This window comes from Narcine bancroftii, chromosome 6 (genome assembly GCF_036971445.1).
Source record: "Narcine bancroftii isolate sNarBan1 chromosome 6, sNarBan1.hap1, whole genome shotgun sequence".
NCBI classification, from domain to species: domain Eukaryota; kingdom Metazoa; phylum Chordata; class Chondrichthyes; order Torpediniformes; family Narcinidae; genus Narcine; species Narcine bancroftii.
Genome location: NC_091474.1, coordinates 241,197,812 through 241,269,900, shown reverse-complemented (window position 1 = coordinate 241,269,900; position 72,089 = coordinate 241,197,812). Strand labels below are relative to the sequence as shown.

Sequence of the window (72,089 nt, the reverse complement as noted above, 5' to 3'; positions counted from 1 at the left end):
CTAGAGGTGTATGTGTCACAAGACTCACATCACCAGGTTCAGGAATGACTTCTACTCCTCCACCATCAGACTCCTCAATGATGAGCTCAGTCAGGGAGATATTTAAGGACTCGTGCACTTTATTGATTTTTTTTCTCTTTGTAATGCATGGTCAGTTCTTTATTTGTTTGCATGTGTAGGTTGAGTACAGTTTTTGTTTTGCACAATCAATAAGCCGTAATTCTGCCTCCCCTGAAGGGAAAAGAATTTCAGGGTTGTATGTGATGTCTTGCGTGTACTCTGACAAGAAACCTGAAATCTGTTCTCTTTGAATAGTATGGGCTTGTGCACTGGGAGGGCCTGTTACTATACGGCAACTCTAAAGAGAAATTAGGGGATATGGGGAGAAGGCAGGTAGGTGGAGCTAGGTCATAAATTAGATCAGCCATGATCGTATTGAATGGCGGAGCAGGCTCGATGGGCCATTTTTGGCCTACTCCTGTTCCTACTTCCTATGTTCCTAATTATGCTTTTAAAAATGTCACGGGGCCTGTCGAGCCCCATAATTGGGATAAAAGCATGGCAGATGGAATGCGGTGTGCAAAATTGTGAGGCCAACCATCAACTTTTATGGATAAAGGAGAAAGGTATTCATGTTTAAATTGTGAATTTCAAGGTGTAAGTGTCCAGAGGGAGCTGGGTATTCTTGTACACATATCACGGAAACCTACCCTGCAGGTAAGAGGGAAGCAAATGGGATGCTGGCCTTTCTTGCAAGTAGGTTAGACCACGTGTGGAAAAATATATTTACATAGAGCCCTGGTGAGACTACATTTGAATATTGAGAACATATCTGGTTTCTATCAAACAGAAGGGAGAAGGATGGCAAGTAAAAGTCACCAGGTGGACACCTGGGAGGGCAGGTTGTCCCATGAGAAGTGGTTAAGCAGACTTGGCCTAATTCTGATGATCTCACCGAAATGCAGGACGTTCTTCTAGTGCTTGACAAGTCTAACAATCCCCTCTGCATGGTACCGGAGTCCCAAAATAAGGAGTTGGCGACTTACGGCAGAGGGGAGAATTTCTTCTTCATGCAGTGGCGATGGGGGAGCCTTTGGAATCCTTTTCCAGAGACAGTGAAGGATCAGTCACAGAGACTGTTCCATGGGAAGCCGAGGGGTTGACCTTTATAAAGGTTTGAAAAGTTGTGAAGGACAGAGGTCATCGGTGGCAGTCATTTCCCCGCAGGGCAGGGGAGTATAGAATGAGAGATTGGGTTTGAGGAATGTGATTCAAAGGGGAGCTGAGGTATACCCTTTTCATGCAGTAGGCGATCGGTATATGGAATGAGGTGGACTTATTGAAGAGACATCTAGACCAGCCATTCTCAACAGGGGCCCTGCGGGAACCCCCTGGAGGCCACAACACATTAAAGTAAAACCCGTACATAATTTTTTAAAATATATAGTTGGTAAGAGAAGTACAGAAGAAAGTCAAATTCGACGGCTTTACAGGGAAGGGACCAGACTATTTTGACCCCGAGGCAAGGCCAACTACATGCACTCCCCCACCATCACCAAAAAAAATTGGCAACTTCGATTTTCAAAAACAGATGTTTTGTAGAAAAAACTGAAAAGCACAAAACTTGAAACTGCAAAATTGACTTTAAATTGCAAGAAAGCTTAAGGCAAAATTACAGACCTAAAAGATTTTCATTGAAACTACTCCCAGGCCTGACTACTCAAAGTGATAGCATTTATCTGCTGTCAAAATCAAGTTTGCTGAAATTTAGTAAAGAGAAATGTCATGTTGAGAGCGAGTGTGTGGGTTCCGTTCAGGCTCAATGCAGAGATCTATTTATAAACCAATTATGTAACACAACAAATATATGAGCAGGAAAAAACTGATGGGGGGAGACGGGCTCTATCGAGCGGTAGCTCGATAGCAAGGCAAACACGATCATTCGTTCCCACGTGCTGCACATGCTTGGCAAACGTTGTGGCGGTCGGGAATAGAGTGGGAAAAGATACCATACATTTTTATCTGTGTGAATGGTCACCACAACAAGATACATATATCAAATACTAGTTGGTTTCAGTAACCTGCTTTCATGAATCTATATTTTATCTGATTAATCTTTTATAAATCTTTAAAATATTAATATTTTGTGTCAAAGGATCCCTCCTTGACTCTCTTTGCAATATCAATATCCTTTACCAAGGCAAATGCCTTGGTGGAGTAGGCCCCCTCAAAATCATAGGTTCATGCCAACTGGCCCACCTGCCCCCCCTGTTCTGACCTCCCACTCCCCTCTGTTCTGACCTCGCCCCTTCCCCTCTGTTCTGACCTCCCACATCCTCTCTGTAATGGGTCTCCACTCCCCTCTGTTCTGGCTTCCCACCCTCCTCTGTTCTGACCTCCCCTCTCCTCCCTGTTCTGACCTACCTACCTTCAAATCCTGCCACCGTCACACTGAACTCCACTTGACGCCAACTGAAGAACTGCAGTCCCCAGTGTTCACACCAGAACTACACGCCTGCGCATAGCTGCGCTAAACATTTTCCCATCTGCAGGCCCACCTTGCATGTGTCTATCGTGTCCGGCACTCAAATCCATTGTGCATGCGTTGAAGAATAAAGATGTCCGCGCCCAGCCAGCCAACGGAGTACGGGATGCCAACTCATAATGTGAGTACACATTGACTTTTCACATTTCGCCCCAACACACAGGTCGTCTGGGCATCTGTGATCTGTGCCCTAGGCAGCTGCCTAGTTCACTTAGTGGTAGCGTTGACCCTGGGACGCCATAGCCACAAAAAAAAATGGTTGTGAATGGCTGACCTAGACAGATACATGGAGAGGGATTTATCAGAGAAGCAGTATGGTCGACATGGACGAGTTGGGGAGGGGTGAAGGGCCTGTTTGTTTTAAGATGTATATCACGTTAACAAGCCCTACCGGCCCACGAGTCTTTACCTCCCCCCCTCCAAGTACACCAATTAACCGACAATTAACCTAAAGCCCCCATACATTTTGGAGGGTGGGGTGTAACTGCAGCACCTAGAAGAAACCAACGCGGACACAGGGACAATCTACAAACTCCTTACGGACAGTGCGGAATTTGAACCGGTGTAATAGCACTGCACTAACCACTGCACTAACCATGCTGAATGGTTGTTACCACATGTTACTTCATGCTTCTGTGAAAAATCCAGTCTGAAATTGCTAGATTTTGAAATATTAATGAAACAAAGTGAGTGCAGGTGAGTACACTGAGGTAACAGATCAACCGTGATTCAGTGCAGGACCATGCACTCGGGGTCAAGTGGCCTTCTCCTGCTTCCATCACTTTTGCTCCTCCGTATTCTTTAGGACCACAAAGCATGACGGCACAGAAACAGGCCCTTCAACCCTTCTAGCCTGTGCTGAACTATTATTCTATCTAGTTCTACTGACCTACAACCAGACCATATCCCTCCGTATCTCTCGGTGTTGTTCTTTTAAAAATATTTTTATTGATGTTAATAAAGAACTTGTACAAACAAAAAAGGGTACAATTCAATAAGATGATATGGACAGTTACACAAGCTAAATAAGGCATTCCGTATATCGCTAACATACATGAATCATATCTACATATTCTAAATAATTTATACCTTTTTTGGAAAAGAAAACTCTAATAATATAAAAAAAGGAAAGGAGAAAATAGTAGAGGAGATTTAATTTAAATTTAAAATGGAGCCCACATTCATCACCACAGCCGGCAGCTCGTTCTACAATCTTACCCCTCTCTGTGTGAAAAAATCCCCCCCTAATATTTCTCCCAAACTTTTCCCCTTTCACGCTTAACCCATGTGTCTGGTTTGCATCTCACCTATCCTCCATGGAAAAAGCCTACCTACATTTACTCTGTCTGTCCCCCTCATAATTTTAAATACCTCTATTAAATCTCCCCTCATTCTTCTATACTCCAGGGAATAAAGTCCAACCTGTATAATCTTTCCCTCATTTCCTGGCAACATCCTAGTAAATTTTCTCTGCACTCTTTCCATCTTATTGACATCCTTCCTGTAGTTAGGTGTCCAAATCTCTCCTCATTCTTCTATGCTCCAGGGAATAAAGTCCCAACCTTTTTAACCTTTCCCTCATTTCCTGGCAACATCCTAGTAAATTTTCTCTGCACTCTTTCCATCTTATTGATATCCTTCCTGTAGTTAGGTGTCCAAAACAATACCCCAAAGTTGGCCTCGCCAATGTCTTGCCAGGCGATTCATGATCATGAACCTGTCATGTGCAAGGTGGGGGGGGGGGGTTGAGGGTGGGGTGGAGGGTGGTACGATAGACTCAGTTCGTGAGTCTGGTATCTGTAAAATAGGTCATGCTGTGGCAGCTCCAGGATTATTGTCCTGTTGCTTCCCGGAGTTGCTCAGTGGGGGAGACGATTCAGAGTGAAGGGCCGTAAGCCAGCTTTCAACGAAAAGGATGAACTCGTCACAGAGTTCTGCAGCGTTTGACCCAACTTGTCAGTGCCGGTCTAGCTAGTCCCATCTGCCTACAATTGGCCCATGTCCATAAGATATAGGAGCATAGTTCATTCGTCCCTTCAAGTATGCTCCAACATTCAAATCACGCCCGATGTATTTTTCCTCTCAACCCCATTCTTTTCCCCACAGACTTTGGCATCAAAAACCCACAAAACTCCACTTTAAATTTACCCAATGATAGCCTCCACAGCCATCTGTGGCATCAAATTCCCTCTGGCAGAAGAACTCTCTCCTCATATCTGTTCTAGAGGGATGTCCTTTCATCCTGAGGCTGTGCCTTCTGGTCCCAGACTCTCCCACGACCAAAACATAGAATATAGATCATTGCAGCACTGTACAGGCCCTTCACCCACAATTTAAAAATTTTAAAATTAAATTTAAACATCGAGCACGGTAACAGGTCATTTCGGCCCACGAGTCCGTGCTGCCCAATTTACACTCAATTAACCTTCAACCCCTGGTATGTTTCGAAAGGTGGGTGGAAACCGGAGCCCCCGGGGGAAACCCACACAGACACAAGGAAAACGTACAAACTCTGTACGGTGTAAAGGCATTGCGCTAACTGCTACACCAACCATGCTGCCCTTTGGGAAATTCCCCATAATTCAAACTTTCCAGTCTATGGGAAATCTTTTATTAAAATCACACCATTTTTGTGACATGCATGTCAATTCTCAACATGCAAACCCAAATTTTGGTTGGTGATTTGGACAGTTCATGGTTCAAGGTTCTTTTTATTGTCACAATGTAGTGAAATATTCTGTACTGAGCTACTATAGACGTTGTGGAATCGCTGTACATGTCATCGAGTGTATGTATACGCGGGGAAGCCATCGTACACACTGTGGAGTCCAGTGCAAGACTGGCACCTCTGGGCTTGCGAGCTGGGCTTATATACATCTCCGCTTCTGTCACATGGACAGGAAGTGACATCATCAGCCCAGATTTTAAAAAAAACCTGTGTTGAATGCAGGTCAATTCCCTACGTTTTCCACAGCATGGCTGCCATTCTGGGAGCCAGTTCACTTGGACACCACAACATAATAATTTATAATTTTAAAATTTAAATTTAGACATACAGCGCAGTAACAGGCTGCTTCGGCCCATGAGTCCATGCCACCCAGTTAACTTACTTCCCCAGTACGTTTCAAATGGTGGGTGGAGCCCCCAGGGTAAACCCACCCAGACACGGGGAGAACGTACACACTCCTTACAAACCACATGGGATTCGAACCCCAGTCCCGATCGCTGGTACTGTAAAGGCGTTGCACAAGCTGCTATGCCAACTGTGCCGTCCTATTAAAAATCTAAAATACATGATATACTTCAACTTTAACCTGCCGTAAGGCAAAGATTCACCAAGTTGTCCCTAACAATAGAAGAAAGAGAAACAAAAGAAAGTCACTTCAGAGACACCGAGTGCCCGCGGATCCGCCTCAGTGCCCCCCACAGAGTCTGCGGCTGCACAGACTCCTATTCAAGTCAACAGCAACCCGAGATTCAGATCCCTACCTCTGACGCAATCAGGGACCCTTCAGCACCTAAGGCCCTCAGAGTCCTCCCGAATCCCAGTTCCAAAACCTGGTTCCTGTGTGGGTCCTTCTACCGCAAGTCGCCAGTAGCCTCCAGCTGTTGAGCCCCTTGCTGGTCCGCTGCCGTGAGGTGCTTCTCCTTCTCAATGGGAGGTGTTCGCCTCATTTCTGGTGCCCTTCTCCAGTCTGCTTCTCACCTGGAGACTGCAGCTCTCGAAGTTGGTGGGGGGGGGGGGGGTGGGTCCACAGCGTCACCATCACCTCGCAGGTGGGGGTGACTGGGCCTGCGGGGTCTCTACATCTCTACTGCTCTGAGGGAATCTTTAACAACTTCTGAATTCCATCTCCACCTTTTTAACTCTTAACCTCAGCAGTCAGTCAATTCTAGAGTCCGTTAGGATATTAGGTCAGTATAACACTGTGCACTGAGGCCTGGCCAACTTGGTTAACCCTGGGTCCAGGCAGCGGGCCTCTGAGGGTTCGGCCCAGGTTGACTGCCTACCCCATTTCCAGGGTTACATTTTGTGCCAATGTGTCCCTGGAGAAGGAGCGCACGGGGTCCTCAAGTACAATGGGGGATTTTGGGACCGATGGGCGCCATAAGGGCTTTTAGTGATAACCGTGTTATAATTAGGGTGGAATCTCAAATACTGCAATACAGGACTAATGTGATATCTTATAATCACTAAATACCTTTGTGAAAGAAATATGTGGGCCAAGGGTCTTGTACTCTGCTCCATGTTCTGTGTTTGATAAGACTTCTTCCAGTAAATGCCATGAGATGATAGCATTTCCACCATTGTCTCTGGGAAATCAACTTTGGAATCTCATTCCTTCACATTTCCATTGGAGATATCTTTGGAAAAAGAATAATGGCCATCTTAGCACCTTCCCCTGTAATATTCCATCTGGGCACTCTCCAACCCGAAGGCATTGACACCGACTTCTCTGGTTTCTGCTTGACCACTCCCCTCTCTCCCTCTCTTTCCCATCCCTCTGTTTCTTTTCCTCCAGCTACCCACCCCCTTCCCTCTCCATTCACTGAGCCCCACCCTCCCCCTGCTTGTTGGTGTGCCCTCCCGCCCTTATCCACCTATTACCTCCTCTCCCTGCCCTTCACCCCCCTCCTTCACCATTTTGTTCAGGCCCCTGCCAACATTTTGTTCATACCTTGATGAAGGGCCAAAATATTGGTTATGCATCTTCATCTTTGGTGTATAAAGTATGCTCTTTGAACTGCTGAGTTTCTCCAGCTTTGTGTTTCTACTTTTTAAAAAATCTCTAATTTTTGCATTCCCCACTTTCTCCAAAGTGGCAACTCTCTTCCTGCCTTACGGTAGATGAAAGTTAAAGAATATCATGTATGTTACATTGTAAATGTAGTATTACTTGACAATAATGGAACCTGTACCTTTAATCAATCACATTCTGTTGTCCCATTCTCTGTTACTTTCTGTGTATGGGTTTACCATTAGATTACCAACTGCGCTGGGTGGGTCACGTCTCCAGAATGGAGGACCATTGCCTTCCCAAGATCGTGTTATATGGCGAGCTCTCCACTGGCCACCAAGACAGAGGTGCACCAAAGAAGAGGTACAAGGACTGCTTAAAGAAATCTCTTGGTGCCTGCCACATTGACCACTGCCAGTGGGCTGATATCGCATCCAACCGAGTATCTTGGCGCCTCACAGTTCGGCGGGCAGCACCTCCTTTGAAGAAGACCACAGAGCCCACCTCACTGAGGAAAGGAGGAAAAACCCAACACCCAACCCCAACCAAGCTATTTTCCCTCGCAACCGCTGCAACCATGCCTGCCTGTCCCGCATCGGACTTGTCAGTCACCAATGAGCCTGCAGCAGACGTGGACATTTACCCCCTCCATAAATCTTCGTCCGCGAAGCCAAGCCAAAGAAGAAGATAGGTATACACACACACACACACACACACACACACACACACACACACACACACACACACACACACACACACACACACACACACACACACACACACACACACACACACACACACTCACATATATAATATATATATATGTGTGTATATACAGCTGTTTATATATACCAGTTTTATATATTTTTATTTATATGGTTTTTTAAAGCATACACACAAGGGTATATATACTGTTGTGTTTGTGTAAATATAATATATGTGTGTGTGTGTGTGTGTGTGTGTGTGTGTGTGTGTGTGTGTGTGTGTGTGTGGGTGAGTCCAGAGGACCCCAAAACCCAGCAGCAATAGAAATTCACCAAGACAAATGGTTACTTAAACAAAAGTTGCTTTTAATTTTCTATAAACATGAAAACAGGATCAAACTTCAACTTATTACAATTAAGTTATTACTATTGACTTAACTAACTTAACTTAACCCCCTTCTAATTCTAAGTGCATGTGTGTGTAATGTGTGTATATGTTCAGGAAAGTTATTTGATTCACAGTCCAATCTCACTTCTCACTCCTTCAAATTCACCAGTATCAAGCAATTCTTATACTGTGCACAGAATTTAACATTTATGAATTTTTGCCAGGGTCTGTTGCTTAAAGGTAAAAGGTTACCTCTCAGGAAGGTTCTAGTTAGTTTCAGAGAGAGATTTTTTGCTCGTTGGACACTCACCAACTGATTTCTTCCAATCAGCCACTTCAGTGTCTTGCCAAAGAAACTTGCCCCATCATGGGTTTTCTAAATGTTAACCTCTTCTTCCAGGTCACCAAAGAGTTCCTCTTGTTTCCCTTATTTCAGGAGACATACTCTAGCCAACCTTTTCATCTTGTAAGGACCACAAAGATTTTGAACAGGCTGAACTCAGAACTCACAACCCGTCTTCAAAATGGGGTTTTCAACAAGCCTGCCAGCTTGCCATGCTGCAGTCTCCAAAAGCTACTCCAGGAGACTCAGTCCTCTCTCTTTTTCTCCCTCTCTTTATGTTTGCAAAACCACATGTCCCCTCCAAGAAGAGCAAACAGCAGTTACAGAGACAAACCTAGAGATGTGACTGTTTCACAAGAGTCTCTACAGAGTGTATCATTCATTAATAAATACTACATGAGCCATTCTCTGCAACGTGCACAGAATGAGTGTTCACCATGCTGACATGAGAATCAGTTTCTTGAACCTGGCCATTGATTCATTTGCAGCTGCTTCTGAAGTTCCTTCCAAAGTAGTTTCATTGTCTTTGCAAAGGCACTGGTGCCTCAATGTCTCACTTTCTGCAAAGCGCTTGCATTTTAAAAGAGATCCCTTTTGTGAAGTGTTACTGTCTGTTTGTGAAGTGACCTACACACTAAACCCCCACAATCTATCTCTTTTAAAGACATATTAATATACAATATAATATATAATATACACCATACCCCATGTGTAGGTGTGTGGGTGTGAATGTGAATGTGTGTGTGTGTGTGTGTGTGTGTGTGTGTGTGTGCGTGCGCGGGCTCGTGTGCACACACGTGCACAACAGTCAAATGTACAATAATCTATAGAATAATCATATAGAAAGGACAGAAACACAAAAGGCTGCAGAAACCGTGGAGAAACCGAGCTAGTCAAACAGTGGACTTTATACAGCAAAGATAAAGAGACATAAATACTGTTTCAGGCTTCAGCCCTTCATCAGGGTATGAGCATCATGTAGGGAGGTGCCAGGAGACAATGGTGGGGGGAGGGGCAGGGTGAGGAGCACAGTCCCACAGGTAAGAGGTAATAGGTGGATAAAGGAGAAACGGCACAAGAGAAAACAGGGGTGGGGGGGAGGGGAGTGCCCAGACAGAATATTAGGTGTTACACCTCCAATATGCCGGTGGCCTTGGTTTGGCAGTGCATGATGCCATGGACAGACGGTCAGTGCGGGAGTGAGATGCAGAATTGAAATGATTGGCCACTGGGAGACCGCTGGCATTGATGTAGACAGAGCAAAGGTGCTCAGCGAAGCAATCTCCCGGTCTGTGTCCAGTCTCTCCAATGTGGAGGAGGCTAATCTGCGAGCACCTTATGCAGCAGATTGCTCTCACCTATACACAAGTGAGGGGTTGCTGCACTTGGATGGTCTGCTTAGCGCCCCGAATTGTGATGTGGGAGGAGATACGGGCACAAGCGTGGCACTAGAGAAAGGACGATATGCATGGAATTTTTAAAAATTGAGACATACAGCAGGGCAACAGTCCCTTTGGCCCCATGAGCCCTTGTTGCCCAATGAACCTACAACTCCTGGTACGTTTTTATCTTTGAACGGTGGGAGGAAACCAGAGCCCCTGGTGGAAAGTGTATGCAGATAGCGCGGGACTTGAACCCCCCCCCCCCCGCCACCCCCGTCCTGAATGCTGGTGCAGCCACTGCATTGCGCTAACTGCTGCGCTAACTGTGCCGTCCGATGTTTTATCAAGAGAAGATCTCTTGCTCTTCACAAAATTACAGAATGAAACGGAACATCAGTTGGCCCTTGTTTGAAAGCAGCAGAACTTTGTGCACAATTAGATGACCATTAGGCAGAGGTGAGGTGGCCAGGAGACTGGAGCATTGCATTCCACTTTGATCGCCATGATGAACCTGAGGAATTAATTGCCGTGGACGGCTGTGGTGGCCAAGTCATCGGGGATGTTTAAGAAGGCAGCAGATTGTTTCTTGATTAGACAGGCGATCAAGGGTTAGGGGAAGAAGACAGGAAAATGGGTTTGAAAGGGATAGGAAATCAACCATGATGGAATGGTGGGGCTGACCTGATGGGCCAAATACTCCCATATCTTATGGCCTCCCATTCCCCCCATCCCATCGTGTAGAAGATACATGAGTTTGAAAAGGCGACTCTCCAGATTCGATAGTTTCTTCCTCTCTGTCAGACTCCAGAACGAACGGGGGGGGGGGGGGGGGGGGGCGTGGCAATATGGCGGAGAAGAAAGACATGTATTCCACCTTTCCCCAGCTGGATTACTAAATACATGGTTTTAAAAAAGCATAAAAGTGGTTAAAAATAATATTTACAGTTGTTTAAATAACAGTGATTTATGATAGCATCTAATGTGAAAAAATTTAAACTTCAACTTCAGAAAAAAGTGCAGAAGAATTGAGGCCTACCTGCATAGCTGAATCCACGGAATCGTCGTTGGGAGTCTCCAAGCCTCAAAGGACTCCAGCCCGTTCAAGTTTGACTTCAGCGCCGATCCTGCCTCCGCAAGATGGCGCCGACACTTTGGTGAGCTCGGCCGTTGCAGACCCGCGTTCATGTGAAGCCATGTGCACGGGCGGCACGGCTGACAAGGGGACCCGCGAACCCACGACCTCGCTGGGCGGCCCGGGGCCTGCAGTATAGCTTTAGAGGACGCTCCTGCGCATCCGGTGACTTTGCCTGGCTTGTGTGGGGCATCCTGGGTCCAAGAATTGCTGGAAAAATTATGGGCTGGGGGGGAGCCCGAAAGCCGACGTCCCAAAGATGTCGGGGTGCCGGTGTCGGGTGTCCGGACCCGCAGCCATTCAACTAAAGGATGACTGAGGAAGAAGAGGAACTTGCCTTATTGGAATCTGTCCAGGAGGAGGAGCCTTTAATTAAAGGAGGCTGACATCAAAAAGTTGAGGTGGAATCTGGAATGGATTCAGTGTTCACTGTTTTTGGAAGGGATTATTTGTCAAATGGACAATAGATCAAAACAAATATCAACTCAGATGAATCAAGGATTTTTGGAGATGAAAATAAAAATGAATACTTTGTGTGATGAAATGTCAACTATGAAACAGGAAATGACTGTAGTTAAAAGTGATATTAAAATCAGTTGATACTGTGCAAGATAATTTTGAGTGTCAAAATCAGGTGGAACGTAATAGAGAAAAAATGGAAAAAGTGGAAGGTTCTTTTGTAGATTGTGGGATTCAAAGAAGGGATTTATTGACGAAGATTGATTTGTAGGAAAATCAAAGCTGAAGGAATAATGTGAAAATATTGGTCTTCCAGAGGACATTGAAGGTTCTGATCCTATAAACTTTTTTAAGCATTGGATCCCAGAGGTGCTGGGTAAAGAGATTTTTCCTGAAGGCTTGGAATTGGATCGGGTTCATAGAGCTCTGAGAAGAAAACCACTTCCAGGACAAATACCGAGGGCAATCTTGGTTCATTGTTTAAAATACCAAGACAGAGAAACTACGTATGGGGGTACAGAAAGCACGGCAGAATCGATCTCCATTAATGGTTCAAAATAACAGAGAGTTTTTTATGCTGATTTGAGCCAAGAGGTTATTAGAAGACGACGAGAATTTAATACGGCTAAAGATGTTTTGTGGCGAAAGGGCTACAAGTTTGCTTTTCGTTATCCTGCAATTTTGAAGGTTTTTTATGGAAATTTTCAATCTCAATTCTTTGAGAATGATCGTGATGCTTTGGTTTTTGCTAATTCTTTGCCGGAACTGCAAAGAAATGGGCATTTTCCCCGTTGTCTCCTAAGAGGAGGGTAAATGGAAATGGAAATGGGTATGGAAAGTATGGAAAGAAAGAAGAGTTGACACAAAGTCTTCTTGATGTTGAAGATCCAGAGCAGTCGTTGGGCTTGGAATCATTGGGTTGAATATATGGACTATATTTCATTGTGTTTAATTAAATAATAAATATGTTTCTGGCTGGGGGGGGGGAGTGACACTGAAAACTTTGATAGTCATCTGCCGCTAGTGGGTTTACCACACCCAGATTTTTAGGCTATTACTACCTTTGGGTGGTTTATTTTTGTGTTTCTGTGTTTTTTTTTGAGGCATTTTTTTTGAAGAGTTGTAGAGGGGAGCATTATTTTATAGTGTGTAAATATATTAGTAGTTAAAAAGGATGTCTCAATTGAATTTTGCAACTTTTAATGTTCAGGCATTAAATAATCCAATTAAGAGAAAGAGAATATTGGCTTATATTAAAAAAATGAAAATTGACATTGCTTTTGTACAAGAAACACATTTGACTGAAAAAGAACATTTGAAATTGAAAAGAGATTGGTTTGGTGTGCCGAAAAAGGGTTATATTTCAGTTATGTATAACAAGATAGTATGGATAAGACAGATTGGGAGAAATCTAAACTTAAATGGGAGAATGATTTAGTATTTATTTTCCCCGAAGATGATTGGGTCAATATGTGTCAGGACAATGTAATTAAATTGACTAATGTAAGATATGGAATGGTTAATTATAATTTTTTACATCAATTATATTTGACCTCGGAAAAGCTAAAAAAAAAAATATGGGTTTAGTAATTCGGATTCTTGTTTTAGATGTGGCTCATGTATTGGAACTTTTCTACAGGCCACTTGGACTTGTGTTAAAGTTCAATCATTTTGGCAAGGAATTAAAGTCGTTTTGGAAAAAATATATAATTTTATATTACCGTTAGATCCAACGATTTTTTTGTTGGGAAATTTGTATTCGTTAAGGAGAATGGGATTGGACAAAATTCAAATTGCTTTTGTATGTTTGGTGTTATCAGTAGCGTGTAAATGTGTTGCTAGTATCTGGGAAGATGATACTGAGATTAATATATTACGCTGGCACAATGAATTGAAAGCATGTATTGTTATGGAAAAAATCATTTATAATTTACATGATAATTCTTCTTTTGTTAGTAAGTGGCCTTCATATTTGAAATATATACATTTAGATATACTTTGAAATGTCGTTAACATTTAAAAAAATTATATATATTTTTTTGCTCCCCTTAAGGGAGTTGGCTGAAGGGGTAGGAGGGTGGGGTGGGTGTTAATGTAAAATCTTTTTTTTGATTATTTCTATACTGTATGTTATGTTTTTTATCTATCTTTTAAATAAAGTTTGACTGGCTGATGGAGGACCTCCATCAGCCAGCTCCCCACCATGACTACCAGCCCCCCCACATCTCCATCGGGCACACAAAACTCAAAACGGTCAACCAGTTTACCTATCTCGGCTGCACCATTTCATCAGATGCAAGGATCGACAATGAGATAGACAACAGACTCGCCAAGGCAAATAGCGCCTTTGGAAGACTACACAAAAGAGTCTGGAAAAACAACCAACTGAAAAACCTCACAAAGATAAGCGTATACAGAGCCGTTGTCATACCCACACTCCTGTTCGGCTCCGAATCATGGGTCCTCTACCGGCACCACCTACGGCTCCTAGAACGCTTCCACCAGCGTTGTCTCCGCTCCATCCTCAACATCCATTGGAGCGCTCACACCCCTAACGTCGAGGTACTCGAGATGGCAGAGGTCGACAGCATCGAGTCCACGCTGCTGAAGATCCAGCTGCGCTGGATGGGTCACGTCTCCAGAATGGAGGACCATCGCCTTCCCAAGATCGTATTATATGGCGAGCTCTCCACTGGCCACCGTGACAGAGGTGCACCAAAGAAAAGGTACAAGGACTGCCTAAAGAAATCTCTTGGTGCCTGCCACATTGACCACCGCCAGTGGGCTGATAACGCCTCAAACCGTGCATCTTGGCGCCTCACAGTTTGGCGGGCAGCAGCCTCCTTTGAAGAAGACCGCAGAGCCCACCTCACTGACAAAAGGCAAAGGAGGAAAAACCCAACACCCAACCCCAACCAACCAATTTTCCCTTGCAACCGCTGCAATCGTGTCTGCCTGTCCCGCATCGGACTGGTCAGCCACAAACGAGCCTGCAGCTGACGTGGACTTTTTACCCCCTCCATAAATCTTCGTCCGCGAAGCCAAGCCAAAGAAGAAATAAAGTTTGAAAAAAAGAAGACTCCAGAGTGAACCTCTCATTACTGAAATGATGCTGCCATGGTGCTGTTTCAGATGAACGTTTCCTCTGCAGTGCCACGCTCCCCCTATATTTGTTTTATTTTTACATCGCCTGCTTCACTTACGCATGGGTTGGCTTGCCTGGATAGCACACAATACAATGTTTTTCGCTGTATCTCGATACACGTGAGGACTGGTCTTGTTAACCAGGGGCCTCGAGTTTGTTGCTCGCTGAGGCCTCTTTTCTAACATAACATAACATAACAATTACAGCACGGAAACAGGCCATTAGGCCCTTCTAGTCCGCACCGAACCAAACACCCCTCTCTAGTCCCACCTCCCTGCACAATGCCCATAACCCTCCATCTTCTTCTCATCCATATACCTGTCCAACCTTTTCTTAAATAATACAATTGACTCCGCCGCCACTATTTCTCCCAGAAGCTCATTCCACATGGCTACCACTCTCTGAGTAAAGAAGTTCCCCCTCATGTTACCTCTAAACCTCTGCCCCTTAATTCTTAACTCATGTCCTCTTGTTTTAATCTTTCCTCCTCTTAACGGAAATAGTCTATCCACATCCACTCTGTCTATCCCTTTCATAATCTTAAATACTTCTATAAAATCCCCTCTCAACCTTCTACGCTCCAAAGAATAAAGACCTAATCTGTCCAATCTCTCCCTATACTCTAGATGCTTAAACCCAGGTAACATTCTGGTAAACCTTCTCTGCACTCTCTCCACTCTGTTTATATCCTTCCTATAATTAGGCGACCAGAACTGCACACAGAACTCCAAATTAGGCCGCACCAACGTCTTATACAATCTCAACATCACCTCCCAACTCCTATATTCCATGCAATGATTGATAAAGGCCAGCATACTAAAAGCCTTCTTCACCACCCTATTCACGTGAGTTTCTACCTTCAGGGAACGATGTACCGTTACTCCTAAATCTTTCTGCTCTTCTGTATTCATCAATGCTCTCCCATTTACCACGTATGTCCTGTTCTGATTCTTCTTACCAAAATGAAGCACCTCACACTTATCAGCATTAAATTCCATCTGCCATTTTTCAGCCCACTTTTCTAAGCAGCCCAAATCCCTCTGCAATCCTTGAAAACCTTCTTCATTATCCACTATTCCACCTATCACAGTCTGCATATTTACTAATCCAATTCACCACCCCATCATCTAGATCATTAATGTATATAACGAACAACAATGGGCCCAATACAGATCCTTGAGGCACACCACTGGTCACCGGCCTCCAACCTGACAGACAATTATCCACTACCACTCTCTGGCCTCTCCCTTTCAGCCAATGTTCAATCCATTTGACTATCTCAAAGTTTATACCTAAAGACTGCACCTTCCTCACTAACCTTCCATGTGGTACCTTATCGAAGGCCTTACTGAAGTCCATATAGACAACATCCACTGCGCTACCCTCATCCACATTCCTAGTCACCTCTTCAAAAAATTCAATCAGATTGGTCAAACATGACCTTCCTCCCACAAATCCATGTTGAGTGCTCCTGATCAGACCCTGTCTATCCAGATGTTTATAAGTACTATCTCTAAGAATTTTCTCCATTAATTTACCTACCACAGACGTCAAACTTACAGGCCGATAGTTGCCAGGCTTCCTCCTTGAACCCTTTTTAAATAACGGAACCACATGCGCAATGCGCCAATCCTCCGGCACTATCCCCATATCTAATGACATTTGGAAAATTACCGCCAGAGCCTCTGCTATTTCCTCCACGAGGGGTGCTGAAATAGTGGCGATTATCTGTCTTCCTTACGGTAGACAAGGGGAAAGAATTTTATGTCTGTTACATTCTAAATTGCGTGACAATAATGGAACCTGAGCAATAAGTCCCACCCTGTGAAATTCAACAAACAATTTTCCACCACTACTCTTTGGCATCTCCCATCCAACCATTGTTGAATCCACCTCACTACTTCATCATTAATCTCTCATCTTTATCGCTCCAAAGAGAAAAGCCCTAGATCTGTCAACCTCACTTTATAAGACATGTTCCCCAATCCAGACCACACCCTAAGATTACTAAAATGGTTGGTGAGGAGAAGACGGTGGATGTTGTCTATTTGGACTTTAGTAAGGTGTTTGAAGAGGTTCCCCTAAGAGATTAGTAAGGAAGGTGGAAGGGGTCCTCAACGATTTTGCATACCCTCTTTAGATCCTGGTAGAGCACATCGATGGTGGAGGGGGGGTGGAGGAGGGGGGCGGGGGGATTATCCAGTGATCCTCTCTGCCACTCTTATGGTCCTGTGGATTGGCCTCAAATCCATTTCCCTGCAGCAACCGTACCACACTCTGATGCAGCCGGCCACCACGCTCTCAGTAGAGCTCCTATAGAACGTTGACCGGTTCATACCTCAGGGAGTGCAGTCACTGTTGGGCCTTCCTGACCAGTGAGGAGCTGTTGAGAGTCCACGATAGGTCACAAGTTAAGTAAACACCAAGGAACATGGTGCTCTCCACTCTCTCTACTACAGAGCTGTTGATGTGTAGTGGAGGGTGGTCATTCCTGGTCCTCCTGAAGTCCATGATCATCTCCATCATCTTGTCCACGTGGAGACTCAGGTAGTTACTCTCGCACCATTTCATGAGACTTTCCTCCTCTTCACCATAGTGCGACTCATCTTTGTTGCTGATGAGGCCGAATACGACCGAAAGGAGTGGGTTCTTGGAATGCTTTGATGGAGGTAGTAGTGGAGGCTGGTGAAATAGGGACATTCAAAAGACTCTCAGTAAGCACACGGAGGTAATAAAAATAGTGGGTTCTGGGTGTGAGGGAGGGAAGGCTTAAATTGTTGTGGAGTAGGATTACATATAACCATATAATAATTACAGCATGGAAACAGGCCATCACAACCCCTCTTGTCCATGCAGAAACACTTACACTCTCCTCTTCCCATAACCCTCCTTACCCTTTCCATCCATAGACCTGTCTATATTTTTCTTACAAGATAATATTGTACCTGCATCCACCGGAAGCTCATTCCATACAGACTCCGCTCTCTGAGTAAAGAAGCTCCCTCTCGTGTTGCACCTAAATTTTGCCCCCTAACTCTCAGCTCATGTCCTCTTGTTTCAATCTCCCCTCTCCCCAATGGAAAAAGGCAACCCGCACCTTCTCTCTCTCTCTCCCCCTAAACATTGTAAAGAACTTCTACGCACCAAGGTCCAAGTTCCTAGCACAACATTGTGGGCCAAAGGCTCTGCGTGTGTTGTAATGTACTATGTTCTATCTGACGCACCTTCTGCGTGCGATACCAAATAACCTATTTATGTTACAATATACAGGTTACATTTGATATATGTGGACTATGGACAGTTGCACCCTTGGGCACATTTTAGGAAATGACAAATGGTGCTTAAACCAGTGACTCTTGACCACAGTAGTTAACACTCTCACCAGATATTGTTGGATAGAACACCCTGTTGTTATCACAGGGAATAAATACAAACTATGTGTATTCTGGTGTATAGCACATCTTGTATGTACTATCAGGAATAATAGACCTTGAAGATATGATGGGGATAACATTCGCTGTAAGAATTGTAACTTACAATCCTGTGTGTGTTAGAAGGGCAAACACTCCTCTGATATTGCAGAGTTGCATGGCCTATATACACTACAGCCAATAACAAACCATATATGACCATTCAACAATTACAGTACGGAAACATGCCATCTCGGCCCCTCTGGTCCGCACCGATTTCAGTGAAACTCCACTAGTCCCACCTACCTGCTCCCTGTCCATAACCCTCACATCCATGCACTCTTCTCTTAAATGACAAAATTGACCCTGCTGCAACCACCTCTCCTGGAAGGTCATTCCACTCAGCCACCACTCTCTGAGTGAAGAAGCTTCCTCTCATGTTACTTCCAAACTTTTGCCCCCTAACCTTCAACTTATGACCCCTCATTCCAATCTCACCTCCCCTCAAGGGGAAGAGCCTATTCACATCTACTCTATCTATTCCCCTCATAATTTTAAATATCTCTATCAAATCCAAGTTCCTAGCACAACATTGTGGGCCAAAGGCTCTGCGTGTGTTGTAATGTACTATGTTCTATCTGACGCACCTTCTGCGTCAACTACGCTCCAATGAATAAAGACCCAGTCTTTCTTAGTATTCTAGACTTCCTAGAGGGAATAATAGATGGTATGTATTGTATAACTCCCACTACATATAACTTCGTGAACAATATAGGTTAGATGTCATGTGGTTGAGAATACACCATATTAACACAAGTAACTTTGATGAAGGGCTCCAATTGGAAATGTGGGCACTGTATCGTTACCTCTGCTATATAAAGGATGCTGTGTGACCTGCTGAAACTCTCCAGCATCGTGTTCTCACTTGAAAGCAAGTATCATTTTTGTTTATGCTTGACTGAATGAAACAGTAAATCCAACATCCAGCAGATGCAATCATTTATCAATCTATGCGACTTTCGACCATATGTACATGAGACTAAAATAAATATACTGCATCAATTAAAAAAAAAAGAAATAATATATGTAACTATAAAAATTAGGCTTGTGGGGTGAAAGTTGAGGCCTTTCTATGGAAGGGGTGGCCCTCCTCTCGTGAGCACTGGCCTTGGTATATTTGACGAATGATAAAACCGATAGAGTTAATTTCTGACTTACGCCCATTCCGAGATCAGAAGGGAACTTGGTCGGAAGTCAGGGACTACTGATATATGATTAAAATCGTCATAAAACTCTGATAAACTGCAACCCAAGTCTATGGAAACCCTGCTGCTTTTGCCTCTCCCCTTTCCCACTTGTCAGAACCAGTGTCCCCTTTCCACTTGTTGGGACCCCAGCCCCTGCATTACCAGTCCACTCTTTTTTTTTGTTCCTCTCCTTTCCCTCTCTCTCTTTCTGCTTTCTCTCTCTCTTTCTCTCTTTCTCTCTCTCTCTCTCTCTCTCTCTCTCTCTCTCTCTCTCTCTCTCTCGCTTTGCCCATCTCTCTTCCCCCTAATCCCTTTCCTTCTATCTCATTCCACAATTACTTCAGAAACAGGTGGGAGAACATGACCCATTCTGCTGCCTCACTATTCAGTAAGACACAGTCGATTTTCTACATTAGAGCCGTTTTCTAGCACAAACCTCTTATCCCATGATGTGCAAAATCCTCTAAATCTCTGTATCAAATATTCTCAGCAAGCTTCCAATCCTTCCTTCCTTCCCTCCTTTCCTTCCTTCCTTCCTTCCTCCCTCCCTCCCTCCATTCCTTCCTTCCTTCCTTTTCCTTCCTTCCTTCCTTTTCCTTCCTTCCTATCTTTCTTTCTCTCTTTCTTTTCCCTTCCTTTCCTTCTTCCTTCCTTTATTTCCCCTTCCTTTTCTTCTTTCTTTCAATTTTTCTTTCTTCTCTTCATCTTCTCCTTAGACATAAGACACACGGAATGCTGCTTCTCCACTGGATCATGAAATTTCACAGGAGGATTTGAACATAAACTGGCCTACACACAGAACATGGTAAACAAATGTCCTACCACCTCAGTGCTGCTGCCCTGGTGATTCTGGGCCCCCGCAGGTGGAGGGAGGCTGTGTCTTTAAGAGTCAGTGGTGGGGCAGGCAAGTAGGAGACGATCGATGTCCTCAGGTGCACACATCGAGACCTGGTTAATGATGCGAATGGATTTGTGTTCCAGGAGATTGCTTTACGGGACCACAAACAAAGTCCAGGCAGAACAAACTTCAGCAGGTGAAAGAGCAAGCAAAACAAACATTGTGTTGGGTCTTCCTGTCGCATCTCCTGAGCCATCACTCCTCGCCACATTAATTAGCACACAGCTCGCTGACAGAAACCTTCACAGCACCTGGACACACCAATTAGGGGGAAGGGTCAAGAGGGATCAGAGTTAGGGGGTGTTCCTCTGGCGACAGAATCAGGTGGGAAGATTGGGATTTGGGAAAAGCAGGGGATTTCACCCAAAGGATTCAGTCAAAAAACCCAACTACCTGTCCCACTAATCAGGGCATCACAGTGTCAGGGGATATCACTCTGTCAGAGGTGTCACACTGTCAGGATGATTCACTGTCAGGGTGTCACAGTCAGGGTGTCACTCTGTCAGGGGGCGTCACACTCAGGATTCACACTGTTGTTTCACGGTGCGCAAATGTGCATACAACATCCTACAGTGTGTCTGTGTGACATTCACTTCTGTTCTGGAACAATCCCTGAAAATTCCGGAAGAGCAGCTCGTTTGGCTCCAGCAGGTCTGGTGTCGGGCAGAGGGCTGAGGACGAGGTGGCAGACAGAACGATGCTGGATTGGTGCCCATTAGACAAAATGGTGCGGACAATCCCTGCGAGTTCCTCCGTCGTCTCCCCTTCGCACCACTTGTTCCTCGAAATGGTCAGGCCACAGAGGCTAAGTTTGGTCAGGACCTGGTTGACTCCAAGTGTGTCCTATAGGCTTTGATCTTCTCAATTTTTTTAAAGTTTGCATATATCATTTGACTATAAAACTAAAACCTTCTCTAACCCAGCCCCCAAAAACAAATCAATCATTACTTATACATGTTAATATCATGTAATAACATACGAAAGAAAGAGAACTGGATAGAAAAGTAAAAAGAGTATAGAAATGATGGCTTGTGCTCAGGAAGGTCAGGGAGCACAGAGGACTTTACCAAACATTGTCCGTATATGGGGGATTTGTGTGTGTAGGTCTGGGCATTATGGGATCTACTCTCTGCTTAGATTTCAAACTGTCAAATATATGGGTGAAGGCAGGACCTATTTGATCAAATACAACTGAAGGCAACATGACCCCAGCACATTCTATGCCATTCAGACAAGATAATGATGGGGTGCAAATAATGGCAATCTTTGTGCAGATGTTAGCAGTCTGCTAAAAACAAAACTGCTGTCATCTTGTTGTCAAGACGATAGGTCAGGGATCCCTTCGGCTAGAAGGTGGTCCCAAATGCATCAGTCACACCCCAGGTCCTTCAGCACAAAGTGGGACTATCACATAAAGTTGGGGGTGACTCCTGGCCCTTGATTACGCCTAGCAGGGCACCAGGCCTCTCTGCCCCTCCCCTTCCCCTCACCCCTCCACCCCCCCACCCCCCAGCCAGCCCTCGATCAAGCACTGTCCCTTCTCCCTTGCTCACAGTTCTTCCTGGTGAGAAGGGAAGCATTACCTCATGGAGCAGCAGTCAGAGGACAAGTTGGGCAAGTGAGTGTGGAATGGTTACCTCAGTCTTACTCTACGCCGCGGCAACCACCCAGTCATGCAGATGTCCGCAGAAGTGGTCCCACAGAGCCACTTCCTATGATAGATGCTTGGGAACTTAAATGCACCATAATCAGTCTATTCGTATGGGGGGTGTGTGTGTAAATATGTGTGTGTGTGTGTGTGTGTGTGTGTGTGTGTGTGTGTGTGTGTGTGTGTGTGTGTGTGCGTGCGTGCGTGTGTGTGTGTGTGTGTGTGTCTGTGTGTGTGTCTGTGTCTGTGTCTGTGTCTGTGTGTAGGTGTGTGTGTTGTGGATGTGTGTATGTATGTGTGTTGTGGGTGCATGTGGGTGCTGTGTGTGTGTGTGTGTATATGTGTGTGTGTGGGTGCGTGTGTGTTTTATGTGTGTGTGTGTCTGTGTCTGTGTGTGTGTGGGTGTGTGTGTGTAGGTGTGTGTGTTGTGGATGTGTGTATATGTGTAGGTTTGTGTGTGTTGTGGGTGCATGTGGGTGCTGTGTGTGTGTGTTTATGTGTGTGTGTGCTGTGGGTGTGTGTGTGTTGTGGATGCGTGTATGTTTTATGTGTGTGTGTGTGTGTGTGTGTGTGTGTGTGTGTGTGTGTGTCTGTGTCTGTGTGTAGGTGTGTGTGTTGTGGATGTGTGTATGTATGTGTGTTGTGGGTGCATGTGGGTGCTGTGTGTGTGTGTGTGTATATGTGTGTGTGTGTGTTGTGGGTGCGTGTGTGTTTTATGTGTGTGTGTGTGTCTGTGTCTGTGTGTGTGTGGGTGTGTGTGTGTAGGTGTGTGTTGTGGATGTGTGTATATGTGTAGGTTTGTGTGTGTTGTGGGTGCATGTGGGTGCTGTGTGTGTGTGTTTATGTGTGTGTGTGTTGTGGGTGTGTGTGTGTTGTGGATGCGTGTATGTTTTATGTGTGTGTGTGTGTGTGTGTGTGTGTGTGTGTGTGTGTGTGTGTGTGTGTGTGTGTGTGCCCGCGTGTGTGAGAGAGAGTATGTGTGCTTATGTGTGTTGTCTTCAGGTAAGGCCATTTGGGTTGTGATGGGTCATTCATTAGAAATCACCAGTTAAAGTGTTGACAATCAGAGCTGTCTCCAACCAGATGAACCATACTTTACCCCTATTTATTTCTGTCTAACAATGACAACAGATTAAGAAGTCCTATGTCCTCTCGAACCAGGCCATCCAGCCCACTGCTTCCATGCTAGCCCATCTGAATTTTGGCCCTCACTCCACAATCCTTTCTCCACATGCTATTTGTCAAATTCCCGGCCACAATGGAACCCACTTCCACCACAGACAGAGGCTCCCAATTTCCCATTTTTTACCATGAGGGCCACTTTATCATTCAACTGTAACCTCCAGCCTTGGACCCTGCTCCCAGTGGATTCAGTCTCACACTGGACACTGCCCAGATCCATTCTGAAACAGAATTGGAATCAAAATCAGGATCAGAATTTATTGTCATTAACAGGTCACAAAGTTCGTTGCTTGGTGGCAGCATCACAGGTGCAAAGTTGCTATAAATTACAGTTAAATAAATGCAAAAGGAGGGAATGTGAGGCCGTGTCAGTGGTTCGTTGTCCATTCAGAGAGGAAGAAGCTAGTTTTGTACCGTTGGGCGTGTGCCTTCAGTCTCCTGTACTTCCTTCCTGATGGTAGCAATGTGAAGAGGGGATCGGGGGTCCTTGAGGACAGAGGCTGCTTTCTTAAGACACCGCCTCTTGTAGAAGTCCTCAATTAAGTAAGGGCCATGATTTGAATGTTCATGCCTTGCTTGCAGCGCTCCCGCAGCCTTCGCAGCCACAGAACCTTTCAAGTCCTTAACCCTCGGTAAACCTGAGCTCCGAATGCCCACCTCTGACATGGTCAGAGGCACAGACGGCACAGGATCTGAACCCTCGGCCCCCTCTCTATTCTCAGTTCCAAAGCCCTGGATTCAGCCAATCTTGAACCGGCCTCCAGCATATATCACACGAGAGATATTTTGCACAGTATGACAGATTATAGATATGTTTTTGGGAGATAAATTGGGGCAGGTCTTTTAGTACAGGAGCTCTGGTCATGCTAGACAGTCCAGCACCAAGACCCTTTGCAAAAGCTTTGGAAAGTGCCCAAGCGACTTCACGAATGGATTTTTGTTTACAAAAAGGCAACAGATGAAAGAACTGGTCGGATTCACAGGCTGTTTGGAGTGGATCGCTGTTCTAAGAGAGTCATGTGGTTTTGCAAGCAGAGAGAGTAAAACAGGCTTTCACTCTGGAGAGAGAGAGAGAGAGAGAGAGAGAGAGAGAGAGAGAGAGAGAGAGAGAGAGAGAGAGAGCAAGAGAGGGAATTCAGTGCTGCAGTTTGACAGTCAGCAGCAACAGCTGGGACTGGAACAGGACAAGCTGGAAAGCTTGTGGAAACCCCATTTTGGAAGATGGGTTGAGTGCTCAGTTCAGCCTGGTCAAAGCCCTTGTGGTTCATGCAAGAGGAGGGAACTGGCTGTTTCAATTGACATAAGGGAAACAAAAAGAAACTCTGTGGTGACCTGAAAGAAAGAGGTTATCATCTGGAGAACCCTGAGGGGGCAAGTTTTGTCAGCAAGACACTGAAGTGGCTGATTGAAAGGCATCAGTTGTGGGTGTCCAGCGAACAACAAATCTCTCTCTAAACCAACAAGAACCTTCCTGAGCAGTAACCAGTTAACTTTCAGCACCAAAGCCTGGTGAAGATTCATAAATGTTAAATTCTGTTCACAGTATAAGAATTGCCTGTTACCAGTGAACTTGGAGGGATGAAAAGTGAGATTGCACTGTGAATCAAAGAACTTTTCTGAACTTACACACACATTACGTACACAGGCACTTAGAATTAGAAGGGGGTTAAGTTAGGTTAGTTAAGTTAATAGTGATAAGTTAAAGTTTGATCCTGTTTTCAGGTTTAAAGATAATTAAAAGCAACTTTTGTTTAAGTAATCATTTGTCTTGGTGAATTTCTATTGCTGCTGAGTTTTGGGGTCCACTGGACCCTTGACAGAGGAAACCGGAGCCCTCGGGGAATACCCATGCAGATGCGGGGAGAATGTACCAACTCCTTACAGACAGCACAGGATCTGAAGCCCGGTCCCGACCGCTAGCGCAGAAGACAGCATTGCACTAACCACTACGCCAACCATGCTGCTGCAAGAGTCTTTGGTGACACACCAAATCTCCAAAAATATAGCCGCTGTTAAGCCTTCTTCGTGATTGCATCGACATGGAGGTCTCAAGGTAGATCTTCAGAGATGTTCTCAACCCTTTCCATGACTGACCCCTCATTGAGGGATGGTCTGTCTTCTGATACTCCCCTCCTGAAGTCCACAATCAGTTCTTTAGTTTTGCTCATGTTGAGTGCGAGGTTGTTGTGACACCACTCAACGAGCCGATCTATCTCCCTCCTGTATGGCTGTGGTCTCAATGGCAAATTTGTAGATGGAATTTGAATCATGTCTGGGCACTCAGTTATGGGTGTAGAGAGAGTTGAGCAGCATGCTGAGCACCCATCCTTGAGGTGCGCCTGTGTTGATTGTCAGTGAGAAGGAGACGTTGCTTCCAATCCATAATGACTGTGATCTTCCGATGAGGATTTCAGGGATCCGGTTCCAGATGGCCAGGTTTTGGAGCTTGGTGACCAGCCCTGAGGATATGAAGTTGTTGAAAGCTGAGTCTGATGTAGGTCTTGATGTTGTCCAGGTGATCCAGGGCTGAGTGGAGAACCAGATCTTACGCAATACAAGACAGCACTGGAGGAACTCAGCACCCTCAGGAAGTTAAGGGTAACCCGCGTTTATGGCCGGGGCCCTTCGTCAGGTGTAAGCAAACAGCAGGCAGGTGCCTGAATGAAAAAGATGGGACAGAGGGGAGGGGGAAGGGGCAGGGGGAGGAGGAGATGCTAGAAGGTCATAGGTGGATGCAGGTGGGAGGGTAGAAGAGATGAGAAGCTGAGAAGTGATGGGGGAGAAGGGAGCTCTCTGCATGGAGAGTGAAGGGAAGGGGGGGAGTTGGAGGACACCGAGGGATAGGGACAGATGGAGAGGGGGTTAACAGAAATTGATGGGAGGTTGAGCAAAGAAGGATGAGAGGAGACTTAATAAAGGTTCATAAGATGAGAGGCATCAACCGACTGGACTGCCGGCACCTTATTCCCGGGCCAAGTGAAGCAAGCCCCAGAGGACATCTGTACGTGGTGAGGGGAGGAAAGTTTAGGAGAGACATTGGGGTAAGTTTTTTAAACACAGAGAGTGGTGGGCACCTGGAATGCATGGCCAGGGGTGGTGGTGGAGGCTGGTACAATGGAGGATTTAAAAGACATGGATAAATAAAGGGTTCTGACAGTTAGGAAGGGAAGGATTGGTTTGTTGAGTAAGTTTATGTACATCGTGGGCTGAACGATCTGGACTGTGCTGCAATGACAGTGGAGCCCAGCCAATTTTCTTGCTCTCTTGTTCTGGACTTGCCTAACACGGAAAATAGGCTTGAGGCCTTTTTTAACGCTCTCACGATTCTACCAACCTCTATAAGGTCAGCCCTCTGATGGGTCACGAAATAGCATAGTGGGTTAGTTCAACGTGCCAGTGAACCAGATTCAAATCCGGAGTTGCCTCTGGGAGTTTTTAATGTTCTCCTGTGTCAGTGTGGGTTTGCTGCAGGCTCTCCGGTTCCCTCCCACCCGCCAAAGACATACGGGGCTGGTGGGTTATTTGGACACAAGGGTGCATTTGGGTTGTGTGGGCTCATGGACCGGAAGAATATAATAAATAGGAGCAGAAGTAGGCCATTCGGCCCGTCAAGCCTGGTCCACCATTCAGTGAGATCGTGGCTGATGTGGTCAGTGTTTCAACTCGACCTACCTGCCTTTTCTCCATATCCCCGAATTCCTTTTTTTTTATGTAAAAATGTATCTAATTGAACCTTAAATATGTTTAATGAAGTCGCCACAACCGATTCCCTGGGCAGAGAATTCCACAGATTCACTCGTCTCTGGGATAAACAGTTTTTCCTCATCTTCGTCTTAAATCTACTCCCCTGAATCTTGAGGCTGTGTCCCCTAGTTCTGGTCTCACCTACCAGTGAAAACAATTTTCTTGCCTCTATCTCATCTATCCCTTTCATAATTTTATATGTTTCGATAAGATCTCCTCTCATTCTTCTGAATTTGAGTGAGTATAATCCCAAGCGATTTAGTCTCCCCTCATCTCCGGGATCAACTTGGTGAAACCCCTCTCGATGGCCTCCAAGGCCAGTATATCCTTCCTCAAGTATGGAGACCAGAACTGCACACAGTACTGCAGGTGTGGCCTCACCAGGACCTTGTACAGTTGCAGCGTGACCTCTCTGCTCTTGACTTCAATTCCTCTAGCGATGAAGGCCAACATTCCATTTGCCTTCTTAATAACCTGTTGTACCTGCAACCCAACTTTTTATGATTCATGCACATGTCCTCCTAGGTCCTTCTGCACTACAGGATACTGCAGTCTTTCCCCATTTAAATAATAATCTCCTCTTGTATTTTTTCTACCAATGTGGATGCCCTCACATTTACTAACATTGTACTCCATCTGCCAGACATTTGCCCCACTCCCCTAACTTAACAACATCCTTTTGCAGCCTCTCTATATCCTCTGTACAATTTGCTTTTCCACTCAATTTAGTATCATCCACAAACTTGTCTACACGACACTCTGTCCCCTCTTCCATATCATCAGTCTAAATGGTGAACAGCTGCGGGCCCAGCACCGACCCCCGCGGCCCCCCACTTACCACTGTATGCCAATCAGAAAACCACCCATTTATCCCAACCTGTCCTTTTTGAGTCTCTGCTGCGTCTGCCTGATGGAATCCCTTCCTTCTAAATGTCTTGCTATTTCATCTTCAATGACTGCTTCAAGCATTTTCCCGACTACAGACATTAAGCTAATTGGTCGATAATTTCCTGCCTTCTGCCTATATCCCTATATGGCCTGACATTTGCTGTCTTCCAATCGGATTGAACCTGTCCAAAATCCGAGAATTTTGGGCCTGTTATCCTGCTGTATCTCCAAAACAAAATTTATCCCCTCACACCTCACATCAATGCCCTCTAGTTTGAGACTCCCCCTACCCTGTGGGGTCAGGGATGAGGGGGAAACCGCCTTCTCGTTGTCTCTCATAATTTTAAAACTCTGCACACATAGCGCCGGATGTTAGGATTGAACCTGGGATTCTGGAGTCATTCTCCTGGATGCTTCAGTGTGGGGCTGGCAAGCTGCTATCGGATGGTTCTCCAAACTGTACACCAGCAGCTTCTGGGCACAAATAGCTAGTGGCATTCAGTGTCAAGGCAGGGGATGCAATGAGTCATTGGGAATTCTTCCTCCAACTTTCAGAGGTTAACAGCTTCGGGGGAATAAGAGACGACAATCACCTGTTTCGACTTTTAAAGAGTTTCCCATGGTCCAAACGCAGGCAGGTGGGGACCAGTGTGAGTGGGACATTTTGGACGTTGGTCTGAAGGGCCTGCTTGCACTCTGTGTACATCTACGATTCTGTGTACGGGCAGCAATGCTGAAATAGATGTTGTAGCTAGTCTATTCCATGAGAGAAGTAGATCTGATTTTGGCCCAGAACAGGGGAATCTGTAACCAGAGGACATAGGTGAGGGTGGGTGGGAAGATATTTAACAGGAACTTGAGGGGTAACTTTTTACTTTTTAACACAGAGGGTGGTGGGTGTGTGGAACGGGCAGCCGGAGAAGGTGGTTTTAAAATTTAAATTTAGACATATACCATGGTAACAGGTCCTTCCAGCCCACAAGCTCACGTGCCCCAAATATTCCAATTAACTTGCAACCCCAGTACGATCTAAAGGGTGGGAGGACATTGGAGCACCCGGCAGAAACCCACACAGATACAGGGAGAACCTACAAACTCCAGCATGTGATTTGAACCTTGGTCCGCTGGTGGCAGTAATAACGTGGCCTAACTGCGCTGCCCAGGGTACAATAGCAATGCTTAAGAAACATTTGGGCGGATACATGGACAGAACGGGTTCAGAGGGATGTGGTCCAAACGCAGGCAGGTGGGACTAATGCAGGTGGGATATTTTGGGCAAGTTGGGGGCGGAGGGTCTGGTTCCATGCCGTGTGGCGCAATGAACATTACACACTTCATGCCAACTTCAAACGTAAAGACCATAAGCTGCAGCCAAGTATATTCCAAGTTAAAATAAGAACTGAGCTCATGGTATGTGATGTCACGTTAGTAAATGAAAGGCCACAGAGCGACACATTTGACAGTGCACCTTGCAATCCTCAGTTTAATCTAGACACAGACTGCATTCTACGGATGGCATTCCTACTACTCAAGAGGTGTAATCCTCTGCTTGGATCATCTGGGTGCTAAACTTATCCCTGTCACCTTCAGAATCTGTCTTTATGCCAAGGTGTGTGTGTGTGTGTGTGTGTGTGTGTGTGTGTGTGTGTGTGTGTGTGTGTGTGTGTGTGTGTGTGTGTGTGTGTGTGTGTGTGTGTGTGTGTGTGTGTGTGTGGAGAAAGAAACACAACAGAGAGAGAGAGAGAGAGAGAGAGAGAGAGAGAGGGAGAGAGAGAGAGAGAGAAAAGCAGGGACGGAGGGAAGTGTATGATCCCCAGGCTCTTGATGTGGACAAAGGCAACAGCTCTGTCCCACGTCCTCTGCGCACCCTTTGGAATCAGAACTGCCTCCCAGTCGCACAGCACGAGAACTGCAGAGAGCTGTGAATCCAGGGCAGGGCATCTCAGAGACCAACCTCACTAACATTGAAAGGCTTGGCTAGAGTGGACATGGAGAAGTTGTCCCCAGCAGTGGGAAAGTCTGGGACCAGAGGGTGCAGCCTCAGAATTAAAGGATGTCCCTTTTAGAATAGAGGCGAGGAGACATTTCTTCAATCAGAGGGCAGTGAATGTGTGGGGTTTGTTATCGTAGAGAATAGTGGAGACCATTAGGTACATGAGGTTGATAGGTTCTTGATCAGTAAGGGTGTGAAAGGTTACAGGAAGAGGTTATGGGATTGGGAGGAAAAATACATCCACTATGATTTGTATGTCAGGCTCGATGGGCTGAATAGATTCATTCCGCTCCTACTTATGGTTTCATAGTCTCCCTTCTATCAACTCCAAGTCTAGGGAAAGCAGCCAACATATTAAAGGACCACCTACCCCGATCATACTCTCCCTCCCACCCTTTCCATCAGGCAGATGAAGGATGAGCTTGAAACCACAAACCTTCAGATTCAAGTCAGTTGCTTTCCTACTGTTAACACTATCGAACGAGCCCCTCACTGGTAAAAATTGATGCCCTGCCCTGGTATAATGGTACTTTTATCTATACCTTCCACTCTGGAACATTCTACCTTGTGCTTTTTTGACTTACTGCAACACTGCCTCCTGCATTCTGATTGCATCTACCTGCTGCCATTAAATATGGCTGACTTGCCTGGATAGCATGCAAGGCAGTGCTTTTCACCTGACAAGAAAGAATTCAGTGAAATTCAATTCATTTCAGTTCATCTGCTTGACATCATGTTCCAGGAAAACAGCTCAGATGGTACATCCACCCCCTCAGTTCAGTTCAAGTTCATCATTCCAGTATATCCAAGATTTGAGTACTGATGGAAGCAATCTACCTGTCAAATTCAAGTTTATTATCACATGACTGTACATGTACAACCAGACAGGACCACGGTACACACCCGCGCATGTGCGCACACCACAATAATTTCTCTTTACTCATCCCTTTTCAAAGGGCTCGAGGCCGAAATGTTGGTTAAGTGTCTTTATCTTTCCCACCGCTGCTGAATTTCTCCAACATTGTGTTTTACATAATAGTTACAGATATAATTTAAAATAAATTTACTTTCTGATGATTTAATCAGTTACAGGGTACCATTCATCAATCTCACAGCCGGGAGGAAGAAGCTATTCCCCAGCTTGGCCGTCCTGATTTTGATGCTTCTATATCTCTTTCCTGGTGGTGGTGAGTCACAGGTCCCATGTGACAGATGGAAAGGGTCCTCAATAATTCTTTGAGCAATGCTCCTGGTGAATGTCACCAATAGAAGAAAGGGAGACCGATTGCAGTGATGTTCTCACTGAAATGGTGTTCGGTCCACGAGAGGACCGGGAGAGATGAGGTGCATCCTGGTTCGCTCTTCAGTACCTCCTGCTCATTCCCTTGATTCCCCTTTGGGACTCTTCCCAAGCTCATCACAACCTCCCAACACCCCTCCACCACCACCGCTCCCCTCCCCCCCAACAGCAAAGCACTGGGCCGCAGGTTAGAGATGCAGAGGAGATACCCTCCCGATCCGTCAAGGGTTAAACAGCAACTCCGGAGAAGGATGGACAATTGTGGAACTGCATCTCTGACGCCTTGGGTCCTGTGTTATGACAATCGAAGGACAATTTACAATTCGCAAGGGAACAGCAGATATGATAAATCCTGCCAGCCAAGACAAACTGTTCATGTCGGACTGTCTGGGCCTGTGTGAGAAGATAACAAGGACAGATGTGGGGCAGGTGGTTTATCAGGAGAGCACAGTCAATAGCAAGGTTACACAACAGGAGTTCCAACCCAAAAGCAAAACACGAAAATCTGTAGAAGTAAAAACACAAAAATACTGGAGAAACTCAGCAGGTTTTTATGTAGAAAAGTACATAACCGACGTTTCGGGCATGAGCCCTTCATTGTGGTATCTGTACTGACAATAACCACACCAGCAGTGCGAGTATAAGACAGCTTTAATAAACTAATATTTACACTAAGAGGCCTTGTCTCTCTGCAAGACGAACCTGGAAGACTAGACTTAGCTCTGGACTGCTTTATAGACAAGGTCACCGGGATGCCCCCTGGTGACCTAGTGGTATAATTACATATCACCACAGTATAAGGCGTTCCAACCCAAAGGAGTCTTTCCTTTCACTTTGCTCGCCATTTGGGGTGTGTTTTACTCACAGTTCCTGCCCGAGTGGGCTTTTTCACCACCGGGACGGTGACTGTAGAGGTTAGCGCAATATTATTAAAACACCAGCGACCCAGGATCGAATCCGACGCTGTCTGCTCTCCCCGTTTCCTGCATGGGGTTTCTCTGGGGACTCAGCTTTCCTCTCCTGTTCTGAAGACATATGGGGTGAGTGGGTTAATTGAGTGTAACATGGCTGCACAATGTCCAGAATCTGCTTCTACCATGTTGTCACTGATTGAATAAATAGATAGATGGACAGACAGTTAAATAGATAGTGAGAGAGACAGATAAAGAGAGAGACAGTTAGATAGAGAGAGAGAGATGGTTAGAGATAGAGATAGAGAGATAGATCGATAGACAACAGGGGTGGGGTTGGACCATACAAGGGCTCCAGAGCTCCTTCCCTGAGCAGACAATGATCCAGGCGTCAAACATGAGTCGCGGGAGGAATTCAACAGATCGTGCAACGTCAGAGGGAGGGAATGTGTGGTGATATTGGTACTCCGTTAGTCAGCCACAACTCGAATCAGTCCTCAGTCGAGGTCTCTTTACAAGGGAGTCCTTCCCTGTTACATTGGAGACCTGGGGTGGAAAATGTTGCACCGAGTTGTACCGAGTAACAGATATTTAAGTCGGTTTTACTGACACCCCGACCGCCTGTAGTTTCTGCAGCCGGGAGGAAATGATGCACCATGTATACACAGAGTGTGAGAGATTGCAGCCTCTAGTGGAATTTCTGAAGGGGCTGTTCCTCAAGTTCTGTCTGGCTATATTTCAGATCCACGCCCCCTGCTCTTTGACCACCCGGTGAGGAAGGGGATGAGTCGCCCGGGGAATCTCCGGGTCGGTTGGCTCATTATGCGCCCAGGCAGCGAGGGTTCGACCTAGCCTTACTGCCTGCCCTTCATCCGACGTTACGTCCCGTGACACGCTCACCTTGGGAAGAAGATTCCGACTGCCCCACTCCGTCAAGATTTGTGCACCCCTCGATCAGATCTCCCCTCAGCCTCCGACACTCCAGGGAGAGCACTCCAGTTTGTCCAACCTCTCCCCATTGTTCACACCCTCTCAGCCCGGGTAAACCTCTTCTGTTCCCTTTCCAAAGACTCCACTATCCCTGCCGAAATGGGGTGACAGGACTTACAGGCAATGCCCTAAGTCCAGGCAGACCAAAGTTTTGTACAAGTTCAAGGTTTCATTTATTGTCATGTAATTATGCATTAAAAATGTAATATACGTGACTTACTTCAATGTTGGCCTGGTGCAAGCAAATGAAAAGTCACCATGAGCATTGCCCGGTGCCTCAAACAATAAGAGAAGCAAAAGAGAATCCTTTCAGAGTCGTTGACTGTGTGAGTCCTCTGACCGTATTTCACTAACAGTCCACAGCCTCCGTGGCTTGTTCAGCTGCTGAGCACCCACCCCCCCATCGTGGTCACTCTCCCATCCTCCCCCTTCTCAACAGTGGGGCGGGGGGGGTTCTCCCCGTTTCTGGTGCACTGCACTTGCTGCCTCCCCCTCATGGCCCGCTGTTCTGCAACCTGTGGTGGCAAGACAAAAAAAACCCCACCATCAGCCTCGATTACCATGGCGTTTAAAGGCTGCGTGGAGCCGTCGTTATCAGTACCAGGCGGCAGGACCCTGCAGAGCATCACTGTATCTCCGCTCCCCTCTCTCCCAGTTCTGCAATAGCACTGTAGGGCCACCGTTTCTTTTTTTTAACTCGCTCTTTAACACTCAGTGCCTCGACTTATGAAGTCAAGTATATCCATCTCATGCCCTTGCATTGCATTAATTTAACTTTTTCTCCCGGTCATTGCACCCTGTAGTATGGGCTATCTTGCCTCAATAGCTCACAAAACAAAGCTTCCCACTACCTCTCAGTAGATAGGACAATAAGCAAATCTGTCAGCTCAATTCCATGAGGATGGATTGAATGAACTTGGTCTTTTCTCCTTGGAGTGACAGAGGATGAGATACAAGATGACAAGAGGCATTGATCATGTGGACGGCCAGAGGTTTTCCCCCAGGGCTGAAATGGGTAACACCAGGGGGCATGGTTTTAAGGTGCTTGGGAGTAAGGACAGGGTGGATGGAAGAGGTAGATGGGTCCATGGATTACACTGCCAGCAATGGTGGTGGCGGCGGGGACAATAGGGTCTTTTATTAGTCCATTCGATAGGTACGTTGAACTGAGAAAGAGGGAGGGCTAGGCAGTAGGGAAATTCTGGGCAGTTGTTAGAGTAGGTTATTGGATCAGCACAGCACTGTGGGCCGAAGGGTTGTGCTGTCGATTTCTATGTTCTATACCCAGTGAGTCATGGTCCTTAAAAGCTCAGTGTGAACTTTTTGGTTTTTTTTGCAAATGAAGGATGACCAAAGCTGTTGTAAAGACATGAATTAACTTCTCTTGTCACCACCCTCAATAAAGCACTCATCATAACTCTGGCCTGATGCAGTGAAGGCTCCATAAATTTATACATTTGGCATACATGCAGTACAGCGCAGTGACGGGCCCTTCCAGCCCACGAGCCCCGTACCACCCAATTACATCCAATTGACTTACAAATGCCAGTACGTTTTGAAGGGTGGGAGGAAACCGGAGCATCAAGTGGAAAGCCACGCAGAAACGGGAGAACATGCAAACTCCTTACAGTCAATGTTGGATTTGAACCCCGCACCCGATCACTGGCGCTAACCACTACGCTGTGTCACCCAATTTTTTTAGCACGGTAACATGGCCTTTCAGCCCACGAACCCATGCCGCCCAATGTCCAAACTCCTGACAGACAGTGCCGGATTTGAACCCCGATCCCAGTTGGTGGTGCTGTGAAATGCTATGCCAACGAAAGCTGGGTTGGGCCTGAGAAGATGGTTGGAACCTCGTCCCCAGTGCAACACCCGCACTTAGCAGATCAAACCTCAGAATGAATCAAAGGTTCCTTGAAAACACTGGGTGATGGGATGATTCACCTCCAATATTATCTCTTTTTCTTTCTTTGTCTCTCATTCTTTGGTTTATCTCTTCCACTGGTCATTTCCTTTCTCAATCAACTCTTTTTCTCATTCACCTTTACTCTTTTCTCACCTTTCTCTTTTTCCTTCCCCCAGTCATTCACTCTTTTCCCTGTTTTGTCTCTCCCTCTCTTTCATTCTGTCTCTCTCTCTCTCTCATCAACCCATGTTACTTCATTTATCGCTCATTCCTTTCCTTTTTCCTCGATCATTAACACTTCTCCCATTCTCTCACGTTCTCATTTCCATCACACATCGAATAGAGCAGCACAGGAGCAGGCCCTTTGGCCCTCCGTGTCGGTGCTAACCACTGTGCCAAACTAAACCTTCCCTCACTTTCTCTCTCTCCTTTCTCCTTCTCCTCCTCTCTCCCATCTCCTCTGCTCAGACACCACATACAACCCTGAGATCCTTTTCCCTGAAGGCGCAGCAGAATTACCTCTAATTGGCACTGCAATAAAAAAAATTGTGCACAGCGTAAACATGCAAACAAATAAAGAAATGCTAACAGAAAACAAATGTAAACAAACTGACTGCAATACAGAGAATAAAAAAGAAAGTCAATAAAGTGCACAAGTCAGAGTCTTTAAATGAGTCCCTGACTGAGTTTGTCGCTGAGGAGTCTGATGGTGGCGGGGCAGCAGCTCTTCCTGAACCTGGTGGTGTGAGTCTTGTGGCACCTACACCTTTTTCCTGGTGGCAGCAGCAAGAACAGAGCGTGCACTGAGTGGCTTGATGATTGCTGCTGCCCTCCGGTGCAGTGTTCTCTGTAAATGTAATCAGTCTCCATTCTCTTTCTCCCCTCACTCTCTTTCTCCCATCACTCTCATTCTACCATGTCTCTGTCCTGTCTCCTCTCTCTTTCTCTCTCAACCTCTCTTTCCCCTCTCTCTCTCTCCCTCTTCCATATCTCTCTCCCATGTCTGTCTCTGCTCTCCCACAACTCTTTCACTGTATGCCTCTCTCCCTTCCACTCTCTCCTCCCTCTCTCCTTGGCCTTTGTAACCAGACCCCTGTTCAGTGACATTTGACTCAGTCACACCTCGTGCTGCTGTCATGAGTTTATAATTTCCTTTAATTGTCTGCTGTCCCTAACAAGGAATGCTGGCCTTTCAAAAGCACTGCTGGCAAGGAACCAATGCCCAATTTGCATCTTGCAGTTCTTTCCAAGCTATAAACAGCGAGACACAACCCCAGTGGAGTGGAGACTGCGCCCAGTCTGTTTAACCCTGTCACTCACACCAGGCCTCCGTGCAGACTGTACACCTGCACAGCATCACGAACAGAGACGAGGCAGTCAGGTGCAGGAAGCTCACCGTTTTCCCCTCAGGCTGACGTCGCGTGTTCAAGGAGGCTGTGCATGGTTCAAGTTCGTTATCGCCAGTCAGTACAAAAAAACAACCAGAGGGCAGCACGGTTGACGCAGCGCTGTTGTGGCGCCTGCGATCAGGACTAGTTTTAGAATCCTGTGCTGACTGTAAGAAGTATTCATGTTCTCCCTGTATCTGTGGGAGTTTTCCCCGGGGGAGGGGGGGGGGCTCCGGTTTCCTCCCACCATTCGGAACATAGGTCGATTGGGCGGCACGGGCTCGTGGGCCGAAAGATCCTGTTAAAGTGCTGTATGTCTAAATTTGAAACAGTGTTTCTCTGGGCCGCGGTGCACACACATACACAACACGTAATCATCACATGTTATATCATTAAGATATAAAATTTCCTTAAGGTAAAATGAATCTACCTTTTTACCAGGATAATGTCTGGATTGGAGAACACTGCATATGGATTTTGGAAGAGCTCTTTGGAGTGATGAAGGAAGAGGTGACTGAATCTGAAGAGGGGGTATAAAATGATGAGAGGTATAGATAGGGTGGACAGCCAGGACATTTTTCATGGGGTCGACAATAGCAAATCCCAGAGGATATCTGTTTAAGGCGAGGGGAGGAAAGTTTCTGGGAGAGATACCAGAGGTAATTATTTTTAACACAGAGAGTGGTGGGTGCCTGGATTGCACCGCGGGGGTTGGTGGTAGAGGCAGGTTTAATGACCCCATTGCACTTGGACAGGCACACGGGTGTAAGAAAAATAGAGGGTAATGGCCATGAGGGAGGGAAGGATTGGATTGTTGGATTGTAGTCTTACATAAGGTGGGCACGACATTGTGGGCTGAAGGGCCTGCACTGTGCTGGAGTGTCCTGTGGCATTGTGCACGCTAGTGCAGAAAATATGACATGCTTGAGTCCCACTGCAACGTGTTTGAACTGTGTTAGTCTTGTCAAAGTATTCTGGGAGTGGTGTTATGTCAAGTCAGCTCAGCTGTTCAAATAGAGAGAATACTATCAACTTCCTGGTACAAGGAACTAGGCAATTCTGACCTTGTGAAAGAGAAAATAGCTGAGTGCCCGTCCCTCAGAGAGTCCCAACACTGATCAGCAAGTAAGGTCTGACGAGGGAATTTGAACCCTTCTACCTCAGCATTGGTCAATTCAGTGTAGGAAAAGACCCTTTGGCCCGCATCTCTGTGCTGAACAAGTTAAACGAAAGCTCTGCTGCTTGCGCCTGCCCCATATCCCTCCATCTCCTTCACACTCACACACTATACCTATCTTAATGCGTTTAAGCCTCTTAAATACTACTATGGTCTCTGCTTCCACCATTACCCCTGGTAGCCCGTTCCGGCACCCACCACTCTCGGTGTAATAGTCAAGTTTATTGTTACTGATTGCACCTGATGAAACAGCGTTCTCCAGTCCTCAGTACAAAACACGCAGGCACACAACCAGACGTAACTCACGTGCAGACAAACATCTACACCAGTGGTCCTCAACCTTTTTCTTTCCACTCACATACTACTTTAAGTATTCCCTAGGCCATCAGTACTCTGTGATTAGTAGGGATTGCTTAAGGTGGGATGTGAGTGGGAAGGGAAGGTTGAGAATCACTTCTCTAGACCTAATTGTTACTGAAATATTTTGTTTGAGAAAAAATGTCACTGGCCCATTTCCTTTGGAGTTCTGAAACTGTGCACATAACGAGTCAATGAGGGACAATTAAAATAGTGGTTTTCAAACTTTTTCTTTCCACCCACATCCCACTTTAAGCAATCCCTAGGCCATTGTTGCTCTGTGACTAATGAGGGATTGCATTTTCTGGCCACCTTCAAGACGACTGTCACAAATTGAATTTGATGTTTAGACAATCTTAGACTCGTGTCCATAATGTCTCCAGGCACCCACTATTCACATGCTGACTATCCTTGAGTAGACTATATTTCTCCAAATGTTCATAGATCCTGTCCTTAAGAATCCTCTCCAATAGTTTGCACCCCACTGACGTAAGACTCACCAGTCTAGATTTCCCAGGATTCTCCCTATTACCTTTTTTAAATAAGGGGACTACATACAGGATTCAAAGATCATGGCTTCTGCCCTAGCTATCTCTTCCCTCACTTCCCACAGCAGCCTGGGTATATCACGTCCGGCCCCAGGGGATTTATCAGCCTTGTTGTTTGTAAGAAGATCCAACACTTCCACTTCTTTAACCTCCACATTGTCCAGCACACAGGGCCTGTTCTAATCCGACCTCACTCCGATCAAGGTCCTTTTCTCTTGTGAATACTGAAGCAAAGTATTCATTTAGCGCCTCCGCAACCTCCTCTGCCTCCAGGCAAATGTTGTCTCCTTTATCTTTTAGTGGCCCCACCTTCACTCTTGTCATCCTCCTGTTCTTCACATACGTATAAAATGCCTTGGGGTTCTCCTGTAGTAAAAGTAAATACCAAAGGACATCTGTTTAAGGTGAGGGGAGGAAATTTTAAGGGCCATTTAATTTTTTTTCTATTTAAATTTAGACATACAGCATGGTGATAGGCCCTTCCGGCCCACAAGCCTATGCTGTCTAATTACCTCATTGAACTTGTAAGCCCCGTACGAAGAAACTGGAAACGCACGCAGACATGGGGAAGAACGTACAAACCCCTTCGGGACACCGATTCACACCCCAGTCGCTGGTGCTGTAACAACATTGTACTTACTACTAGGTTACCCGTGCTTCCCAAAGCTGTCAGAGGAAGGTTTCTTGCACTCAGAGAGTGGCTGGATTGCATTGCCGGGGATAGTGGTGGAGGCTGGTATAATGGGGACATTCAGAAGACTCTTTGACAGGCAAAATGGATGTAAGAATCAGAATCAGAATCAATTAGAATCAGAATTTATTGTTGTGATGCGCTATCGAGCAGAAAAGCAGACACAAAACGTAAAGTCTGTTCAACAGGCTTTATTCCGCACAAACTTCCACAGGGCTGGCTGTGAGAGTAGCTGTGCTGGCTCTGAGACTGACCTCGAGGAGCCGGATGTAGCTTATATCCCGGAGGGTGATTGACAGCTGGCCAGGTGTTGCCTTGTCCTCCAGTGATCTTCCTGCAGGTACACAGGTCGCCCCCTGCAGTCAGCGGTGGAGAAACACCACAATTGTGACAAACACCATGAAATTCATTGTTTCACTGCAGCATTAGAATGCAAATATTGCTATAAATTACAATTCAAAATAAATAGATAGTGCCAAAAAATTCAAAGTAAGGCAATGTCCGTGGTTCATTGTTCATTCAGGATTATTCCGCTGAGTGCCCGTCTTCAGGCTCCTGTACCTGCTTTCCGACGGTAGCGAGTGGCCTAGGTGACCCTTGAGGACATCGCCTCCTGTAGGGGGTCCTCGATGGAATGAAGGCTGATGCCCGCTATGAGACTGACCAGGCTGACAACTCTCTGGAGTTTCTTTCCTGTCCTACACGTTGGCACCTCCGTACCCAGGCGGTGATGCAACCAGTCAGTGTTCTCCACGGTAAGCCTGTAGATAAACAAGGGGCTATGGGTTGAAGGTGGGGAAGGATTGTTGTTGAGTGGGTCTACACAGGCTGGTCCAACATCGTGGGCTGTAGTGCATGGTGCAGGATATGGTTCTACTGGGTTATGCAGAGTTAAACAGTACAGGAGCTTCATGAGAGGTGAATCTTAGTAACCCTCTGCTTCAGAGCGTTGCGAAGGCCAGGTCATTAGATGCATTTGAAGTGGAGGTCGGTACATTTGATTTTTTGAGAGATCACAAAAAACTGGAGGTTAGAGATAGGGGGACCAGACCAGACCCATAACATGGCTGTCTCGGGCTATGCTTGAACTCAAACCACCCCGATAAACAAATCCTTCCAGCAGTCTTACGAAGATTTTGGCTCCCACATCCCAGGACAGTACATCTGTTTTCTTTTCTCCTTTACAAAATAAACGTCGCTGGGACCAGATGCGATGGGAAAAAAGAAGAGATTTGAATGGAACAGCCCTTTGCCGGAGATTAAGGCATCCCACTGGGAATTATATTCCTTGCTTACATAATCCGTGGTAAATAAAGTTCCGACTTGCCGTCACACGGGAAGTTCAACGTTGAGGAGAGGGGGGTGGGGATAGTTGGGGGGGGGTTGGTGTTGGTGGGAGGGACCCCTGTTAATTCAGAAGTTAGCCTGGCCTTGTCTCCGAGACTCGACTGCAAGTTCCAGGATGGATCAGGGCTGGGATCGAATCCAGATCTCTGGAGACAGAGCAGGCAGAATCTCCACTAACCGGGCCACTCTGCCGCCCATTGAACGCGAGGAACGGGAGCAGGAGATGGCCATTCGGCCCACCGCACCTGCTCCACTATTCAACATGGCCGCAGACTCGGCTCCACCGACTTACCTCTTTTCCACTACCCTTAATTGGAGTCACACAGCTTGGACACCGGTCCTTTCACCTAACCTGCCCATTCCGACCAAAATGTCTCCCACCTGCCTGGCGTTCCCTCTAAACCCATCCTATCCATGTGTCCGTCCAATTTTTATCTTAAACGTTGCAAAGCTGCCTCAGTCACCTCCTCTGACAGCCCGTTCCATACCCCCAGCACCCTTTGTGTTAAAAAAAGAAATCCCTCAGGTTCCTGTTAAATCTTTCCCCCACCCCCCACCCCACCTTAAACCTCTCACCTCTGGTTACCGATCCCACTTCTCGGGGGTAAAAGACTCTGTACATTCACCCCATCCGTTCTTCATGATCCTGTAACATGTGGGAGGGAACCGGAGCGTCCAGAAGAAACATACAGGTCATCGGGAAAAACTACAAACTCCTTACAAGCCAGCAGAATATTCGAACCAGGCACTGTGACTAGAACATCAGAAATAAGAGCAGGAGTCGGCCAACATAGGACAGGCACGGCTAGTGTAGGGGGTGACACGGTTAACAGAGGAGATGCACGGATACTGTAGCGGTTAGTGCAACACTGTTATAGCACCAGTGACCAGGGTTCGCATCCCGCACTGTCTGTACGGAGCTTGTACGCTCCCTCCATGTTTGCGAGGATTTCCTCCGGGTGCTCCAGTTTCCTCCCACCTTTCAGAAATGTACCAGGGCTGCAGGCCATTCGGGTACAACTGGGTGGCACGGGCTCGTGGGCCCAAAGGGCCTGTTACCACGCTGCGTGTCTACATTTCAAAAATTGACAACCCCTCCTACCCTCTGCAGCATGACTTCCTGCCATGTCTGAGCCTCCCATCTCTGCCGTCCAGAGTTCCCACAGTTTGTGAGTCCAGACCCAGATGTTACTCCCGTCGATGCGAAGACGGCTCCCACCAGGGAGTCTTCCAAAACGGCAGGCAGTTCATTGGAGTGAGAATACTGATCGACCAAAGGAACTGCTCACATTCACTATTCGAAATTCTCATGTGTACAATACAATATTTAGCTATTTATTTTTATAGATAAAATACTTGTCCTACATATGTATTATTTGTCTGTAAGTGTGTTATATCTGGTTGTGTGTCATCGTGTTTTGCACCGAGGTCCGGAGAACACTGTTTCGTCGGGCCATGCTTGAGCAATCGGATGACAACACAGATCTTTCTGTGATTGGAATGCAGTGTAGCCTGTTGAAGAAACAGAAGAACCTTCCCCTCTTCAGAACATCTCAAAGCACCAGTGTAAAATAATAACCAATAATTTACCTAACTTAAGTTATCATATTTTAAAATCACAAGAGGATGTAGATAAGGTGGAAGATCACATTCTTTTAACCTAGGGTAGGAGAGTCTAAAACCAGGGTACATAGGTTGAAATTGGGGGTGGGGGGAGTTTTTAAAGGGGATGGGAGTTGAAATCCAGAAGGCACATGTTGAAGGTTAGAGAGGAAAGATTCATAAGGCATCATGCCTAGCTGTGAAAAGGGGCTCATATCCAGCGCGGTCTCTAAGGAGCCTTTTACATTATCCCCGTGTCCTTATGGGTTTCCTATGGATGCTTCGGATTCATCCTGTCTTCCAAAGAGATACAGGGTTAGTAGGTTCATTGGTTACACAGGTGCATTTGAGTAGTGTGGGCTTGTGGGCTGTTACTGTGCTGTATCTCAAAATTTAAAACTTATTAAAGGAGATGGCAGTCTAAGTGAGAGGGGAAAGATTTGAAGGGGACCTTCTTCATACAGAAGGTGGTGGGCGTGTGAAATCAGCTGCTGGAAGAAGTGATCGAGGCGGGGACAATGGTGATAATTTGGACAGGGACATGGATTGGAGAGGTTCAGAGCAGTGGTGGTTCTCAACATTTTTCTTTCCACTTACATCCCACTTTAAGTAATCCCTCTGCCATTGGTGCTCTGTGATGAGTAAGGGACTGCTTAAGGAGTTTTGTGGGTGGAAAGAAAAAGTTTGAAAACCACTGTTGTAATCGTACCTAATTGACTCGTTATGTGCAGGGTTTCAGAACTCCAAAGGAAATGGGCTAATGACAATTTTTCTCAAGCAAAATATTTCAGTCACAATTGGGTCTAGAGCAGTGGTTCTCAACCCTTTTCTCTCCACTCACATCCCACCTTAAGTAATCCCTATGCCATCAGTACTCTATAATTAGTCAGGGATTGCTTAAGGTGGTCTGTGGGTGGGAAGGGAAGGTTGAGAATCACTGCTCCAGACCCAATTGTGACTGAAATATATTGCTTGAGAAAAATTGTCATTGGCCCATTTCCTTTGCGAGTTCTGAAACCGTGCACATAATGAGTCAATGAGGGACAATTAAAAAAGTTATTTTCAAACTTTTTCTTTCCACCCACATCCCACTTTAAGCAATCCCTTACTAATCATAGAGCACTGATGGCCTAGGGATTACAGAAAGCTGTATGTGAGTGGAAAGAAAACCACTGGTTTAGAGGGATATTGACCAAACGCAGGTCAATGGGACTAACTTGGAAGGATCACATGCTGGCATGGACATGTTGGGCCGAAGGGCCTGTTCCTGCGTGATATCACTCTCCGACTGGGGCTTCCTTCCATTGGATGGTTCAAGTGGTCTGTTCTTACTCCGACCTCATGGACTTATTTGTCCGCCCCAGTGGTGATGCGGCCGAGCTGACTATAAAAGGAAAAGCTGTCCCTGAATAAACTCAGTGTCGAGCACACTCTGCTGGTGTACGTGTCTTTCTTCTCCTGCGGATTTGAGCTACAGCCTTAGGGCTATAACCAAGGGCTGTAACCTAGCAGTAGCCATAGCGACCTCGCCACAGTATCAACTTTTCTCTGTTGGTCTGTACTCCTTCCCAGGACAACCCAAGACATCACAAGCAAAGCCCTCCTCACCATCGAGAACATCTACAGGGAATGCTGCCATCGGAGAGCAGCAGCAATTATCAAGGATCTACCCAGAACGTGCTCTATTCTCGCTGCTGCAATCAGGATAGAAGTGTGGGTGCCACAAGACTCGCACCCCCACGTTCAGGAACAGCTCCTCCCCCTCCACCATCAGACTCCTCAACAACAAACTATCAGGGCCTCATTTAAGGACTCTGACTTGTGCACTTGATTGATTTTTTTCTCTGTATTGCACAATCGGTTTATATTCATTTTCTCTATACAGTTCTTTATTTGTTTACATGTTAATGCTATGTACAGATGTACAGTCTTTTGTTTTGCATTACCAATTAGTGGAAATCCTGTCTCACTTGCAAAAAAGAATCTCAGGGTTTTATGTGATGTCATGTATGTTATCTAGTCCAATATGTCGAGGAACCAACTCGGGAGCAGGCCATTTTAGATTGGGTATTTTGCAACGATAAGGGGCTAATCAACAATCTTGTTGTGCGAGGCCCTTTGGGTAGGAGCGATCACAATATGATCGAATTCTCACTCGACATGGAGAGTGATGAAATTAAAACTGAGACTAAGGTCCTGAATTTAAATAAAGGGAATTATGATGGTATGAGACGGGAGTTGAGTAAGATTGATTGGGTGGTGTTTATGGGGGAGTTGACTGTGGATAGACAATGGAAAGCATTCACAGATCTAATGGAGAATTTGCAGAAATCGTTTATACCGGTTTGGCATAAAAATAAACCAAAAAAGGTGACTCAACCGTGGATAACAAGGGAAATTAGAGAGAGCATTAGGTCCAAAGAGAGAGCATATCAATTGGCCAAAAAAAGTACCAAATCCAAAGACTGGGAACAGTTCAAGATGCAGCAAAGGGGGACAAAGGGATTAATCAAGAGAGCAAAAATAAATTACGAAAGTAAGCTTGTAAAAACCAACTGCAAAAGCTTTTATAGATATGTCAAGAGGAAAAGATTGGTGAAATCCAGAGTAGGTCCCTTGCAGTCGGAATCAGGGGAATATATAATGGGGAATAAGGAAATGGCAGACCAATTAAATTCTTACTTTAGTTGTGTTTTCACAAGAGAGGATACAAATAACCTCCCAAGGATGTTGGGAAACACAGAGACTAATGCAAGGGAGGAACTGAAAGAAATCAGTATCTCTAAGGACATGGTCTTGGGGAAATTGATGGGATTGAAGGCAGATAAATCCCAAGGGTCTGATAATCTACATCCTCGGGTACTCAAGGAAGTGGCCATTCAGATAGCAGATGCTTTAAGAATTATTTTCCAGAACTCGATAGACTCAGGATCAGTACCCATGGATTGGAGGGTAGCTAATGTTACCTCACTATTTAAAAAGGGGGATAGAGAAAAAGCGGAGAATTATAGGCTGGTGAGCCTTACATCAGTAGTGGGCAAAATGATGGAATCCATTATTAAGGATGTAATAGCGGAGCATATGACTAGCAGAGAAGGGATCGGACGGAGTCAACATGGATTTACAAAAGGTAAATCGTGCTTGACAAATCTATTGGAATTCTTTGCGATGGTGACAGGTAAAATAGATGGGGGAGAGCCAGTGGATGTGGTGTACCTGGACTTCCAAAAGGCCTTCAATAAGGTCCCACATAAACGACTGGCATGCAAAATCAAGGCTCATGGGATTGGGGGCAGATAGAAGACAGAGAGTTGGGATAAACGGCTCATTTTCTGAGTGGCAGGCGGTGACCAGTGGGGTGCCACAGGGATCTGTACTGGGACCCCAGCTGTTCACAATTTACATTAATGATCTAGATGAGGGGATTGGATGTAATATCTCCAAATTTGCAGATGACACTAAGCTAGGAGGGGTTGTGTGCACTGAAGAGGGGATCAGGAAGCTTCAGTGTGATTTGGATAAATTGGGGGACTGGGCAGATACATGGCAAATGCACTACAATGTGGATAAATGTGAGGTTATCCACTTTGGTAATACAAACCAGAGGGCAGATTACTATTTGAATGGCAATAGATTGGGAGATGGGGAAGTGCAGAGAGACCTAGGGGTTCTTGTGCACCAGTCACTGAAGGCGAGCATGCAGGTACAGCAGGCGGTTAAAAAGGCAAATGGTATGTTGGCCTTCATATCAAGAGGGTTTGAGTATAGGAACAAGGATACCTTACTGCAGCTGTACAGGGCCTTGGTGAGACCCCACCTGGAGTATTGTGTGCAGTTTTGGTCACTTTATCTAAGGAAGGATGTTCTTGCAATGGAGGGAGTGCAGAGGCGATTCACCAGGCTGATACCTGGAATGGCAGGAATGACTTATGAGGAAAGATTGCGCAATTTGGGATTGTACTCGCTGGAGTTTAGAAGATTGAGAGGGGATCTCATAGAGACATAAAATTCTGGCAGGACTGGACAGAATGGATGCAGATGGGATGTTTCCAATGGTGGGGGAGTCCAGAACCCAGAGCCATGGTTTGAGGATAACAGGCAAACCATTTAGGACCGAGATGAGGAGGAATTTCTTTACCCAGTGGGTGGTAAATCTGTGGAATTCATTGCCGTAGTGAGCAGTAGAGGCAGGTTCATTGAATATATTGAAGAGGGAATTAGATATATTTCTTCAATATAAGGGAATTAGGGGATATGGAGAGAAGGCGGGGACGGGGTACTGAACTTTAAGATCAGCTATGATCTCATTGAATGGCGGAGCGGGCTCGAAGGGCCGAATGACCTACTCCTGCTCCTATCTTCTATGTTTCTATGTTCTCTGACAATAAATCTGAAATCTGAAAATCACATCTTTCCAACAGCACTCAGACCCTTGAATTTCCCTGTCTGCACCCATCATGCACTGCTTCAACACCACAAAGCGCCTGTCTGCACTATTGCTAAGTTACTTCCATATAACCATATAACCGTTTACGGCGCGGAAACCGGCCATGTCGGCCCTTCGAGTCCACAGCGGTTTACTAGAACAACTCCACTAGCTCAAACCTCCCGCTCACTGCCAATAACCTTCCAACCCCCTCACCTCCATGTACACATCCAACCTTCTCTTAAAACACAGAAGGGACCCTGCCCCAACTATCTCTTCTGGAAGATCATTCCATTCTGCCACCACTCGCTGAGTGAAAAAGCATCCTCTAATATTTCTCCTAAACTTTTGCCCCTTTACCCTTAACTCATGGCCTCTTGTTCCAATCTCCCCTTCTCTCAGGGGAAAGAGTCTGTTTATATCTAGTCTATCTATTCCTTTCATAATTTTAAATACCTCTATCAAGTCCCCTCTCAATTGTTTATGTTCCAATGAATAAAGTCCCAGTCTCCTTAATCTCTCCCTGTAATCCAGATGCTGTGAGCCAGGCAACATCCTTGTAAACCTTCTCTGCACCCTCTCCACCTTATCTATATCCTTTCTATAATTTGGAGACCAGACCTGAGCACAGTACTCCAAACCAGGCCTCACCAACTCCTTAAACAGAATCATCTCCCAGCTCCTATACTCTACACTTTGATTTATGAAGGCCAGCATACCATATGCCTTCTTAACCACCCTATCTACTGTGCTAGAATATTTATTATCTACTGTGAAACCCTTAGCATCAGCACCTATGAGAATTGGTAGATGCTGGATAAGTGAATTTGCCGGTTGCTTGAGATTGCTGGTTGCTTGAATTCCGGATGGCACTCTATATCTTTTGGTCCACTGTCCTTTTTATAATTTAAGTAAAGGTTAAAGGTTCCATTATTGTCACGTAACACTACATTTAGAATGTAACATGCATGAAATTCTTTAACTTTGTCTACCTTAAGGAAGACAGAGAGTCGCCACTTTGTCCAGCACCCATCGCAGAAATGAGGCCCCAGCGAGGAATGAACTCATGACCCCTGATTTTCAAGGCCAATGCTCTAACCACTCAGAACCTTTTTTATATGAAGCAATCTCAGGTGCAGCAAGTCAGAATTTTGATGTACACATTGGGCAATGTATAACATAGCACAGTACAGGCCCTTTGGCCCTTGATGTTGTGCCAACCTACATATTCCTAGATAAAAAATTCTAAACCCTTCCTACCCCATAACCCTCTATTTTTCTTCCATTATGTACCTGTCTAAGAGTCTCTTAAATGCCCCTAATATCTCAGCTTCCAACACCACCCCCGGTGATGCATTCCAGGCACCCACCACTCTCTGTGCAAATGATCTCTCCCCTACACTTCCTTCCTTTCACTTTGTACTCATGTCCTCTGGTGTTTGTTGATCCTGCAACAGGTGCTGGCCGTCCACCCTATCTAGGCCTCTCATAATCGTGTAGACCTCTATCAAGTATCCTCTCATCCTTCTATGCTCCAAAGAGAAAAGTCCCAGCTCTGCTGACCTTGCCTCATGAGACATTTTCCAATCCAGGCAACATCCTGGTATATGAAAATAAACATTATTGTTATTGTAATTTATTTTAATTTTAAGTATGGACTTGAGGCGTGTGACCACCAATATGTGTTCTTTTTATTCAAATACAAAATACAGGTCAAAACAATTGCATTTGACCAAGTCCCCCATGAGAAACTCGTGCAGAAAGTCTTGAGGTACGGGATCAGTGGAACCTTGGCAGTGTAGATGAAAAAATTTGTTTGCAGGTAGAAATCAGAGAGTAGTAGTGAAAGGGAAGTATTCTTCCTGGAGGTTGGGGACGAGTGGAGTGCCACAAGGATCTGTTCTAGGACCCCTGCTCTTTGCGATTGACCTGGATGAATAGGCAGAAGGATGGGCCAATAAGTTTGCGGATGATACGAAGGTTGGAGGAGTTGTGGATGTAGCTGGAGGTTGTCGAATGTTATAAGAGGATAAAGACATGATGCAGAGTTGGGCGGAGAAGTGGCAGGTTGCGTTCAATCCAGATAAGGGTGAGGTGATGCATTTTGGAAGGACAAACCAGAAGGCTGAGTACAGGGCTACTGTGTGGGTGAACAGAGGGACTTTGGGGTCCAAATCCATACATCCCTCAAAGTTGCTACACAGGTTAATAGGATATTTAAGAAGGCCTATAGGATGATGGACTTCATTAATAGCGGAATTGAGATCAAGAGTAGAGAGGTCATCTTGCAACTCTACAAATCTCTGGTGAGACCACACTTAGCGGTATTGTGTTATGTTCTGGTCAGATTATAGGGAAGATGTGGAAGTTATGGAGAGGGTGCAGAGGAGATTTACCAAGATTTTGCCTGGATTGGGAAACAAGTCTTATGAGGTAAGGTTAGCAGAGCTGGGATTTGGAGCATAGAAAGATGAGAGGAGACTTAATAGAGGTCTACAAGATTATGAAAGGCATAGATAGGGTGGACAGGAAGCACCTGTTTCCCAGGGCAGGGTCAGCAAACACCAGAGGACATGTGCATAAAGGAAGGGAGGGAGATTTAGAGGAGACATCAGGGGTAATTGTTTCAGATAGAGAAGTATGGGTGCCTGGAATGGCCTTGCCAGAGATGGCAGTGGAGACTGAAACATTTGGGGAATTTAAGAGACTCAGACAGGCATTTGGATGGAAGAAAAATAGAGAGTTACGGGGTAGGGAGGGTTTTTTTTAAAGGGAATATATGGGTCAGAACAACATAGAGGGTCAAAGGGCCAGTACTGTGCCATGTTCTATGTTCTAAAACCTGTAAATGTCAATTGGAGGAAAATCTAAAGTCTTAAGATGCAGCTGGAAGCTTAAGGCAAGATCAGGAGAGAAGATGCTTTTAATATTGGTTTTGAAAAAATACGAGTTACATTCTGAACGTCACCATTTACTTGTCACACTATGCCCTGAGTGGCTTGGTTAGCATAACACTGTTACAGCGCCAGTGACCCAGGGTTTGAATACGGCACTGTCAGAAAGGAGTTTGCATGTTCTCCCCGTGTCTGCGTTTGTTTCTTCCACATGCTCAGGTTTCCTCCCACCATTAAAAACATAACATGGGTTGTAGGTTAATTGGGATATTTAGGTGGAACGGGCTTGTGGGCCGGAAGGGCCTTTTTTTCCCTGCTGTTTGTCTAAATTATATTTTGAAAAATGAGAAGATTTCTTCAAGCAATCTACCAGGTCAACTCTTAACATTCATACAGCCGTGTAAAGCGTACAATATGCAAAGTGCAGGATTACAGTGAAAAGGTGGATGAATTATGTTACAGGCCCAGAGGACCCCAAAACCCAGCAGCAATAGAAATTCGCCAAGACAAATGACTACTTCAACAAAAGTTGCTTTTAATTTTATTTAAACATTAAAACAGTATCAAACTTTAACATTACTATTAACTTAACTTTACCCCCTTCTAATGCTAAGTGCAGGTCTGTGTAATGTGCATATGTTCAGGAAAGTTCTTTGGTTCACAGTCCAATCTCACTTCTCATTCCTCCAAGTTCACCGGTATCAGGCAACTCTTATACCGTGCACAGAATTTAACATGTATGAATTTTCACCAAGCTCTGGTGCTTGAAAGGTAAATGGTTACCGCTCGGGAAGGTGCTTGTCGGTTTTCAGAGAGTGATTTGTTGCTCGTTGGACACAAACTGATTCCTTGCGATCAGCCACTTCAATGTCCTGCCAAAGAAACTTGCCCCATCAGGGTTTTCCAGATGATAACCTCTTTCTTTCACATCACCACAGAGTTCCTTTTCTATTTCCCTTATCTCAGGTGAAGCATTATATAGCCAGCCATCTCCTTTTGTACTTTTGTATGGGCCACAAGGGCTTTGAACAGGCTGAACTCAGAACTTGCAACCAGTCTTCAAAATGAGGTTTCAAACAAGCTTCCAAAAGCTACAGCAGAAAACCAGCAGTCTCTCTCTCTCTCTCTCTCTCTCTCTCTCTCTTTCTCTCTCTCTCTCTCTCTCTCTCTCTCTATCACACTTAGAGAAAAACCTGTTTGACTCCCTATGCTTGCAAAACCACATGACCTTCCTAAAACAGCACACTCTACCAAAATAGCTTGGTGACTCCCAAAATCAATTCATGAGAGATCTTATCAGTTTCCTGAGATGGGCGCTTCCATTCGCACCTCCTTGTGAAAATCTCCAGCACAGGAGTTTATTGTCTTTGCAAACTTGTAGACACCACATTATGCATAACTCTGGCATTTTAAAAAGAGATCTGTTTTGAAGTGTTTGTATCTGTTTGTGATCTAACTAAAACCCTTCAATCTATCTTCCAAAAACATATCTGTACATAATATAAAATATAATATAACCTGTCACTGTTACGAGCCCAGAGGACCCCAAAACCCAGCAGCAATAGATATTCACCAAGACAAATGGTTACTTAAACAAAAGTTGCTTTTAATTATCTTTAAACATGAAAATAGAATCAAACTTTAACTTATCACTAACTTACTTAACCTAACACCTTTCTAATTCTAAGCGCACATGTATGTAATGTGTGTGTATGTTTAGAAAAGTTCTTTGGTTCACAGTCCAATTTCACTTCTCATTCATCCAAGTTCACAGGTTGGAAGCAATTCTTATACTGTGCACAGAATTTAACATGTATAAAGTTCACCAGGCTTTGGTGCTTGAAAGGTAAATGGTTACTGCACAGGAAGGTTCTTGTTGGTTTTCAGCGAGACGTTTCTTATTCTAGGACATCCACAGTTGATGTACTTCCACCAGCCACACCAGTGTCTTGCTGACGAAACTTGCCCCTTCAGGGTTCTCCAGATGATCATTTCTTTCTTTCAGGTTACCACAGAGTTTCTTTGTGTTTCACTAATTCCAAGTGAAACATTAGTCAGCCAGTCCTTTCCTCTTGCATGAATGGGCTTTGACTAGGTCGTCTTCAAAAATGGGGTTTCTTGCCAGCTTGTCCTGTTCCAGTTCCAGCTGCTTTTGCTGGCTGTAACACTGTACAAGTGATCTGTGTGTTTGTGTGTGTGTGTGTGTGTGTGTGTGTGTGTGTGTGTGTGTGTGTGTGTGTGTGTGTGTGTGTGTGTGTGTGTGTGTGTGTGTGTGTGTGTGTGTGTGTGTGTGTGTGTGTGTGTGTCTCCCTCTCTCAGAGAGAAAACCTGTTTGTCTCTCTCTGCTTACAAAACAACAAACTCTCCTTCCAGACAGCAGTGGCTCCAGCCTGCTCTTTCATCTGTTGCCTTTGGTAAACAACAATCCATTAGTAAAGTCCCTTGATCAAAGCTCTTGCAAAAGGTGTGAGAAGCCACTATGTCTAGCATTGGGCAGAGCTCCAGTATTTCAAATAAAATCTGTTTTAAAGTGCTTGTATGTGACCTACTCCAACAAACCTTATCTCCCCAAAATATTTCTCTATATACTCTGCCACATCCCACATCTGCTTTTGAAGTTCTTTCCAAAGCCAACAGGAGACTAAATTTTAAATGAGATGTCTTTTGTGAAGTGTTACTCTGTCTGTGAAGTGACCTACACCAAACCTCCAAAATCTATCTCTTTTAAAAACCATAATAATATAACAATTCCATGCCTCCAAATTTACACCCTATTAACCTACATCCTAGTACATTTCAAACGGTGGGAGGAAACTGGAGCCCCTGCAGACACACAGACATGGGGAGAGCGTACAAACCCCTTACAGGCAGTGCGGGAAGAATAGGGGAATTAAGGTTCATGGGGAACAGGTGGGTAGGTGAAGCTGAGTCGACTGCCGGATTTTAAAATAGAATCAGAATTTATTGTCATGAGTAGGTCACAAAATTTGTTGTTTTGTGGCAGCGACCTAGGTGCAAATACAGCTCTAAAGTTACTTTTAAAAATAACTAATTGAGTGCAAATATAAGAGAAAGTCTGGCCATGTCTGTGGTTCATTGATCATTCAGGAATCTGACGGCAGCGGGGAAGAAGCTGTCCTTGTGCCGCTGAGTGCTCGTCTTCAGGCTCCTGCACATTCCCGATGGTGGCAGATAGCATGACCTGGGTGCTGGGGGTCTTTGAAGATAGAGTCTGCTTTCTTGAGGCACCATCTGGGGTAGATGCCCTCGGTGGAGTGAAGACATTCCCGTGATGGAGCTGATGGAGTTCTGTTATCTTCTCCTGTCCTGTACATTGGCGCCCCCGTACCAGACAGTGTTGCAACCTGTCGGAATGCTCTCCGCTGTGCACCTGTGGAAATTTGCAAGCGTCTTTGGTGATGTACCCTTGCACTAAATGATGCAGCAGGCCCAACAGCCAGGTGGCCTGTTTCTTACATTGTTCTGTTCTGCAAAGTTGATGAGCACCAAGGGGCAGAAGTAAAGTTTGTTTTGTGTGCAATCCAGTCAGTCAACCCATAAATAGTACAGGAATACAAAGAAAGATTGAGTAGACTGGGTCTTTATTCATTGGAGCGTAGAATTTGATAGAGGTATTTAAAATTACGAGGAAGATAGATAGAGTAAATGTGAATAGGCTCTTCCCTTTGAGGGTAGGTGAGATTGGAACAAGGGGTCATGAGTTAAGGGTTAGGGGGGGAAAAAGTTTAGAAGTAATGTGAGGGGAAGCTTCTTCACTCAGAGGGTGGTGGCTGAGTGGAATGACCTACCAGAAGAGGTGGTCGCAGCAGGGTCAATTTTGTCATTTAAGAGAAGGTTAGATGAGTACATGGATGTGAGGGGGTTCGAGGGTTATGGACAGGGAGCAGGTAAGTGGGACTAGTGGAGTTCTCTTACAGACTAGAGGGGCCGAGATGGCCTGTTTCCGTACTGTCATTGTTATACGGTTATATAATTTGAACAAAAAAAAACACAGGTACAGTTTCCGAGAGAGATCAGTTAGAACAGAGCAGATAATTGGGGAAAAAGTGAGGTCAACCAAAGTTTTTACTGGCTTGTAGTGAGCTGAAAACTCTTATCAGAAGAGGTAATATTCAGAAATTTATTTCTGTAAAATGTACCTTTTATTGCAAACAGGGACTATTAAACAGGGAGTTCATAAATTTAGAGATGGGGGGGGGGTGGTCTAAATATCACAATAGATGAGAAAAGATGGTTAGATCTTTGTATGACAAGCGTTATAAATTGTATTGCATGGAAGGGTTTGTGGGGCGCAGCTGAAAGCAAGCTCCAAGACTTGGATCACAACCACCTACAGAACAGTGCACACACTCACACAAGCACTCACCCCCTCACACTGCCTCGCACCCCGACCGTGGGACTTGTCGGGGAAGGAAGGGGCTCAGTGCAGTGGGAGACAAGAGGGGAGGATTCCCTGAGCGCTAGACCCTGAGGGAATATGCTTCCCACTGGGGGTTTCACAGTCTCCCACCCTGGGGAATACGGAAGACTATGGCTCTTCTCTGGGATCTCCATACACTGAGATATCCTGGGTAGCCATTGGGGACGCAGTGTCCCATTACCTGCAATCCTCACGGACGGGGTCTACTGTAGCAACCGTGATCCAGGCAGGGTGCAGGAGCATTGCCACGTGGAGGGGAGGAAGAGAGCGAGAAAAAGCCTGCTCAGACTTAAATATGCCCTGCTCTGCTGAGCAAGAGACAAATGATGGTATCTGAATTTCTCGCTCTGCAGTGCAGGGGCCAATGACCAGGACCAGCCAGTGGCAGTGCACGCTCAGGCTTGTGGGTAGGTGTGCATCTGATTGGCTGATTGCTGATCAATAGGGTATGGCTTTTGGTAAAAGGAGATTGTTGATTGGCCAGCAGTACATAAAGGTAAGGTATAGATTAATTCAGTATAAATATCTACATCAATTATATTTAATGCCGCAAAACTTGAATAAAATGAAACTGGATTTATTAGATAAATGCTTCAGATGTGGTGAAGAGACAGGAACATTTTTACACCCTAACTGTTCTAAAGCAGTGGTTCTCAACCTTTTTCTTTCCACTCACACACCACTTTAAGTAATCCCTATGCCATTGGTGCTCTATGATTAATAAGGGATTGCTTAAGGTGGGATGTGGGTGGAAAGAAAAAGGTTGAAAACCACTGTTTTAATCGTCCCGAATCAACTCGTTATGTGCATGGTTTCAGATCTCCAAAGGAAGTGGGCCAATGACAATTTTTCTCAGACAAAATATTTCAGTGATTTTCAACCTTCCCTCCCCACTCACATCCCACCTTAAACAACCCCTTACTAATCAGAGAGCACCGATGGCATAGGGATTACCTAAAGTGGTGTGTGAGTGGAAAGAAAAAGGTTGAGAACCACTGGAATCAAAAGTAAAACCTTTCTGGGTGTATTTAGGGGTTTTTTGTTTAGAACAAATTACAGGTACCGTATTTCCTCAAAAGTCAGACTTGTTTTTCTTTGGAAATGTAGAAGGAACAAGAGCCAAGTTAAAATTATCAATGTACCCAACAACATTTATCAAAATAGCATAAGCAGTGGCAAGGATGTGTATTGCAGCGACTTGGAAATCAGACGCACATTTAGGTATGGAGAGATGGAATGCATAAATTCTAAGTTGTGCTCCATTGGACAAAACCACATATAATTTAAGAAATAAGTACGCTACCTTTTTGCAAATTTGGAGCCCATATATGGAAAGCTTAGGGGTAAATACGTAAATATGTATTTCTGACCTCTTGAGAGCTGTGCTAAACTTCTTCATAAAAACACCCATACAAACACTGAGGGATCCCAATGTGCAAACTTATCCAACAAGCAATCCAGGAATTTATTTTCTTCATATAACTATATATTTCATTTTTATCTTTTGTATATATTTTGTGTGGGAGGGAGAGTATTGAAAGGGAGGGGTAAAAACTATTGTAATTTTTTTGTAACTTAACCAACAGTGTTTTATTTAAAAGTTTATTGGTTGCATGTATGGACAAATTTTAAATAAACTATTCAAAAAAAAGTTAGAATAGAGCAAAAACATATGTTTTACTGGTGTGAGGATCATTCAGGAGTCTGATAACAGTGGAAAATAAACTGTCATTGAACCTGGTGGTGTGTGATATCACACTTGGGCTGATGGAAATGGGGGAGGGGAAGCGGAGGAAGAGAGTGTGGCTGGGGTTCGATGAGTCTTTCAATGTGTTGGGTGCAATACCAAGGCAGTGGGAACGCTGACTCTAAAACTGAAGCAAGAGGTGGTGTCTGGTACTCCTGCAGACCCTTTCACTGTGTGTTCCTGATGGTTGGCCTGACGGTTCCCTTTATAACCACAATAGCAGTGGGCATCAGGAGTGGTGGTGTTGGGGGGGGGGGGGGTGAAATTAATTGACAATGAAGGGTGGTTCCATGGGGAACGGATGGCAAAGCTGCTCCAGTGACACCGGTTTGATTCCGACCACCAGCGCTGTGTGCATGGAGTCTGCACATTCTCCCTGTGACCGTGCGGCTTTCCCTCTCCCCCCACTGGGTTCATTCCACATCCCAAAGATGTGCAGATAGTGAGTTAGTTACCCTGTGTAAATTACCCCTGGTGGGGGGGGGGAAGTGGAGCAGATGGGAACATAGGATGTGTCGTGGCCATGTACCTACGTTCGTGAGGAGGAGGTGAGTGAGTGTCAGGATCGCCCATGAGCCAATGAGAAGGTCAGAGGAGTTTTGCGTTGAAGAATGCAATGATGTGTCTAGTGAATAATAAAAGAAAGTTGACTTCATGGTGTCCTAAAGAAACGAGAGAGTGTATTCTTTATTTGTAAGCTGTGGTAAATCAGTGTCGTTACAGGTGGAATCAATGGGAATGTCGTGGAGAAAATGACTGCCATGGACTTGATGGGCTGAATGGCCTGTGCCTGTGCTGTGTGACTCCATAAGCCACAATCCTGAGACAATTAATAGAGCATCGTAGCACTCAGAGGTTGTAAATGCAAGTCCAGTTTGGTGCCTTCTTGAGATGAATGCTCCAATTGACTAGTTTGCAGTCTGACGCCTTTCTCAAAAACCCACCCAGTCTGCTCTGCATGTGAATGCAAGTCAGAAACCAATGGCTGTTTCCCCAGGCACTGAGGTGAGTAAGAACTTCTGAGCCTATTCTGCCAACAAAGCTTTTTGTTTGTCGGAAGGAGTCACTCGTGGTGAGCCGTGCTCTACGTGATGAGAGGGTTTGACACTGACGCTGGGTGCTTGGCAATGATTCAGCAATCCTTCCCCATCCCCTCCGTTGCATGCAGCTTAGCCATAGCCTCCGAGAAGCCGGCAGCACTCCCCCAACGTTCGCCGTAGAATCGGAACCACAAAATACTGCAGCACAGAAGCAGGCCCTTCGGCCCTTCTAGTCTGTGCCTAACTATTTTTCTGCCCAGACATGCATCGCAGCCATATTCCTCCACACCCCTCCCATCCATGTACCTGTCTAAAGTTTTCTTAGCTGTCTAAATCGAACTTGCGTTCACCAGCTCAGCTCACCACCACTCTATGCGAGAAGAAGTTCCCCCTAATGTTCCCTTTAAACATTTCCCCTTTCACCCTTAACCCATGTCCCTCAGTTTGTATCTCACCCAACTTCAGTGGAAAAAGCCTACTTGCATTTACTAAATCTATCCCCCTCATAATTTTGTATAACTCTATCATTCTTCTACACTCCAGGGAATAAAGTTCCAACCTGTTTCACCTTTCCCTGTAACTCAGTTCCTCAAGACCGGGCAGCATCCTAGTAAATCTTCTCTGAACTCTTTCAAACTTATTGATCAATCCCGCGACTAAGGAAATCCTGCATATCATAGTCCTTCTCAACTGTCCTATCAACCTGGAGAGATCTATGGATTTGGACGTCAAGGCCCCTCTGTTTTTCCACACTGTTAGGAATCCTACCTTTAACCTTGTACTCTGCCTTCAGGTTTGACCTTCCAAAATACATCACCTCGCACTTATCTAGATTGAAGTCCATCTGCCATTTTTCGCCAAACTCTTCATCCTGTCAATATCCTGTTGTAACCTCCAACAACCTTCTGCACTATCCAGAACATCTCCCACCTTTGTGTCATCTACAGACTTACTGACCCATCCCTCTACTTCTTCATCCAGGTCATTTATAAAAGTCTCAAAGAGCAGTGGTCTCTACAGAACTCCACCATGACCTGCTGAGTTCTCCAACATTTTTGTGTCCTGTATCATTCTGTGTTCTAGGTTCACTGAACTGCTCATTGAGTGTCGAGACATTAAAACACGCGGACAGTACCTTGAGACCACCATGGTGAGGTGCCTCAGCCGGGAGGTAACGGTGGACCGTATATACAAGGAAGGGAGTGTGAGAGGCTGCAGCCTCTATCTGAACATCTGAAAAGGCCTGCTTCTCAAGGTCTGGCTACCGTCCCATGCTCCCGAATCACAAAAGATTGGTTTGCAGGTGCAGCAGGATGTCAAGAAGGCAAGTGGAATGTTGGACCTTCATGGTGAAAGGGATTGAATTTAGGAGCAGGGAGGTTATGGTGCAACTGTACAAGGTACTAGTGAGGCCACATCTGGAGGACTGCGCGCTGTTCTGTTGATGACGGATGTACTGGCTTTGAAGATGTGCTAAGGAGGTTCGCCAGGGTGATTCCAGAGATGAAGGGGGGGTTAGCCTTTGAGGAGAAATTGTCGTCTGGGACTATACTCATTGAAATTTAGAAGAATGAGAGGGGATCTTATAGAAACATATAAGGTAAACTTAAATTTAAAAAAATTAAATTTAATTTAATTTAATTTTAACTTTAAAATTTTTTTTAGCCCTACAGCGTGGTAACAGGCCGTTTTGGCCCACGAGTCCATGCACCCATTAACCTGCACCCCCGATACATTTTGAACAGTGGGAGAAAAACACAGTCCCCAGGGAAAACCCACACAGACACGGGGAGAACGTACAAACTCCTTACAGACAGTTCGGGATTTGAACCCCACTCTTGATTGCTGGAGTTGAAAAGGCATTGCGTTAACCATTATGCCAACTGGACTGCCCTAATGAAAGGCATAGATAAGAATGAGGTAGGTTAGTTGTTTCCATTGCTAGGGAATACTAAAAGTAGGGCACATAGCCTCAAGATTCAGGTTCGTAGATTTCGGATGGAGATGAGGAGGAACTGCTTTTCCCAGAGGGTGGTGAATTGTAAGGGAATGAAGGGATATGGAGAAAAGGCAGGTAGATGGAGATGAGCCCATCATCAGCTCAGCCATGATCACATTGAATAGTTGAGCAGTCTCAATGGTCCAGATGGCCGACTCCTGCTCCCAGGGTTGGGGAGGGGGGAGGTGGGGAGGGAGGTCTATGCCCAAGATGGCTGCACCTATGATTGGCAGCAGCCATGAGGGGTTGCAGACTCCAGGGGACCAGAGGACTGGCGCAGGGCTCACCAGAAAAAAAGGGGGAAGACCTCCCTCCCCATCTGAGGGGGAGATGAGGAGGAGACAACCCATGGGATGGCAGACCAGTGAGGGGTTCCATGGCTGAGGAACACACAAAGGCAAAGGATGGACTGATGGCGGCTCGGGGAGAGGAACCCACACAGGCAGTGGACTGCCGGAGACCAGCTCAAGACTGGCTGAAGGGGTGGAAGGAAGCAGGATGCGAGAGGGTGCCAAGGGCGCTGAAGGCTTCCTAATCGTGTCAGGGGTTTGGATCTGGATGGCTTTTACTGGACTGTGCATGGCTGCGGAGGCTGTGGGAGCACTGGAGGAAAATCCACAGCCGCATGGCGACTCTGGGGTGGGGGGGGGGGGGGTTGGGGGAAACACTCCCTTTGCTTCTCTTTATCTGACGCGCTTCAGGCAATTTCTGCCGAAGAATCTTACAGCAGGGAAAAGGTACTTGACACATTACATGACAATAAATTGAATGTTGAATTCCAGTACGGAAACAGGCCATCTCGGCCCCTCTAGTCCATACCGATTTAAGGGATCTTCTCTAGTCCCACCTACCCGCTCCCTGTCCATAACCCTCCAATCCCCTCACATCCATGCATTCATCCAACCTTCTCTTAAATGACAACATTGACCCTGCTGCAACCACCTCTTCCTGCAGGTCATTCCATTTAGCCACCCCTCTCTGAATGAAGAAGCCCACTCTCATGTTACTGTTAAACTTTTGCCCCCTAACCCTTAATTTATGACCCCTTCTTCCAATCTCTCCTACCCTCAAGGGGAAGAGCCTATTCACATCTACTCTATCTATTACCCTCATAATTTTAAATAGCTCTATCAAATCCCCCCTCAACCATCTACGTTCCAATGTATAAAGACCCATTTTACTCAATCTTTCTCCATATTCTGGATACTGCAATCCAGGCAACATTTTAGTAAATCTTCTCTGCACCCTCTCTACCTTATTGATATCCTTCCTATAACTTGGGGACCAGAACTGCACATGGTATTCTAAATTTGGCCTCACCAAGGCCTTGAACAGTCTCAACATCACTTCCCAACTCATGTATTCTATGCTTTGATTTATAAAGGCCAGCACAGACAGACAGATTAGACATGAGTAGATTCTTTCCCTGAGGGCAGAGGAGGTTGGAACAAGAGGGCATAAGTTAAGGGTAAGGGGGCAAAATGTTAGAGGATTCTTCTGGAATGATCTTCCAGAGGAGATAGTTGCGGCAGGGTCCTTTCTGTTATTTAAGAGAAGGTTGGATGTGTAGATGGATATGAGGGGGTTGGAGGGTTATGGGCAGAGAGTGGGAGGGGGGAACTAGTGGAGTTGTTCAAGTGAACCGGCGTTGACTCGAAAGGCTAATATGGCCTGTTTCCATGCTGTAAACTCTTATATGTTTTATACATATATATGTGTGTGTGTGTGTGTGTGTGTGTGTGTGTGTGTATGTTATATAGCATACCAAAAGCCTTCTTCACCACCTTATCCACTTGAGATTCCACTTTGTTGGCTTTGTAAATGAAGTCACATAATCACTGATTTTTAAAAATATCTTGCAATCGCTGAATAAATCACATTTGTCAAAGGGTAAAAGGAACATGAGGTGGCTGGACCTCCTCCTTGAACTAAACATGACACAGGCATGAGAAAAACTTAATGTGATAGTTGTGCAGGTCCCAAATGATGCAACCACTGTGGAAATAGCTGTGGAGGTGCCTGTACTTGCTGTAATGTGACAGCGATACTGCCTTTCACGTACTAGAGCATTTAATGCAGAATGACACATCGTGCTTGTTAGATTTCTCAGCAGAAACATTCCCTCATTCTTGGCACAGGAGGGAGGGAAAAATGATTGCTCCGGGCACCTGTCTTTTCTCGGAAACATCATTATTACTCAGTGCCGGCAGCCCCTGACTGATGTTAGCCATGTGTTACAGAATCGTGATATTCTTCATCTTTTGTTTTTAAATGTGTTATTTTTAGTAAAGGGACTTTGAGGATTGGAAACAGGGAAAAACACACAAAGACACTTACACGCTGACTCTGCTCTGGCAGAGCAATAAAAACTGGAGTGATTGGCCATTGAAATAGCAGGCAGTGAATGTTTGCTCAAATAGACAGTTTGACTGCCACTTCGGAGCATTAAGCAGTTGAGAATATTATTATCCATTGAAACCTAAGGCCAGAAAAGCATTTTGTCTGATGGCCAGGCAGACAATTCATAAACTTTTGGAAGAGTGAAACTTCAAACAAAACCCAGTGGTGATGTCGTGTCATGTGACCGGGACACATCAAGAAGGCATCGTTAATATTGAACCATGCTTCAGCTGAGGTAAATCTTCAATGAGAGAGGCCCTTCAATGAGAGAATGTTGCGCATTCTCCCTGTGATATGGAAGCCACACAGAATCAGTGGCTTCGAAGGAAAGGGCCACTTCAACTGCCTCTTCGTCAAGAGAGGGAAGTTCTACCTGTCCATTTGTTATGGTTACTTCTTTTAACCCTTGCCTGGGTTGGTGAAATCATTGTGTGAAGCGTTAGTTCCGAAACCTCCATGCAAGAGAGGGGAATTTATGAAAAGTCATTTGTATGAAGAAATAGTTCTCTGGAAGCAAATCTACAAGGATTTGTGAGTCTAAGACCTTTTGAACACACACACACACACACACACACACACACACACACACACACACACACACACACACACACACACACACACTTGCTCATAGTTGGAGATTAAATTTAGAATTAAGTAAAATTTTATAGTTATCAATAACAGTTATTGTGTTGAAGATGAATTTTGATGAATTTGTATTGCTGCTGGTCTGAGTTGCAACACTTGACATGCCTCCAAGAACCTCAGAACCATGGAGTGCTGCAGAATGGAAATCCAGACCTTTTCCCCAAGCACTGGCCTTGATCCTCATGGCAGACCTGCTGGAATCACCAGAGACATACATAACCGCAGAAAACCAGAGGGGAAAAAATATATCAAAGTGATGGAGGGACTCAGCATGGGGAAACGGAGCCATCGGGGTTTCATCAATAAGCAGCTAGTTCCAGTCCCATCCCCAGCTTAGCTCTTCGAGTCCGAACTCAGTGAATCTACTGGACTGGCATTTTGACAATTTGCATAATTCCCTGAAATTGCCGTCACAGGTTGATAGGGTCATAAAGAGAACTTTTTGCATTTTGGCCTTCATAAATCTTACAGGAGTTGGGATGCAATAGTAAAGTTGTATAAGACATGGTTGAGGTTAAATTTGGAGTATTGTGTGCAGATTTGGTCACTGAACTACAGGAAAGATATCAATAAGATAGAAAGAGTGCAGAGAAGATTTACTAGGATGTTGACAGGACTTCAGGAACTGAGTTACAGGGAAAGGTTAAACAGGTTGGGACTTTATTCCCTGGAGTGTTGGAGAATGAGGAGAGATTTGATAGAGGTATGCAAAATTATAATGGGTAGAGTACTGTATACGATGGCTCATGTATAAGTTGATCCCTAGAATTTCCACTTAAATTGTAGGTTTTGATTATAGTCATAGTCTAAGACTACCCCAAGTCTGGCGCTTGCCACTGACCAGTGGAATGATGCTGTCACAATATTTTAAAAGTAATTTACCCAATAAAGGTTTAAATTTTATGAGCATATTTTAAAAGAAACCAACGTTAGCTCCTTTTGCAGACAGTTTAAAGCCTGTATAGAGCCGATGGGTGAGCGCTGAGACTTCGCCGTTAACGTTTGGATTTTATACTATTTTTTAACATTATATTTTATTAGAAGATAAAGTTATAACCACAGTTACAAAATTAAAACGTTAACAACGATCCAAAAATACTACATGGTTACATAGGAATAAAATCTACAAAGACTACTAAGAAAACCCTACAAGAATTCCTAATCCAATCTTAAAATCTACTCCCCCTAAAAAAAAGGAAGAATGTAAGGAGAATAACTTAAATCATTCCATCACTTACAATGTGGAGTGCCATTCTCAAATTTTCAATTTCAAACAATCCAAATATGGGCTCCAAATCTTCAAAACTACATAATATTTATCCTGTATATTATGTTATTTTCTCCCACGTCATACAGGATCTCGTTTCTGAATGCCATCTTTGTAAATTAAGTTTCATCTGATCTTTCCGTGATACATTTCCTCGCTACTGCCAACGCTAATTGAAAAAATGCTATTTGGAATGTATCTAATTTATCAACAAAAACCATTTCAGTAAATTCCCCAATTAGAAAAATCTTTGGATCTAAATTAAATTGTATTTTCAGGGTCTCTTGCAAACAATTTCTCCATCTCATCCAAAAACCCTTCACTTTATCACAAAACCAGACTGAATGCAATAAAAAGTACCTTTTTGCTCGTTACAACAAAAACACAAATCTGACTCCCTCGATTTATATCTTTTCAAATGTTCTGGGGTTAAATACAATTGATTAATAAAATTATACATTATCAACCTATACCTTACATTAACCAACTTATACTTGACATATAAGGTGACCCCCTGGTTGTGGGGGTGACATTTTTAAGATTCAAATACCATCTTATATGCCGACATATGGGGTAAATACGAACAGGCTTTTTCCACTGAGAATAGGAAAGGCAAGGACTGGAGAACATGGGTTAAGGGTGAGAAGTGAATATTCGGGCGGGGGAGGGGGGGACTCTTCTTCATGTGAGAGTGTGAACGAGCTGCCAGCTGAAGTTGATGAATCTGGGTGCATTTTGACATTTAATTTGGATAGGTAAATGGATGGGAGGGGTATAGAGGGATATGGTCCAGATGCAGGTCAGTGGGGTGAGGCAGAATAACAATTATTAATAATAATAATAATGAACATGGAACGTGCCAAATGCCTCCTTCACCACTCTGTCTACCTGTGTCTGATTGCAGAAGAATGAGAGGGTGAACTCGGAGACCAGTGCTGCAAACTCTAGGTCTCTGCGTCCCCCCCTCTGCATCTGGATCCTTGACTTTCTCGATGGAAGACCACAGTCAGTACGAATTGGAAACAACGCCTCCTCCTCACTAATTATCAACACTGGCGCACCCCAAGGGTGCGTGCTTAGCCCACTGCTCTACTCATTATGCACCCATGACTCTGCGGCCAAGTGCAATTCCAGTGCCATCTGTATGTGTGTGTGTATGTGTGTGTGTGTATATTTGTGTGTGTGGTGTGTGTGGATAGATGGATAGATAGATAGATAGATAGATAGATATGGATAAATAGATGGATAGATAGATAGATATGGATAGATAGATATGGATAGATAGATAGATAGATAGATAGATAGATAGATAGATAGATAGATATAGATAGATATAGACACCACAGTTGTCGTCAGAATCACAAACGCCAACGAGGAAGGGTACAGGAGGGAGATGGATCAGCTCATTGAGTGGTATAATGATAACAACCTTGTGCTCAACATTAGCAAAACCAAGAAGATGATTGTGGACTTCAGGAGGGAGTCAGGGGAACACAACCCAATCCTTATCGAGGGCTCAGTAGTGGAGAGGGTCAAAGCTTCAAATTCCTGGATGTCAACATCTCTGAGGATCTGTCCTGGAGCCTCGACGTCGATGTAATCACAAAGAAGGCTCGTCAGAGGCTGTACTTTGAGAGGAGATTGAGGAGATTCTGTTTATCACCAAAGATTCCTGGCTGGTTGCATCACTACCTGGTATGGAGACGCCAACTCTCAAGACAAGAATAAACTCCAGAGGGTTGTTAACTCGGCCTGTGACATCACAGGCACCAGACTCCACTCCATCAAGGACATCTACAAGAGGCGGTGTCTTAAAAAAAAGCAGCCTCTAAGGACCCCCACCACCCATACCAGGCCCTCCTCACTCTGCTACCATCGGGGAAAAGGTATGAGTCTCAGCGGCACAAGGACAGATTCTTCCCCGCTGCCATCAGATTCCTGAATGGACAATGAACCACAGACACGGCCTGACTTTTTGTGCACCGTTACTTTTTATCTTTTGTTGTTAAATGGTTTATATGAATATTTATACTGTAACGCTGCTGCCAAACAGCGAATTTCATGACTTGTTCGTGACAATAAATTCTGATTCTGATTCAGTGACAGGGAATTGAGAACTAGAAGAAGTAGGTTCAAGGTGGGGTGGGGGGATTGGTGTGTGGAGATTTAACAGGAACCTGAGGGGTAACATTTTTATCCAAAGGGGTGGTGGGTGCATGGAATGAGCTGCTGGAGGAGGTGGTTGAGCCAGGTACCATTGCAACGTTTAAGAAACATGCAGGCATATACACAGATAGGATGAGGTTTAAAGGAATGTGGGGCAAATGCAGGCAGGTGTTCAGCACTGGCAAGTTGGGCTGAAGGCCCTGTTTCCATGACATAAGAGATTATTTTGTGTCAAGTGAAAATAAACTTCCTGTAGAGTTTAACGGCTGGGGCCCTTGTATGCAGTGAGCAGGCAAGGGGGATGCAGAGGTTATATGCAGGCAGCTGAAGGCCCTTCAGGGGAAGGTTTCAAGGGGACGTGGTGGGTGGATGACGGCTCCACGTTCTCTTGAGCTCATGGCTTGCGTCATGGTGAAACATGTCCTGCTGTTGAACTACTGACTGTGTTGGCTTTCATCTGCTACTGAAGGCGGACATCGTGTCTCAGGGACTCGCTCAGACGTACTTACCAGGCCATGGAGGTCAGCCAGATGCAATGAAATGTAGGCCGGGTCTGCGTAACATCTGTCTGAGGATTCAAAGGAAGTGACACCTTGCGTCTTTAGTGACCTCAGAGTTCGCAAAGAGCTTCGCAGCCAATCAAGTGTTTGCTCCCTGCTGTCGCTGAACCGCTGACGGGCACACAGCAAGATCCCAGTGAAAGCAAGCGTCATAATGGTTTGTGTCAATTGTAGAACCATAGAAACCAGAAAGCAGTGCAGCACATAAACAGACCCTTCAGCCCATCTTGTCTGTGATGAACTATTATTCCGTCATGTCCAACCTGTCCTAAAGAGTACAATGTACAGGGTGTAGAGTTACAATGAAAAGGGAGATCAGTTAGCACGAAGCAAGGGCTGTATGGGAGCACTGAGGATGGGTTCATTCAGGATTCTGATGGCTGCCGGGAAGAAATTCACTTTAAGTCTGCTGGTAGGCATTCACAAAATCTCAAGTTTTCTCCCTGATGGGAGGGAGGAGGAGAAAATGTGTCTGGCTGCGATGGGTCCTTCAGTGGGTTGGCTGCCTAAATGCTATGCAGTATAGGTATTATCTCTTTCTCTACCTATCTATCTAATCATCTAGCTATATATATATATATATGTGTGTGTGTGGTGTGTGTGTGTGTGTGTGTGTGTGTGTGTGTGTGTGTGTGTGTGTGTGTGCATGTATGTACATATGTGTATGTGTGCATACATATGTGTGTATATGTGTGTATGTGTGTATGTATGTGTGTATGTGTGTGTGTTTGTATGTGTGTATATGTTTGTGCATATGTATCTATATGTGTGTGTGTGTATGTATGTGTGTGTATGTGTGTGTATGTGTGTGTGCATGTGTGTATGTGTGTGGGCGTATATGTGTGTGTATGTGTGTGTCTATGTGTGTGTATGTGTGTGTGTTTGTATGTGTGTATATGTGTGTATATGTGTGTGCGTATGTATCTATATGTGTGTGTATGTGTGCATGTATGTGTGTGTATGTGTGTGTGCATGTGTGTATGTGTATATGTGTGTGTGTGTATATGTGTGTATGTGTGTGTGTATGTGTTTGTGTATATTTGTGTGTGTGATAGATAGATAGATAGATAGATACATAGATAGATAGATAGATAGATAGATAGAGATATAGATGGATAGATAATTAGATATGGATAGATAGATAGATAGATAGATATAGATAGATAGATAGATAGATAGATAGATAGATAGATAGATAGATAGATAGACAGATAGATAGATAGATAGATAGATATAGATGGATAGATAATTAGATATGGATAGATAGATAGAGATAGATAGATAGATAGATAGATAGATAGATAGATAGATAGATGGATAGATAGATAGATAGATAGATAGATAGATAGATAGATAGATAGATAGATAGATAGATAGATATGGACAGATGGTGAAATGTTTTTCAACACACGTGACTGAAAATAAAGTAAAATGGTTTAATGTTTATATCAGTGGTTCTCAACCTGTTCCTTTCCACTCACATCCCACTTTAAAAGTAATCCCTCTGTCATGGGTGTCATCAGTAAAAGATTACTTAAGGTGGGATGTGAGCAGGAAGGCAAGGTTGAGAACCACTGCTCTAGACCCAATTGTTACTGAAATATTTTGCTGGAGAAAAATGGTCATTGGCTCATTTCCTTTAGAGTTCTGAAACCGTGCACATAACGAGTCAATTAGGGATGATTAAAACCATGGTTTTCAAACTTTTTCTTTCCACCCACATCCCACCTTAAACACTCCCTTACTGATCACAGAGCACCTAGTGCAGTGGTTCTCAACCATTTCTTTTCCACTCACATCCCAGTTTTATTCCCTCTGCCATCGCTGCCGCACAATATTTCTGCGTGGTTTGCTGCTTTCCGACAGTCAAGACCACTAGTGGCTGTCAGGGGCTAAGCTCATCCTGAAAATGTTGTATAAATCCTATTCTTTCTTCCAGCCCCAGGATCATGGACCTCGCCCCTCGACAATGAAAGATTTCTTCACGTAAACTCCAGCTGAGTGCAGCTACTGAGCACATAGAAGGTCAAATATTCTTTCCCTTTGAAAGTGTGGGAATAGTTGGAAAACTTTGCTTTTCCACACAAACCCACAGATAATCCTCTTCAGGTTCGTGTCGGGAGTTATTGCTCAAGGTCTTTGACTGCAGATCCTTTGCAGATCCCCACTGATATTCCTCCCACCCTCTCCTACCTTCCATTGGAAGGTGGACACCCAAAAGTTTTCCCCAAAGCTTAGGGATGTATCCCCGCTCCTTCATCGTCAGCCGGTCTCCCTCCCAGTAGCACCTTGGGAGAGCTTTCAACTGCAGGGCTGCCATGGCTCAAGAAGACATGAGCAAGGTGCTTATCTCTTTGGAGTGAACTCTGATAAGAGGTAACTCAACGGAGGCATATAAAATTGTGAGGGGTTTAGACAGGGTGGGCAACCAGGAACTGTTTCTCAGCACAGCACTGGCAAATAACAGAAGACATCTATTTAAGAGTGGTGGCGGAGAATTGAGGAGGGGGGGGGGGGTGGTCATCAGAGGTATGATATTTTTTATGGAGTGGTGTTTACCTAGAATGCATTGCCGTGGGTCGTGGAGGTTTCCAGGCCTGAACTGTTGGTGACCCTTTATGGATGTTGAGCAATCTGCTGAGTTTCTCCAGCATCTTTGTGGATTGGCAGAGATTTAGATTAATTTGGGCATCGTGTCCAATGCAGACATTTTTTGGCCGGAGGCCTGTGCTGTACTGTTCCATGTTCCGCGCACCATGCTCCATGTTTTGCGTTCCATGCTCCATGTACCACATTCCATGTTTTATGATGTCTCCACTGCAGATTGAAGCAAAGGTCGCATCCCAGCCCAGATCCTTGGGAGAACATCTCTGGGTTTATGCAAAGCCTCCTGCATCCCTCCTCTCCATCGACTGAGGGAGCAGGAAGGGGTCCTTCTCAAACCAGCACCTCCAAGTGTTGAAGGTCGGTCTGAAAGCCGTGGATCCCTGGGATGCCACCTCGTCTGACAGAGTCACGAGGGGTGGGGGGTGGCGGTGAGGGCAGCCTCCTAAGCTCCAACCCATCCTCTTCCATCAGCCCTGGGAGGTTCTAGTGTATTGAGCACTGGTCACTCAGCTCCCGTGACAATGGGAGACCATGGCAATGGGGAAAATGAAGGAGAAAACAAGTGACTCACATCTCCTGGGGCGCAGAGGGAACACGTGAGACTATTGTCCTGGAGACTGTGGGACTCTGGTTAGCTGCTCACTGGAGCCTCAGGAGACAAGGCTGAGTTCTTTTGTGAACAATCACCTCCCTGGCATTGCCCACCTGATCATTATTATCAGCGCCGTGTTTTATAATGAGATCCACATCCAGTCATTGTCAGGTTTCAGTGTACCATCGTTCTCCCACACCTCTCTCACACACATTTCCCCTCGGCACCTCCCCCTCCCCTCAATTCTACCTCCACTTGGGGAGTAATTTATATTCGTGGGAGGAATCCCAATGCCATCATCAGGGAGAACAGGCAATCTCTGCACGGACAGCACGGAGGTCGGGATCGAACGCACATCTCTGGCGCAGTGAGGCAGTGGATCTTACGGGCTGTGCCACTGTGCCTCCCCTCTCCTTCACGGCCAAGCTTGCTTCTGCACTCCAACAACAGAGTGGAGAGCAACATCCAACCACACAGGATCTTTGGTCCACTACCATGAAACAAGATCATCTGCAGATGCTGTGATGGTAGTGAATACATTAAAAAGTGCTGGAGAAACTCAACAGTCCCACAGTGTCCATGGCAGGCAAATATTTAGAAGCATCGTTTTAGGCCTGAGACCTTCATTAAGGTATGAGCAAAATCCAGGTAGTTGCTTGAATAAAAAGAAGGGATGGGGGGTGGGGGGTGAAGAACAGGCCAACAGGCAAGAAGCCATAGGTGGATATGGATAGAAAGACAGGTAAAAAAAGCTTTTGACCCACTGCCATCGGGTAGGAGGTACGGGAACATTAAATTCAGAACGGTCAGGCTGGGGAATACCTTCGTCACGCAGGCTGTGAGACTGATGGACCGTATGCTGTAATCTGAGGTCTTTTATTAATTAAATGAGTAAATTATTCAAGAATATTTATGCAGTTTATATCTGTGATTATTATAAACTGTGTGAGAAATGTAGTGTGTGTGTGTATGTATGTGTTTGTGTATGTGTTTGTCACATGTGTGTGCATGTGTGTATGTGTGTGTCACGTGTGTTTGTGCCCATGTGTGTATGTGTGTGTGATGTGTGTGCACGCACGTGCGTGTATGTCTGCATATCTGTCTGTGTGTATGTATGTATCTGTCTGCAAATGTGTGTGTGTGTGTGTATGGGTGAGTACATTTGGAGATATGTGAGGGTGTCTGTGGGTGTGTGTGTGTGTGTGTGTGTGTGTGTGTGATTGTGTGTGTGGGTTTGTGTGTGTGTGTGAGTGTGGGTGTCTGTGTGTGTGTGTGTGGGTGGGTGGGCCTGTGTTTGTGTATGTGTGTGTATGTGTGCGCGTGTGTGTGTGAGTGTGGGTGTGTGTTTGTGTGTGTGCATGTGTGTGTGTGTGAGTGTGTGTGTGTGTGAGTGTGGGTGTGGCTGTGTGGGTGTGTGTGTGTTTGTGTGTGTATGTGTGTGCAAGTGTGTGTGTATGTGTGAGTGTGGGTGTGTGTGTGTGAGAGAGTGTGGGAGGGAGTGTGTGTGTGAGTGTAAGTGTGTGTGTATGTGAGTGTGTGAGTGTGGGTGTGTGTGTGAGTGTGTGTGTGTTTGTGTGTGTATGTGAGTGTGTGTTTGTCTGTCTGTCTGTGAGTGTGTGTGTGTGTGTGAGTGTGTGCGTGTGTGTGAGTGAGTGTGTGTGTGTGAGTGTGTGTGAGTGTGTGTGTTTGTGTGTGTATGTGAGTGTGTGTTTGTCTGTCTGTCTGTGAGTGTGTGTGTGTGTGAGTGTGTGCGTGTGTGTGAGTGAGTGTGTGAGTGTGTGTGTGGGTGTGTGTGTGTGGGTGTGTGTGTGAGTGTGTTTGTGTGTGTGTGAGTGTGTGTGTGTAGGTGTGTAGGTGAGTGTGTATGATTTTTAATAATGATTTTGTGTGAGAAGGAACCTTTTCCCAACTCCTGTGACACCCTTGGAATGTTATATGTTTTAATCAAGTCACCTCTCACAAACTGGAGGACAGGGTGAAGGGGAAATGTTTAAGGGTGAGGAACGAGCTGCCAGCTGAGGTGGAATATGGACTCAATTTTAACATCTAAGAAAAATTTGGCAGGTACATGGATGAGAGAGGGATGGAGGGCTATGGTCTAGGTGCAGGTCAGTGGGACCAAGCAGAATAATAATTCAGTGAGGACTAGAAGAGCCAAAGGGCCTGTTTTCTGTGCTGTAATGTTCTCTGGTTCAATGGTTCTAACCAGTTAGTCAAAGGTTCATGGATTTCCATTGCACAGGAACAGGCCCTTTTGTCCATCTGACCTATGTCAACCAAGTTGGCCCATTTTCCTACATTTGACTCACAGACTGAACTCAATACCCCAACAGTACTGCAACATCACCTCACGGTTCTTGAACTCAAACCCTTGTTGAATGAAGGCCAGCACACCATGTGCTTGCTTAACCACCCCATCAACCTTCAGGGATCTATGGATCTGGGGATCCCTCTGTTCCTCCACACTGTAGGGAATCCTGCCATTAACCATGGACTCCGCCTTCAGGTTTGACCTTCCAAAGTGCATCGCTTCACATTAATCCAGATTGAACTCCATCTGCCACTTTTCTGCCCAACTTTGCATAAATTTACACAGTATCTACAAAGATAGTAGCGTGGATTTATTGAGCCAAATGAGTTTCCTGTATCAGACTAAGAAGTCGGAATAGAATCAAGCCACTCAGCCCATCGAGCCTGCTCCCACCGTGACTGATGTACTTAGAATTAGCATGGGAGCTTGGCCTGAATTGGGAGATTGGGCGGCAGGGTCAGCACGATGCTACTACAGCGCCAGCAACCCAGCTGTCTGTAAGGAGTTTGCACGCTCTCTCCGTATCTGCCTGGGCTTTTCTCCGGGTGCTCCGGTTTCTTCCCACGCTTCAAAATGTATGGGGGTTGTCGGTTCACTGGGGTACTTGGGCAGCGCGGGCTCGTTTTTCAGAGGGGCCTGTCACCCTGCTGTTCGTCTAAATTTAAAAAAAAATTCACTGTAATTAAAACATGTATGTACGTGACAGGGACAGAGCCAGGCCCCTCATTCACTGCTTGGGTTAGTTCCACGACGCTTGACATTCACTGAAACTCGCATCATGTCCAACAGCACACATCGCTGGAAAACGGTTGCATCTTCAGAGAGAGGTCAAGGGATTGTGTGATCAAATCCAAATGTAATAAAGATGACAGGAAGACAGAAAACAAATGAAGAATCGAATGAAATAACTTAACCGTCCTTGACATT

General features: G+C 45.3%; 1 long non-coding RNA gene across 1 annotated transcript; it reads left to right on the top strand.

Moving 5' to 3' along the window:
• Positions 1 to 31,992: 31,992 nt before the first annotated feature.
• LOC138735566 (uncharacterized) lies at positions 31,993 to 44,284 on the top strand. Its single transcript, XR_011339778.1, has 3 exons — positions 31,993 to 32,187; positions 39,642 to 39,873; positions 43,640 to 44,284. It is a non-coding gene; the product is annotated as an uncharacterized lncRNA (long non-coding RNA).
• The last annotated feature ends 27,805 nt before the right edge of the window (positions 44,285 to 72,089 follow it).